At 44.5% G+C, this 72,089-nt stretch overlaps 2 protein-coding genes and 1 long non-coding RNA gene across 3 annotated transcripts; all 3 read left to right on the top strand.

Moving 5' to 3' along the window:
- The first annotated feature begins 30,876 nt into the window (after window positions 1–30,876).
- On the top strand, window positions 30,877–35,222 carry LRRC24 (leucine rich repeat containing 24). The gene is made up of 4 exons (XM_075269933.1): window positions 30,877–31,196; window positions 32,234–32,512; window positions 33,047–33,215; window positions 33,433–35,222. Exons 1-4 carry the CDS (start codon window positions 31,029–31,031, stop codon window positions 34,437–34,439), a joined length of 1,623 nt encoding a protein of 540 aa, XP_075126034.1. The 5' UTR covers window positions 30,877–31,028; the 3' UTR covers window positions 34,440–35,222.
- A 4,463-nt stretch (window positions 35,223–39,685) lies between these two features.
- Window positions 39,686–41,034, top strand: LOC142201213 (uncharacterized). Its single transcript, XR_012715484.1, has 3 exons — window positions 39,686–40,390; window positions 40,850–40,923; window positions 40,973–41,034. It is a non-coding gene; the product is annotated as an uncharacterized LOC142201213 (long non-coding RNA).
- Window positions 41,035–50,144: 9,110 nt separating this feature from the next.
- Window positions 50,145–56,034, top strand: LOC142201212 (uncharacterized). The gene is made up of 2 exons (XM_075272035.1): window positions 50,145–50,272; window positions 54,166–56,034. Exon 2 carries the CDS (start codon window positions 54,224–54,226, stop codon window positions 55,418–55,420), a length of 1,197 nt encoding a protein of 398 aa, XP_075128136.1. The 5' UTR covers window positions 50,145–50,272; window positions 54,166–54,223; the 3' UTR covers window positions 55,421–56,034.
- Window positions 56,035–72,089: the final 16,055 nt, after the last annotated feature.

Below are 72,089 nucleotides of genomic sequence, written 5' to 3'. Positions count from 1 at the left end.
GGCCTGATCCTCCATGTATCTCACCTCTAGCACCATGCCTCATCCTCCATGTATCTCACCTCTAGCACCAGGCCTCATTCTCCATGTATCTCACCTCTAGCACCATGACTGATCCACTATGTATGTCACCTCAAGCACCAGGCCTCATCCTCCATGTATCTCACCTCTAGCACCAGGCTTTATCCTCCATGGATCTCTCCTCTAGCACCAGGCCTGTTCCTCCATGTATCTCACCTCTAGCACCAGGCCTCATCCTCCATGTATCTCACCTCTAGCACCATGACTGATCCTCCATGTATCTCACCTCTAGCACCAGGCCTCATCCTCCATGTATCTCACCTCTAGCACCATGACTGATCCTCCATGTATCTCACCTCTAGCACCATGCCTTATCCTCCATGTATCTCACCTCTAGCACCATGACTGGTCCTCCATGTATCTCACCTCTAGCACCAGGCCTCATCCTCCATGTATCTCACCTCTAGCACCAGGCCTGATCCTTCATGTATCTCACCTCTAGCACCAGGCCTCATCCTCCATGTATCTCACCTCTAGCACCATGACTGGTCCTCCATGTATCTCACCTCTAGCACCATGACTGGTCCTCCATGTATCTCACCTCTAGCACCATGACTGATCCACTATGTATGTCACCTCTAGCACCAGGCCTCATCCTCCATGTATGTCACCTCTAGCACCAGGCCTGTTCCTCCATGTATCTCACCTCTAGCACCAGGCCTGTTCCTCCATGTATCTCACCTCTAGCACCAGGCTTTATCCTCCATGGATCTCTCCTCTAGCACCAGGCCTGTTCCTCCATGTATCTCACCTCTAGCACCAGGCCTCATCCTCCATGTATCTCACCTCTAGCACCAGGCCTCATCCTCCATGTATCTCACCTCTAGCACCATGACTGATCCTCTATGTATCTCACCTCTAGCACCATGACTGGTCCTCCATGTATCTCACCTCTAGCACCAGGCCTCATCCTCCATGTATCTCACCTCTAGCACCAGGCCTCATCCTCCATGTATCTCACCTCTAGCACCAGGCCTCATCCTCCATGTATCTCACCTCTAGCACCATGACTGATCCTCCATGTATCTCACCTCTAGCACCAGGCCTCATCCTCCATGTATCTCACCTCTAGCACCAGGCCTGATCCTTCATGTATCTCACCTCTAGCACCAGGCCTCATCCTCCATGTATCTCACCTCTAGCACCATGACTGGTCCTCCATGTATCTCACCTCTAGCACCAGGCCTCATCCTCCATGTATCTCACCTCTAGCACCAGGCCTCATCCTCCATGTATCTCACCTCTAGCACCATGACTGATCCTCCATGTATCTCACCTCTAGCACCAGGCCTCATCCTCCATGTATCTCACCTCTAGCACCAGGCCTGATCCTTCATGTATCTCACCTCTAGCACCAGGCCTCATCCTCCATGTATCTCACCTCTAGCACCATGACTGGTCCTCCATGTATCTCACCTCTAGCACCAGGCCTCATCCTCCATGTATGTCACCTCTAGCACCACACCACAGATGCAGCCGCCATGGAACAGTCACATTTAGGCCCTGTTCACATATGTCAGCTATAACATGGATTCCAGGTACTGCTAGTCAGATGACTGGGGTCACGTTCTAAGATCTCACAGTCTATACAGGAGCTTCTCTAAGGTTTAGTTGTCCTGGGGACATCCCTGTCCTTAGCTATGATGGCATCCATCCTCCGGCAGGCGCCGCCGTGTAAGAAAACAGCCACACGAGTAAAAATAATATTAGCGCTTTTCGGAATGACTGGAATTGGCCTAATTTGTGTGTAATTTCCCCCCCACCGGGACGATTGCTGCCATTAAGGCAATTTGCAGATGTGAGGCTCTCAGACGGCAGGATAATAATGGCTGCGATTAGTGAGAGGTTCCCATCAAGCAAGACGACGGTGGCGGCAGTGGTGGCAAGCGAGCGCGGAGAGGAAGAGGCTCTCTGGAGAGGACTCCGCCGCTGTCAGGAAACATTTACTCCCTGCTTGGGGAACATTACATGCCACGTCCCTTTAATCCGGTGTCGCTGTAATTGTAAGGTGGCAGCAGGGGGATTGTGGGAGATGAAATGGAGGTGCACGGGCCGGAGGGGGACCGCATGTCTTCTGCCTTAATTAACCCTTAAAACTCCACACCCTTTAGGACTCCTCTGACGTATGGCCATGGAAGTAATAGGTGGTGGCGGATTGTCTCCGGTCTATCGCCCCTTGTGGTGGGTCAGTGCAGTGTGAATGCGGCCTGACAACAAGTAGAGATCTCTAGGAATAAAAACACCCAAAGCCTACGACCCCGGTCCATCACAATTCACATCTGCAACATTTCCCATTTTTGAGATACTTTTGTCTTGTGAATAGACGCGGTACGAGCCGATGTGCCCAATCTATCAAAGAAGGTGGATGGTCCTACAGGATGGCTGTCGGGAGCGCTGCGATGTTGGGGGTGTACAGCATTGATAGGTCTGCACTCTGTGTGGTGAGAGCTTTGGCGCTGTCCCTGGTGCTGAACCACTGACTCTATCTGACAACTAGAGAAAATCAGGACCAGGGACAGCTCCAGTGTAATGTCAGAGACACCAGAAGGGCAGCGGCTGTCACTAGTGTATGTACCAACCTGATACCGGCAAGAGCCCGGATATAGAGGAAGCCGTCACACCCAGACTCCTCTAATACAGAGTAGGACCCCAGGAATGGCTGATAACAGAGAACAATAGATTGTATTCACCTTTTCCAACCCTGCGTCCTTATTACAGGGCTCTTGGTGATGTCTGTGCATTGCAATGCTGCGAGTGCTCTCCTGTAATGACTGCTGCCTCACACCTCTCGCCCCCCCGCGCTTACTCCTCACACCTCTCGCCCCCCCGCGCTTACTCCTCGCACCTCTCGCCCCCCCCGCGCTTACTCCTCACACCTCTCGCCCCCCCCGCGCTTACTCCTCACACCTCTCGCCCCCCCCGCGCTTACTCCTCACACCTCTCGCCCCCCCCGCGCTTACTCCTCACACCTCTCGCCCCCCCCGCGCTTACTCCTCACACCTCTCGCCCCCCCCGCGCTTACTCCTCACACCTCTCGCCCCCCCGCGCTTACTCCTCACACCTCTCGCCCCCCCGCGCTTACTCCTCACACCTCTCGCCCCCCCGCGCTTACTCCTCACACCTCTCGCCCCCCCCGCGCTTACTCCTCACACCTCTCGCCCCCCCGCGCTTACTCCTCACACCTCTCGCCCCCCCGCGCTTACTCCTCACACCTCTCGCCCCCCCCGCGCTTACTCCTCACACCTCTCGCCCCCCCGCGCTTACTCCTCACACCTCTCGCCCCCCCCGCGCTTACTCCTCACACCTCTCGCCCCCCCCGCGCTTACTCCTCACACCTCTCGCCCCCCCCGCGCTTACTCCTCACACCTCTCGCCCCCCCGCGCTTACTCCTCACACCTCTCGCCCCCCCCGCGCTTACTCCTCACACCTCTCGCCCCCCCGCGCTTACTCCTCACACCTCTCGCCCCCCCGCGCTTACTCCTCACACCTCTCGCCCCCCCGCGCTTACTCCTCACACCTCTCGCCCCCCCGCGCTTACTCCTCACACCTCTCGCCCCCCCGCGCTTACTCCTCACACCTCTCGCCCCCCCGCGCTTACTCCTCACACCTCTCGCCCCCCCGCGCTTACTCCTCACACCTCTCGCCCCCCCGCGCTTACTCCTCACACCTCTCGCCCCCCCGCGCTTACTCCTCACACCTCTCGCCCCCCCGCGCTTACTCCTCACACCTCTCGCCCCCCCGCGCTTACTCCTCACACCTCTCGCCCCCCCGCGCTTACTCCTCACACCTCTCGCCCCCCCGCGCTTACTCCTCACACCTCTCGCCCCCCCGCGCTTACTCCTCACACCTCTCGCCCCCCCGCGCTTACTCCTCACACCTCTCGCCCCCCCGCGCTTACTCCTCACACCTCTCGCCCCCCCGCGCTTACTCCTCACACCTCTCGCCCCCCCGCGCTTACTCCTCACACCTCTCGCCCCCCCGCGCTTACTCCTCACACCTCTCGCCCCCCCGCGCTTACTCCTCACACCTCTCGCCCCCCCGCGCTTACTCCTCACACCTCTCGCCCCGCACCTTATGCCCCACTCTTTGCACCTCTTACCTCATTCCTAGTGTCTCTCATCTCTTGCCCTGCACCTCATGTCTCACTCTTTGCACCTCTCTTCATACCTTGCTCTGCACCTCTCGCCTCACTGTTCTCACCCCGCTTCCCATGACTCACATTTCGCACTTCTCACCACGCACCTTTCTCTTCTTCCCCTCACCTCTTGTCTCACTTATCATACCTCACACCCCACATTACTTGCCTCACTGATCACACTTCTCACCTATCACCTATTGCTCTGCAGCTCTTGCTTCACGTCTCATGCCTCTCGACCTCTCGCGCCTCATGTCTCACTCTACGCCTCACACCTCTTGCCCTAAACCCTCACACCTCTTGCCTCACTCATCATACCTCTTGCCTGGCAGCTCTTACCTTTCGCCTCATACCTTTTCTACCGCACCTCTTGTCTCACTCCTCAGACCTCTTGCCCCGCACCTCTTGCCTCACTCCTTGAGCCTCCACTGGGACGTCTGATGAATGTTTAATACATTGATTGCTTCTTCCTTTAATTACTGCTGCAGCAAAGCCTCCGGAGACGCAGAGACGGCGCCGTCTGCCACATGGTTGGAAATAATTAGGAGGCTGCAGCCTGTGCCGCAGCAGGAGACATCACCCCAATTTAATCCTTCATTGAACTGATTGTAAGCTGTTTGGCTCCATCATCCCTACAGTGCTTTGTACGACTCTACTACAACAGTCATCACTATCCTGAAACCACAGTGTTGTCTGCAGACTTAAAGGGCAGAACTTTTTCTAATAGACTTGTTTTCGCCATTTGTAAGATCTGTGCTGGCTGTCAGTGAGCGCACTGAGCGTCCGTTATATGAAGGGAAGTTACTCAGCGGCTCAGGTTCCTTAGGGCCCTGATAACCCTGCACAATGAAGATTTTGCTTTCTGAACAATTTTGAGTTTCTTATGTAATGTGAGCTGCTGATTATGAAAATCACCTCGAAATTTTCCCATCACGTGCTGTTTTTCAAGAATCTTCAGTTTTAGCTTTTTTTTTCTTCATATTTTTAGGCTGTTCAAGTATTTTCCACAATATATGTGCTGCGCTGTTATGTGATTTAAAGCAGGAAATCCTCGCATTGCATTGAAGCTGCAAAACTTCAGTGGAATTGTTATAGACTCCGCACAACTGCATATGTCTAGACATGTCTGGTCGCTGCCTGCAGAGGCCGTAATATCTGCTTGCAAAGATTCTGCAAGGTATTTAAAATCTAAGCAGCTATAAACTACTCCAATATGATCTGATATATAGCTATGATGTCTCTTCAGTTTCAGAGCAGTCACAATACCTTCTGTTAGATATGCGGTGAGTACACGCTTAAGCCTCAAAGATGCACAATGACAGCTCTTACCATGAAAGCCTATGAGCAAGCCAAATCCTGGGCTCCTCACATCTGTTGTGCAAGATGTGCTGTGGATCTTAGAGGTTGGCTGAGAGGTTTTCGCAAGTCCATGCCATTTGCTGTCTCAATGGTATGGCAGGAACCAAAGGATCATGTGACAGACTGTTACTTCTGTCTAAACAATGTCTCTGGTTTTTCTGCTAAGAAACAAAAATGCATTGCATATCCCAATCTGCCTTCAGCTACAGGGCCACATGATGACACTCTTCCAGTACTAAAGCCATCAGAGACATGGAGCCTAGAGGTGGCAGCCGATGAAGATGTTGTAGCCTATAGGTCAGAGATGGGGGATGACGATGACTCAGATTTAAGCCATGTATGTCTGATGAGCCTCATCTTATAACAGCCACAACTGAATGACTTGGTCCGGGACTTATGTTTGTCAAAACCAAATGCAGAGTTATTGGCTTCAAGACTTCAAGGATGGCATTTGCTATTGCCTAGTACAAAAGTTTCTGTCTTTTGAAGCTGTCAAGATGACTTAAAGGGATCCTATCATTAGAATCCCTTTTTTTCTAACTAACACGTAGGAATAGCCTTAAGAAAGGCTTTTCTTCTCCTACCTTTAGATGTCTTCTCCACGCAGCCGTTCGTTAGATATTCCGTTTTTTGTCTTTATGCAAATGAGTTATCTCGCAGCACTGGGGGCATCCCCTATGCTGTGAGAGAACTCTCCAGCACTGCCTCCATCTTCTTCAGGAACAGCCTCTACGCGTGGTCTTCCGGCTTGGCTTTCAATCTTCTACGCATGCGCAATTGGCTCTGCCAGCGGGCCTGCACCTGCACACGGCCATTTTTTGTGTCTGCTTACTACAAGAGCTTGCGTAAGTGGCCACAGAAAAATCCCTTTAACACAGTTTTATGAACAGGTTGACAACCTGTGTTTCTGCACAGACATCGATGGGTTGTTTGCAGCTTTGGGTTGTGTGCATGAGCCAAATCAGTGGCGTCTCTTTACTGACTTCATCAGTCTGTGTTGTTACACAAAGGTAATGTTCACCCTTCAATACCTGTTGGCTATGCTGCACACATGAAAGAAAAATACAAGAACATGGAACTGTTGTTGAAACACATCAAGTAGAATAACTAGAACTGGAACAGCTCGGATATACGAAGTACTGCGAATGGGACAGCCATGCTAAGTAGTCACATCACTGTACAAGGAAGTGGCCGATGTAACCAGTTGAGTCCCGGGTGTTGCCCGTCAAGCACTTGAGGACCCAGCAATGATATTTCTGCCTCCACTTCACATAAAACTCGGGCTGATGAAACAATTTGTGAAAGCAATGAAGAAGGAAGCAGAAGGTTTTCGCTGAGACAAATGTTCCCAGGAATAACTGATGCCAAGATTCAGGAAGGCGTTTTTGTTGGTCCACAAATCCGACACCTCGAGAATGACGAGCACTTTGAGGAGCTTCTGGGGGAACCTGAGACAATTGCTTGGAAATCTTTCAAGGATGTTTCAGAGCATTTCCTTGGTGACCATCGAGCACCAAACTACATGGAATTGGTTGACGACCTTCTCGAAGCTTATAAAGTGCAACACGTCATTGAAAATACATTTTCTGCATTCTCATTTGGATTTTTTCTCTGCAAATCTTGATGCAGTCAGTGACGGATCTGGGGAACCGTTTCACCAGGATGTTGCTATGATGGAAAAGCGATATCAAGGCGACTGGAATCTATCAATGCGACGGACTATTGCTGGACACTAATACGGGATGTGCCAGACACAGAGGACATCTGCGGTAACATATACAGCTTCATAATCAATAACGCTTCATCTCATGTTTCTCAAAATTTCTATATGGTACAGACGATCCAATATCATATCGCTGCTTAGCGTGAATGGCTTTATCAGAATCGCGCAGTAATCTGCAGCAGAGTATAAACCAAGTCTAACATGGCCGCAGGACCTGCTACAGATTGTCTGTGTCTGCTCTTATACAGAGTCCTGCACCAGTGTCAACACAACTTCATCTGTGCAGGCTTTCTGGTTAAAATGAGAGATCTTGACAATGATCTGTGAGCAGCTTTAGCTGTGACTAGAGACAAGTGAATATATTTTGGCGTGCAATAAAATTTAGAATCCTCATAATCATTGTATCTCCTACATCAAACATGCTGGGTCCGAAACATGAATATCACAACTGTGGACACAATGAGATTTACAGATCAAGTATTTGTCTATGGCAATCTCAGTGGTTGTGATCATAGCCACAATCAGGGGTCACACAAGGCATTTAAAGAAGGCATGTCCTCCTGCACATACAGTATTATAGTAGTTATATTCTTGTACATAGGAGTAGTATTATAGTAGTTATATTCTTGTACATAGGAGTAGTATTATAGTAGTTATATTCTTGTACATAGGAGTAGTATTATAGTAGTTATATTCTTGTACATAGGAGCAGTATTATAGTAGTTATATTCTTGTACATAGGAGCAGTATTATAGTAGTTATATTCTTGTACATAGGAGTAGTATTATAGTAGTTATATTCTTGTACATAGGAGTAGTATTATAGTAGTTATATTCTTGTACATAGGAGTAGTATTATAGTAGTTATATTCTTGTACATAGGAGTAGTATTATAGTAGTTATATTCTTGTACATAGGAGCAGTATTATAGTAGTTATATTCTTGTACATAGGAGCAGTATTATAGTAGTTATATTCTTGTACATAGGAGTAGTATTATAGTAGTTATATTCTTGTACGTAGGAGTAGTATTATAGTAATTATATTCTTGTACGTAGGAGTAGTATTATAGTAGTTATACACTTGTACATAGGAGTAGTATTATAGTAGTTATACTCTTGTACATAGGAGCAGTATTATAGTAGTTATATTCTTGTACATAGGAGTAGTATTATAGTAGTTATATTCTTGTACATAGGAGTAGTATTATAGTAGTTATATTCTTGTATATTCTTTGTGTGTTTTTTAACCATGTCGGATTAAAAGTTATTTTTTAACTTACCTGGTCGAGCGGATCCTACTATCCTTTTCTATATAGTTATATTCTAGTACATAGGAGTAGTATTATAGTAGTTATATTCTTGTACATAGGAGGCAGTATTATAGTAGTTATATTCTTGTACATAGGAGTAGTATTATAGTAGTTATATTCTTGTACATAGGAGTTGTATTATAGTAGTTATATTCTTGTACATAGGAGTAGTATTATAGCAGTTATATTCTTGTACATAGGAGGTAGTATTATAGTAGTTATATTCTTGTACATAGGAGTAGTATTATAGCAGTTATATTCTTGTACATAGGAGTAGTATTATAGCAGTTATATTCTTGCACATAGGAGGTAGTATTATAGTAGTTATATTCTTGTACATAGGAGTAGTATTATAGTAGTTATATTCTTGTACATAGGAGTAGTATTATAGTAGTTATATTCTTGTATTCTTATTCTTATGGTAGAGTTGGAAGGGACCTCAAGGGCCATCAGGTCCAACCCCCTGCGAGTGCAGGTTTTCCTAAATCATCCCAGCTATATGTTTCTCCAGATTCCGCTTGAAGATTTCCATTGATGGAGCGCCCACCACCTCCCGTGGCAGCCTATTCCGCTCTCTCACTACCCTCACTGTCAGAAAGTTTTTCCTAATGTCTAATCTGTATCTCTTTCCCTTTAGTTTCATCCCATTGCTTCTTGTACTTCCTTGTGCTAATGAGAATAGGGGAGATCCCTCTGCACTGTGACTACCTTTCAGATATTTGTAGACTGCTATTAAATCTCCCCTCAGCCTTCTCTTCTGCAAACTAAACAATCCCAGTTCTTTTAGCCGCTCCTCATAGGACATGGTTTGCAGACCTTCCACCATTTTGGTTGCTCTTCTCTGGACTTGCTCCAATATATCGATGTCTTTCTTGAATTGAGGCGCCCAGAACTGTACACAGTATTCCAGGTGTGGTCTGACCAGGGAATAGTACAGTGGAATAATGACCTCTCTTCATCTAGATTCAATGCTTGTCTTAATACATCCCAGAATTTTATTCGCCTTTTTTGCAGCAGCACCGCACTGTTGGCTCATGTTGAATTTGTGATCTACTATTATGCCCAAGTCCTTTTCCCCTATGCTATCACTTAGTTCTATTCCTCCCATACTATATATGTTTTTTACATTTCTGTTACCCAGATGTAGAACTTTGCATTTGTCCCTGTTAAATCCCATTTTGTTGGCCTCAGCCCATTGTTCCAGTGTGTCTAAGTCCTTTTGAATACACTCTCTCTCCTCTCTAGTGTTGGCTATTCCTCCTATCTTCGTATCATCTGCAAATTTTATGAGTTCCCCAATAATTCCATCGTCCAGATCATTTATAAAGATATTAAAAAGTACTGGGCCCAGAACAGAGCCCTGCGGCACCCCGCTTTTGACTTTCTTCCAGTTCGATGTGTAGCCATTTAGTATTACTCGTTGTGCCCGATCATTAAGCCAGTTGTGAATCCACCGAACTGATTTTTTTGTCAAAGCCATACTTAATCATTTTTTCAATAAGAAGGTTATGTGATACTTTATCAAATGCCTTACTGAAGTCAAGATATACTATGTCCACGGCATTCCCTTGGTCCAACCATTCAGTGATTTTGTTGTAGAAGGAAATCAGGTTAGTCTGACAAGATTTATTGGTCATAAAGCCGTGCTGGCTCTGGTTAATTAATGCCTTCCCATCCAGGTACCGAAGTAAATGTTCCTTGACAATTTGCTCAAAGATTTTTCCTGCTATCGAGGTCAGACTTACCGGCCTGTAATTTCCTGGATCATCCCTTTTCGTAGATGGGGACAACATTTGCCCTTTTCCAATCTAAAGGGACCACTCCTGTTTCCCATGACTTACTGAAGATTATAGCAAGGGGTTCTGTTATTTCCTCTGCTATCTCTTTCAGGACTCTAGGGTGTAAATCATCTGGTCCTGGGGACTTGGTTTCCTGTAACTTGGCTAAGTGCTCTCTTACCAGACCTTCGCTTATAGTCAGCTTGGAGTCCTCCTTCCCCTCATCTCCATTAATGTCGATATTTCCATTAGTTTCTTGGGAGAAGACGGATACAAAATATGAATTTAGTAGCTCCACCTGCTGTTCCACCATGTTAACTGTTTCTCCTTTGTCATTCTTCAGGACTCCAATGGTCTCCTTCACTTTTCTTTTGCTTTTAACATATCCCCAAAATCCTTTTACCTTACTCTTTGCCTCTTTTGCAAGCTTCAATTCGTGTTCAGCCTTAGCTCCTTTGATGCTTGTCTTGCAGAGTCTGCAGACTGCTGTGTACTCTTCCTTAGGTATAGTTCCCATCTTCCACTTTTTGTATGCTTCCTTTTTCCTTTTTAGCAGGTTATGTAATTTTTTGGTCATCCATCCTGATATTTTTAGGTGCTTCCCATTTTTCTTCCTTCTAGGTATTGTTAGTTCCTGTGCTTTAATGATTTCCCTACGGAAGATTTCCCACCCTTCATGTGCATTTTTGTGCTTAAGAATTTTGCACCATGGAATTCTGCTAACCCTTGCCTTCAGGCTCTTGAAGTCTGCCCTGCTAAAGTCGAGCCTTGAAGTCTGTGTCTTCTCAGGTCTTCTTCTTCTTGCAACCCCAAACTCAAGTATAGCATGATCGCTGAATCCCAGTGTCCCTGCTACCCGTATTCCCTTAACCATGTGCTCTTTGTTGGTTAGGACTAGGTCCAAAATGGATGTTCCTCTCGTGTTTTCTTCTACTAGCTGGGAGCAGTACATAGGAGCAGTATTATAGTAGTTATATTCTTGTACATAGGAGTAGTATTATAGTAGTTATATTCTTGTACATAGGAGGTAGTATTATAGTAGTTATATTCTTGTATATAGGAGGTAGTATTATAGTAGTTATATTCTTGTATATAGGAGTAGTATTATAGTAGTTATATTCTTGTACATAGGAGTAGTATTATAGTAGTTATATTCTTGTACATAGGAGTAGTATTATAGTAGTTATATTCTTGTACATAGGAGTAGTATTATAGTAGTTATATTCTTGTACATAGGAGGTAGTATTATAGTAGTTATATTCTTGTATATAGGAGGTAGTATTATAGTAGTTATATTCTTGTATATAGGAGTAGTATTATAGTAGTTATATTCTTGTACATAGGAGTAGTATTATAGTAGTTATATTCTTGTACATAGGAGTAGTATTATAGTAGTTATATTCTTGTACATAGGAGTAGTATTATAGTAGTTATATTCTTGTACATAGGAGTAGTATAGTAGTAGTTATATTCTTGTACATAGGAGTAGTATTATAGTAGTTATATTCTTGTATATAGGAGTAGTATTATAGTAGTTATATTCTTGTACATAGGAGGTAGTATTATAGTAGTTATATTCTAGTACATAGGAGTAGTATTATAGTAGTTATATCCTAGTACATAGGAGTAGTATTATAGTAGTTATATTCTAGTACATAGGAGTAGTATTATAGTAGTTATATTCTTGTACATAGGAGTAGTATTATAGCAGTTATATTCTTGTACATAGGAGTAGTATTATAGCAGTTATATTCTTGTACATAGGAGCAGTATTATAGCAGTTATATTCTTGCACATAGGAGTAGTATTATAGCAGTTATATTCTTGCACATAGGAGCAGTATTATAGTAGTTATATTCTAGTACATAGGAGCAGTATTATAGTAGTTATATTCTTGTACATAGGAGTAGTATTATAGTAGTTATATTCTTGTACATAGGAGTAGTATTATAGTAGTTATATTCTTGTACATAGTAGCAGTATTATAGTAGTTATATTCTTGTACATAGGAGCAGTATTATAGTAGTTATATTCTTGTACATAGGAGCAGTATTATAGTAGTTATATTCTAGTACATAGGAGCAGTATTATAGTAGTTATATTCTTGTACATAGGAGCAGTATTATAGTAGTTATATTCTTGTACATAGGAGCAGTATTATAGTAGTTATATTCTTGTACATAGGAGGCAGTATTATAGTAGTTATATTCTAGTACATAGGAGCAGTATTATAGTAGTTATATTCTTGTACATAGGAGGCAGTATTATAGTAGTTATATTCTAGTACATAGGAGTAGTATTATAGTAGTTATATTCTTGTACATAGGAGGCAGTATTATAGTAGTTATATTCTTGTACATAGGAGGCAGTATTATAGTAGTTATATTCTAGTACATAGGAGTAGTATTATAGTAGTTATATTCTTGTACATAGGAGGCAGTATTATAGTAGTTATATTCTTGTACATAGGAGTAGTATTATAGTAGTTATATTCTTGTACATAGGAGGTAGTATTATAGTAGTTATATTCTTGTACATAGGAGGTAGTATTATAGTAGTTATATTCTTGTACATAGGAGTAGTATTATAGTAGTTATATTCTTGTACATAGGAGGCAGTATTATAGTAGTTATATTCTTGTATATAGGAGTAGTATTATAGTAGTTATATTCTTGTACATAGGAGGTAGTATTATAGTAGTTATATTCTTGTACATAGGAGTAGTATTATAGTAGTTATATTCTTGTACATAGGAGTAGTATTATAGTAGTTATATTCTTGTACATAGGAGGTTGTATTATAGCAGTTATATTCTTGTACATAGCAGGTAGTATTATAGCAGTTATATTCTTGCACATAGGAGCAGTATTATAGTAGTTATATTCTTGCACATAGGAGCCGTATTATAGTAGTTATATTCTTGCACATAGGAGCAGTATTATAGTAGTTATATTCTAGTACATAGGAGCAGTATTATAGTAGTTATATTCTTGTACATAGGAGCAGTATTATAGTAGTTATATTCTTGTACATAGGAGCAGTATTATAGTAGTTATATTCTAGTACATAGGAGCAGTATTATAGTAGTTATATTCTTGTACATAGGAGCAGTATTATAGTAGTTATATTCTTGTACATAGGAGCAGTATTATAGTAGTTATATTCTTGTACATAGGAGGCAGTATTATAGTAGTTATATTCTAGTACATAGGAGCAGTATTATAGTAGTTATATTCTTGTACATAGGAGGCAGTATTATAGTAGTTATATTCTAGTACATAGGAGCAGTATTATAGTAGTTATATTCTTGTACATAGGAGGCAGTATTATAGTAGTTATATTCTAGTACATAGGAGTAGTATTATAGTAGTTATATTCTTGTACATAGGAGGCAGTATTATAGTAGTTATATTCTTGTACATAGGAGGCAGTATTATAGTAGTTATATTCTAGTACATAGGAGTAGTATTATAGTAGTTATATTTTTGTACATAGGAGGCAGTATTATAGTAGTTATATTCTAGTACATAGGAGCAGTATTATAGTAGTTATATTCTTGTACATAGGAGGCAGTATTATAGTAGTTATATTCTTGCACATAGGAGTAGTATTATAGTAGTTATATTCTTGCACATAGGAGTAGTATTATAGTAGTTATATTCTTGTACATAGGAGTAGTATTATAGTAGTTATATTCTTGCACATAGGAGCAGTATTATAGTAGTTATATTCTTGTACATAGGAGCAGTATTATAGTAGTTATATTCTTGTACATAGGAGCAGTATTATAGTAGTTATATTCTTGTACATAGGAGTAGTATTATAGTAGTTATATTCTTGTACATAGGAGCAGTATTATAGTAGTTATATTCTTGTACATAGGAGTAGTATTATAGTAGTTATATTCTTGTACATAGGAGTAGTATTATAGTAGTTATATTCTTGTACATAGGAGTAGTATTATAGTAGTTATATTCTTGTACATAGGAGCAGTATTATAGTAGTTATATTCTTGTACATAGGAGTAGTATTTTAATAGTTATAGTCTTGTACATAGGGGGCAGTATTATAGTAGTTATATTCTTGTACATAGGAGTAGTATTATAGTAGTTATATTCTTGTACATAGGAGTAGTATTCTAGTAGTTATATTCTAGTACATAGGAGTAGTATTATAGTAGTTATATTCTTGTACATAGGAGCAGTATTATAGTAGTTATTCTTGTACATAGGAGTAGTATTTTAATAGTTATATTCTTGTACATAGGGGGCAGTATTATAGTAGTTATATTCTTGTACATAGGAGTAGTATTATAGTAGTTATATTCTTGTATATAGTAGTATTATAGTAGTTATATTCTTGTACATAGGAGGTAGTATTATAGTAGTTATATTCTAGTACATAGGAGTAGTATTATAGTAGTTATTCTTGTACATAGCAGTAGTATTATAGTAGTTATTCTTGTACATAGGAGTAGTATTATAGTAGATATATTCTTGTATATAGGAGGTAGTATTATAGTAGTTATATTCTTGTACATAGGAGTAGTATTATTGTAGTTATATTCTTGTACATAGGAGTAGTATTATAGTAGTTATATTCTTGTACATAGGAGGTAGTATTATAGTAGTTATATTCTTGTACATAGGAGGTAGTATTATAGTAGTTATATTCTTGTACATAGGAGTAGTATTATAGTAGTTATATTCTTGTACATAGGAGTAGTATAGTAGTAGTTATATTCTTGTACATAGGAGGTAGTATTATAGTAGTTATATTCTTGTACATAGGAGGTAGTATTATAGTAGTTATTCTTGTACATAGGAGGTAGTATTATAGTAGTTATATTCTTGTACATAGGGGTAGTATTATAGTAGTTATATTCTTGTACATAGGAGTAGTATTATAGTAGTTATTCTTGTATATAGGAGGTAGTATTATAGTAGATATATTCTTGTACATAGGAGTAGTATTTTAATAGTTATATTCTTGTACATAGGAGTAGTATTATAGTAGTTATATTCTTGTACATAGGAGCAGTATTATAGTAGTTATATTCTTGTACATAGGAGCAGTATTATAGTAGTTATATTCTTGTACATAGGAGCAGTATTATAGTAGTTATATTCTTGTACATAGGAGGCAGTATTATAGTAGTTATATTCTAGTACATAGGAGTAGTATTATAGTAGTTATATTCTAGTACATAGGAGTAGTATTATAGTAGTTATATTCTTGTACATAGGAGTAGTATTATAGCAGTTATATTCTTGTACATAGGAGTAGTATTATAGCAGTTATATTCTTGTACATAGGAGCAGTATTATAGCAGTTATATTCTTGCACATAGGAGTAGTATTATAGCAGTTATATTCTTGCACATAGGAGCAGTATTATAGTAGTTATATTCTTGTACATAGGAGCAGTATTATAGTAGTTATATTCTTGTACATAGGAGTAGTATTATAGTAGTTATATTCTTGTACATAGGAGTAGTATTATAGTAGTTATATTCTTGTACATAGTAGCAGTATTATAGTAGTTATATTCTTGTACATAGGAGCAGTATTATAGTAGTTATATTCTTGTACATAGGAGCAGTATTATAGTAGTTATATTCTAGTACATAGGAGCAGTATTATAGTAGTTATATTCTTGTACATAGGAGGCAGTATTATAGTAGTTATATTCTAGTACATAGGAGTAGTATTATAGTAGTTATATTCTTGTACATAGGAGGCAGTATTATAGTAGTTATATTCTTGTACATAGGAGGCAGTATTATAGTAGTTATATTCTAGTACATAGGAGCAGTATTATAGTAGTTATATTCTTGTACATAGGAGGCAGTATTATAGTAGTTATATTCTTGTACATAGGAGTAGTATTATAGTAGTTATATTCTTGTACATAGGAGGTAGTATTATAGTAGTTATATTCTTGTACATAGGAGGTAGTATTATAGTAGTTATATTCTTGTACATAGGAGTAGTATTATAGTAGTTATATTCTTGTACATAGGAGGCAGTATTATAGTAGTTATATTCTTGTATATAGGAGTAGTATTATAGTAGTTATATTCTTGTACATAGGAGGTAGTATTATAGTAGTTATATTCTTGTACATAGGAGTAGTAGTATAGTAGTTATATTCTTGTACATAGGAGTAGTATTATAGTAGTTATATTCTTGTACATAGGAGGTTGTATTATAGCAGTTATATTCTTGTACATAGCAGGTAGTATTATAGCAGTTATATTCTTGCACATAGGAGCAGTATTATAGCAGTTATATTCTTGCACATAGGAGTAGTATTATAGCAGTTATATTCTTGCACATAGGAGCCGTATTATAGCAGTTATATTCTTGCACATAGGAGCAGTATTATAGTAGTTATATTCTAGTACATAGGAGTAGTATTATAGTAGTTATATTCTTGTACATAGGAGCAGTATTATAGTAGTTATATTCTTGTACATAGGAGCAGTATTATAGTAGTTATATTCTTGTACATAGGAGCAGTATTATAGTAGTTATATTCTTGTACATAGGAGCAGTATTATAGTAGTTATATTCTTGTACATAGGAGGCAGTATTATAGTAGTTATATTCTAGTACATAGGAGCAGTATTATAGTAGTTATATTCTTGTACATAGGAGGCAGTATTATAGTAGTTATATTCTAGTACATAGGAGCAGTATTATAGTAGTTATATTCTTGTACATAGGAGGCAGTATTATAGTAGTTATATTCTAGTACATAGGAGTAGTATTATAGTAGTTATATTCTTGTACATAGGAGGCAGTATTATAGTAGTTATATTCTAGTACATAGGAGCAGTATTATAGTAGTTATATTCTTGTACATAGGAGGCAGTATTATAGTAGTTATATTCTTGTACATAGGAGGCAGTATTATAGTAGTTATATTCTAGTACATAGGAGTAGTATTATAGTAGTTATATTCTTGTACATAGGAGGCAGTATTATAGTAGTTATATTCTAGTACATAGGAGCAGTATTATAGTAGTTATATTCTTGTACATAGGAGGCAGTATTATAGTAGTTATATTCTTGCACATAGGAGTAGTATTATAGTAGTTATATTCTTGCACATAGGAGTAGTATTATAGTAGTTATATTCTTGTACATAGGAGTAGTATTATAGTAGTTATATTCTTGCACATAGGAGCAGTATTATAGTAGTTATATTCTTGTACATAGGAGCAGTATTATAGTAGTTATATTCTTGTACATAGGAGCAGTATTATAGTAGTTATATTCTTGTACATAGGAGTAGCATTATAGTAGTTATATTCTTGTACATAGGAGGTAGTATTATAGTAGTTATATTCTTGTACATAGGAGGTAGTATTATAGTAGTTATATTCTTGTACATAGGAGTAGTATTATAGTAGTTATATTCTTGTACATAGGAGGCAGTATTATAGTAGTTATATTCTTGTATATAGGAGTAGTATTATAGTAGTTATATTCTTGTACATAGGAGGTAGTATTATAGTAGTTATATTCTTGTACATAGGAGTAGTATTATAGTAGTTATATTCTTGTACATAGGAGTAGTATTATAGTAGTTATATTCTTGTACATAGGAGGTTGTATTATAGCAGTTATATTCTTGTACATAGCAGGTAGTATTATAGCAGTTATATTCTTGCACATAGGAGCAGTATTATAGCAGTTATATTCTTGCACATAGGAGTAGTATTATAGCAGTTATATTCTTGCACATAGGAGCCGTATTATAGTAGTTATATTCTTGCACATAGGAGCAGTATTATAGTAGTTATATTCTAGTACATAGGAGCAGTATTATAGTAGTTATATTCTTGTACATAGGAGCAGTATTATAGTAGTTATATTCTTGTACATAGGAGCAGTATTATAGTAGTTATATTCTAGTACATAGGAGCAGTATTATAGTAGTTATATTCTTGTACATAGGAGCAGTATTATAGTAGTTATATTCTTGTACATAGGAGCAGTATTATAGTAGTTATATTCTTGTACATAGGAGCAGTATTATAGTAGTTATATTCTTGTACATAGGAGCAGTATTATAGTAGTTATATTCTTGTACATAGGAGGCAGTATTATAGTAGTTATATTCTAGTACATAGGAGCAGTATTATAGTAGTTATATTCTTGTACATAGGAGGCAGTATTATAGTAGTTATATTCTAGTACATAGGAGCAGTATTATAGTAGTTATATTCTTGTACATAGGAGGCAGTATTATAGTAGTTATATTCTAGTACATAGGAGTAGTATTATAGTAGTTATATTCTTGTACATAGGAGGCAGTATTATAGTAGTTATATTCTTGTACATAGGAGGCAGTATTATAGTAGTTATATTCTAGTACATAGGAGTAGTATTATAGTAGTTATATTCTTGTACATAGGAGGCAGTATTATAGTAGTTATATTCTAGTACATAGGAGCAGTATTATAGTAGTTATATTCTTGTACATAGGAGGCAGTATTATAGTAGTTATATTTTTGCACATAGGAGTAGTATTATAGTAGTTATATTCTTGCACATAGGAGTAGTATTATAGTAGTTATATTCTTGTACATAGGAGTAGTATTATAGTAGTTATATTCTTGCACATAGGAGCAGTATTATAGTAGTTATATTCTTGTACATAGGAGCAGTATTATAGTAGTTATATTCTTGTACATAGGAGCAGTATTATAGTAGTTATATTCTTGTACATAGGAGTAGTATTATAGTAGTTATATTCTTGTACATAGGAGCAGTATTATAGTAGTTATATTCTTGTACATAGGAGTAGTATTATAGTAGTTATATTCTTGTACATAGGAGTAGTATTATAGTAGTTATATTCTTGTACATAGGAGTAGTATTATAGTAGTTATATTCTTGTACATAGGAGCAGTATTATAGTAGTTATATTCTTGTACATAGGAGTAGTATTTTAATAGTTATAGTCTTGTACATAGGGGGCAGTATTATAGTAGTTATATTCTTGTACATAGGAGTAGTATTATAGTAGTTATATTCTTGTACATAGGAGTAGTATTCTAGTAGTTATATTCTAGTACATAGGAGTAGTATTATAGTAGTTATATTCTTGTACATAGGAGCAGTATTATAGTAGTTATTCTTGTACATAGGAGTAGTATTTTAATAGTTATATTCTTGTACATAGGGGGCAGTATTATAGTAGTTATATTCTTGTACATAGGAGTAGTATTATAGTAGTTATATTCTTGTATATAGTAGTATTATAGTAGTTATATTCTTGTACATAGGAGGTAGTATTATAGTAGTTATATTCTAGTACATAGGAGTAGTATTATAGTAGTTATTCTTGTACATAGCCGTAGTATTATAGTAGTTATTCTTGTACATAGGAGTAGTATTATAGTAGATATATTCTTGTATATAGGAGGTAGTATTATAGTAGTTATATTCTTGTACATAGGAGTAGTATTATTGTAGTTATATTCTTGTACATAGGAGTAGTATTATAGTAGTTATATTCTTGTACATAGGAGGTAGTATTATAGTAGTTATATTCTTGTACATAGGAGGTAGTATTATAGTAGTTATATTCTTGTACATAGGAGTAGTATTATAGTAGTTATATTCTTGTACATAGGAGTAGTATAGTAGTAGTTATATTCTTGTACATAGGAGGTAGTATTATAGTAGTTATATTCTTGTACATAGGAGGTAGTATTATAGTAGTTATTCTTGTACATAGGAGGTAGTATTATAGTAGTTATATTCTTGTACATAGGGGTAGTATTATAGTAGTTATATTCTTGTACATAGGAGTAGTATTATAGTAGTTATTCTTGTATATAGGAGGTAGTATTATAGTAGATATATTCTTGTACATAGGAGTAGTATTTTAATAGTTATATTCTTGTACATAGGAGTAGTATTATAGTAGTTATATTCTTGTACATAGGAGCAGTATTATACTAGTTATATTCTTGTACATAGGAGCAGTATTATACTAGTTATATTCTTGTACATAGGAGCAGTATTATAGTAGTTATATTCTTGTACATAGGAGGCAGTATTATAGTAGTTATATTCTAGTACATAGGAGTAGTATTATAGTAGTTATATTCTAGTACATAGGAGTAGTATTATAGTAGTTATATTCTTGTACATAGGAGTAGTATTATAGCAGTTATATTCTTGTACATAGGAGTAGTATTATAGCAGTTATATTCTTGTACATAGGAGCAGTATTATAGCAGTTATATTCTTGCACATAGGAGTAGTATTATAGCAGTTATATTCTTGCACATAGGAGCAGTATTATAGTAGTTATATTCTAGTACATAGGAGCAGTATTATAGTAGTTATATTCTTGTACATAGGAGTAGTATTATAGTAGTTATATTCTTGTACATAGGAGTAGTATTATAGTAGTTATATTCTTGTACATAGTAGCAGTATTATAGTAGTTATATTCTTGTACATAGGAGCAGTATTATAGTAGTTATATTCTTGTACATAGGAGCAGTATTATAGTAGTTATATTCTAGTACATAGGAGCAGTATTATAGTAGTTATATTCTTGTACATAGGAGCAGTATTATAGTAGTTATATTCTTGTACATAGGAGCAGTATTATAGTAGTTATATTCTTGTACATAGGAGCAGTATTATAGTAGTTATATTCTTGTACATAGGAGCAGTATTATAGTAGTTATATTCTTGTACATAGGAGCAGTATTATAGTAGTTATATTCTTGTACATAGGAGGCAGTATTATAGTAGTTATATTCTAGTACATAGGAGCAGTATTATAGTAGTTATATTCTTGTACATAGGAGGCAGTATTATAGTAGTTATATTCTAGTACATAGGAGTAGTATTATAGTAGTTATATTCTTGTACATAGGAGGCAGTATTATAGTAGTTATATTCTTGTACATAGGAGGCAGTATTATAGTAGTTATATTCTAGTACATAGGAGTAGTATTATAGTAGTTATATTCTTGTACATAGGAGGCAGTATTATAGTAGTTATATTCTTGTACATAGGAGGCAGTATTATAGTAGTTATATTCTAGTACATAGGAGCAGTATTATAGTAGTTATATTCTTGTACATAGGAGGCAGTATTATAGTAGTTATATTCTTGTACATAGGAGTAGTATTATAGTAGTTATATTCTTGTACATAGGAGGTAGTATTATAGTAGTTATATTCTTGTACATAGGAGGTAGTATTATAGTAGTTATATTCTTGTACATAGGAGTAGTATTATAGTAGTTATATTCTTGTACATAGGAGGCAGTATTATAGTAGTTATATTCTTGTATATAGGAGTAGTATTATAGTAGTTATATTCTTGTACATAGGAGGTAGTATTATAGTAGTTATATTCTTGTACATAGGAGTAGTATTATAGTAGTTATATTCTTGTACATAGGAGTAGTATTATAGTAGTTATATTCTTGTACATAGGAGGTTGTATTATAGCAGTTATATTCTTGTACATAGCAGGTAGTATTATAGCAGTTATATTCTTGCACATAGGAGCAGTATTATAGCAGTTATATTCTTGCACATAGGAGCAGTATTATAGCAGTTATATTCTTGCACATAGGAGCCGTATTATAGTAGTTATATTCTTGCACATAGGAGCAGTATTATAGTAGTTATATTCTAGTACATAGGAGCAGTATTATAGTAGTTATATTCTTGTACATAGGAGCAGTATTATAGTAGTTATATTCTAGTACATAGGAGCAGTATTATAGTAGTTATATTCTTGTACATAGGAGCAGTATTATAGTAGTTATATTCTTGTACATAGGAGCAGTATTATAGTAGTTATATTCTTGTACATAGGAGCAGTATTATAGTAGTTATATTCTTGTACATAGGAGCAGTATTATAGTAGTTATATTCTTGTACATAGGAGGCAGTATTATAGTAGTTATATTCTAGTACATAGGAGCAGTATTATAGTAGTTATATTCTTGTACATAGGAGGCAGTATTATAGTAGTTATATTCTAGTACATAGGAGCAGTATTATAGTAGTTATATTCTTGTACATAGGAGGCAGTATTATAGTAGTTATATTCTAGTACATAGGAGTAGTATTATAGTAGTTATATTCTTGTACATAGGAGGCAGTATTATAGTAGTTATATTCTTGTACATAGGAGGCAGTATTATAGTAGTTATATTCTAGTACATAGGAGTAGTATTATAGTAGTTATATTCTTGTACATAGGAGGCAGTATTATAGTAGTTATATTCTAGTACATAGGAGCAGTATTATAGTAGTTATATTCTTGTACATAGGAGGCAGTATTATAGTAGTTATATTCTTGCACATAGGAGTAGTATTATAGTAGTTATATTCTTGCACATAGGAGTAGTATTATAGTAGTTATATTCTTGCACATAGGAGTAGTATTATAGTAGTTATATTCTTGCACATAGGAGCAGTATTATAGTAGTTATATTCTTGCACATAGGAGCAGTATTATAGTAGTTATATTCTTGCACATAGGAGCAGTATTATAGTAGTTATATTCTTGCACATAGGAGCAGCATTATAGTAGTTATATTCTTGCACATAGGAGCAGCATTATAGTAGTTATATTTCTTGTACATAGGAGCAGCATTATAGTAGTTATATTCTTGTACATAGGAGCAGCATTATAGTAGTTATATTCTTGTACATAGGAGCAGCATTATAGTAGTTATATTCTTGTACATAGGAGCAGCATTATAGTAGTTATATTCTTGTACATAGGAGTAGCATTATAGTAGTTATATTCTTGTACATAGGAGTAGCATTATAGTAGTTATATTCTTGTACATAGGAGGTAGTATTATAGTAGTTATATTCTTGTACATAGGAGGTAGTATTATAGTAGTTATATTCTTGTACATAGGAGGTAGTATTATAGTAGTTATATTCTTGTACATAGGAGGTAGTATTATAGTAGTTATATTCTTGTACATAGGAGTTGTATTATAGTAGTTATATTCTTGTACATAGGAGTAGTATTATAGTAGTTATATTCTTGTACATAGGAGTAGTATTATAGTAGTTATATTCTTGTACATAGGAGCCGTATTATAGTAGTTATATTCTTGTACATAGGAGCAGCATTATAGTAGTTATATTCTTGTACATAGGAGGTAGTATTATAGTAGTTATATTCTTGTACATAGGAGCAGTATTATAGTAGTTATATTCTTGTACATAGGAGGTAGTATTATAGTAGTTATAGTCTTGTACATAGGAGCAGTATTATAGCAGTTATAGTCTTGTACATAGGAGCAGTATTATAGCAGTTATAGTCTTGTACATAGGAGCAGTATTATAGCAGTTATAGTCTTGTACATAGGAGCAGTATTATAGCAGTTATAGTCTTGTACATAGGAGCAGTATTATAGCAGTTATATTCTTGTACATCAGAGTAGTAGTATTATAGTTAGTGCCCGTTCACATGGGCACAGAGGCTGAGGAGTATGGTGCGGAATCCACGTCATAATCCGCCCCTTCACAACGGTGGTCTATGGCGACTGCCCTTTCTTTAGGCGTATTCCACGGCTCGTTGAGCCACAGCGTCCGCCTTGCAGCAGCAACCTCTGGAATCGGCCCATTCATTTGAGCCTGCTCTGGAGGGAGAAGCCACGACTGTCTTGGTAGGCAGATTTTGGCCTGAGAGTGACGCAGATCCCCTCGTGACTGTGTCAAAATCTGCCCTTCCGCACCCCGTGTGAACGGGGCCTTAATGCTATTGATGACCTCACCAAATCATGTTCTTGTGGATTTTCTGTGCTTATTGTAGAGTACTGTCTCTGTTCTCTGGTCTCCTGGCATTCGTTTAGTTCTTGTGTATTTTGTTGGAGACTATTGGAAGGACAGTCAGATTTATGATCTTTTACTATAACAATGACTTATTACCTTCTGACCCCCATGTGATCATCTTAGTTAGGAGCATTGACCCAGCATAACAGAGTATTTCAGGAGAGTAGTCCACTGATCGTGTGGTTATGTCATTGGGAGGAGGTAGATTTTAATTTTTTTTTCCTGTTGACATACAAAGCTGACGTTGTACATATCCTGTATATCCCTGCTCTGCTGCACTCCTATGCTGGGAGTTGTAGTGCTTCACACTAGCAGAGGATCCTTTTTTTTTTCTAAAACCTTTGCTAACTCTTAAGGGAGCTATAATAGGGATGATATTTGTCACCCAGCTTTCCCAGGCACAGATAAAATTAAGAAGCAGTTAAACAGATTCTTTAACTATTTGTCAGAATACCATAGCTTAAGCAAATGTTACCTGGGAAAGCTGGGTGGTAGACCACATGGACCCATTACAGAGCCCACAGGCGTTGTCACTCAGCTTTCCCAAGCTTCAGAACAGCAAATAGCTGTAATTTAGCATCACAAAGGGAATCCGTCTAAGTGCACATTTTTCATTCAGGTCCCTTGAAAAGCTGGGAGACTACCAAGTGAGGGCTGTACTAGTCATGTCCGGCCAAGAACAGAGTCATTAATATGCAGGCAGAGAACAATTAGCCACGCCCGTGGTGGCAGATCACGCCGTTCATCATTCATGGTCAGTGCAGCTTTGATTAACCCTGCGTTTTCTTGCTGTCTCCCGGTAACCATCCCCCCTCCTCCACACTGCAGGCAGTTATGGGGTTAATAAATTTCAGACATTGCCACAATGTATCTGTCAGCCATAGTTGCTAGGTTACAGCCTGTTTACCTCGGCACCAGGCTGATTTCCATAGGGCCCCCGAGGGCCCCACCAGTCAGGAATAGCTATTACCTGATGTGTATTCCCCACCTGGCATCCTGCGGTGGTATGAATATACGCTTATAATCACCGGCGGACATGATGAGCTGTGAAAGATTCGCCATGTTCTGTCCGTCCCGGTATCACATCCATTATTTCTCTCTGAACGTCAGTAATGTGACCAATACATGAGGAAGAATGTGGAAAGGCGCGATATATAGTATCAGGGGCTTCCTACCCTGCGGAGGGCGGGCAGAGGATATCGCAATATACAGCAAGGGTCAGGAATCTACGTCCGTTCCAGCAGGACTGCGAACATCATCCTGATATGGTCGGCACCTGACGCTGGGTATAGCATTAACCCCATGGTGATCGCTGCACGCACCCGGGGATCTGGTGGGATGGCACCACAGAATATACTGGTCCCAGTTACTGAATATTACTCATAAAGTAAGTCCAGAATGTAGTACGATGGCCTTGCTATATATGATACACATATATATATAATATATATGATGGGGTGTTTAGGGAAGCTCCGTCGTCCCCCTGACCCCTCCACTGCATGGATGTGATAATACCCTGGTAAATACGAGCGCCCTTCTCATCCATCCTTGCTCCATTTTCTATTATATGCAGGTTACTCTATAATTCTGTTAGGCTCCTCAGGTGAACGTTCGCTCCGGCCGTGGACGTCCGTCATCGTGGCGCTGCTCTGTGTTTCCAGCCTCACATTCTGCTCATTGATATAAGAAGCACGTGCGACGGGCGGACAGGAAACAAGAGCGAGCGATTCTATCTCACTCACGAAGGATGAAAACTTCGGAAATCAATGAGAGCGGATAATGGCCTATTAGTAAAATGGCCGTGTTAGTCCCAGTCCAGTGAGCCCACATGTCGTCCAGCGGAAGCAGATGAGGACGCCAGCACCCCTCCCTCATCTATCGAATATCTAGTTAGCTCATATCTATCTCATATCTAAAAGAAGAGAGCACCAAACAAAACAGAAGGCCGGGGCCAGAGCCAAGGACTGGACAGCAACATCACACAGTGCATCAGTATAGAAAACAAGGGGACTTTGCAACGGTTCAGTCTTTAATTACCTCTTTTTTTCAAGTCTTATCTATCTAGATATCTATCTTTCTATCTATCTATCTTTCTATCTATCTTTCGCCTCTCTTTCTTTGTGTCTGGCCTTGGATTGTGCACAGGACCTGGACTAATCCGTGGTTATAGTGAAGCCGAGAATGTCAGAGGGGCATCTGGCACATGGATTGTCCTGGAGGAATCTGTGTCAGCGTTCTGCCATATTCTTCATGCTCTAATAACTTCACCCAGTTTATTTTTGTATTTTAGTGGGGGTTGGACTAAGGGAGGGGAGGGCACGGGTGTCAGAATCACCCTGAATAAGTCTTCATCCACAGCTAGGCGGCCGGTACTGAAGGAGGAGACGTTGCGATGACCCTGCACACATTACATATCAGAACCAAAGGTAGAAAAGGATCTACAGTCACTTGGATGTCTACAACTGCCTGACATACTGACCTACATGACGAAGAAGGCGCTTACAGGAAGGATCGCTGTTGTATCTGTCCTTTACGGATGGTACACTATAATACTTATACTCCAGTTACATCCAGAGCTGCGCTCACAACTAAACTTAGAGAGGCTGGTTGTCAGTAATAAATGAATAGCTGTACTGTAGTATAAGGGGGCGGATCTCATGTCATTATATCAGTGATGTCAGTAACAGGGGGCGGGGCTGTGACTACCTCTCAGACATGATATATACAGGCTGGTTGTCAGTAGTAATAGATGAATAGCTGTACTGTAGTATACAGTGTGTGGATCTTGTTGCTAACATTGTTGGTCTTCTGTAGGGTCATCATAATTCCCTTTGCGTGGTGGATTTTCTTGGCCTAATAAAACATAATGAGAATTTTTTATAGTGTTGTCAGGAATTGTCTGTCTTTTTACTGGTAACAGAAGTAACTGATGAGTTCCTGGTTGTGTTGCGGTTGGCGGTGGTGATGTGGTTAATCCTCCTCATTAGTTCCTAGCAACATTAGCTGGAAATTAACAGTATTATCTGGAAATTTTCCTGTTCTACAAGTTTAATCAATTTCTAACCAATTACATTACAGGACACTGGGAGGGAGGTGGAAACCTGCAATGCTCCAGGATTGGATCACGATGAGTGGTCTCATAGATCTAGTGTCCATGACTTTATAGATCCAGGATTGGATTACGATGAGTGGTCTCATAGGTCTAGTGTTTGTGACTTTGTAACTCCAGGATTGGATCACAATCAGTGGTCTCATAGATCTAGTGTTCGTGACTTCATAGCTCCAGGATTGGTTTACGATGAGTGCTCTCATAGGTCTAGCGTTTGTGACCTCATAGCTCCAGGATTGGATCACGATCAGTGGTCTCATAGATCTAGTGTTTGTGACCTCATAGCTCCAGGATTGGATCACGATCAGTGGTCTCATAGATCTAGTGTTTGTGACCTCATAGCGCCCGGATTGGATCACGATGAGTGGTCTCATAGATATAGTGTTTGTGACCTCATAGCTCCAGGATTGGATCTCAATGAGTGGTCTGATAGGTCTAGTGTTTGTGACCTCACAGCTCCAGGATTGGTTCACGATCAGTGGTCTCATAGATCTAGTGTTCGTGACCTCATAGCTCCAGGATTGGATCACGATGAGTGGTCTCATAGCTCTAGGATTGGATCATGATGAGTGGTCTCATAGCTCCAGGATTGGATCACAATGAGTGGTCTCATAGATCTAGTGTTCGTGACCTCATAGTTCCAGGATTGGATCACGATGAGTGGTCTCATAGCTCCAGGATTGGATCACGATGAGTGGTCTCATGGGTCTAGTGTTCATGACCTCGGCTCTAGGATTAGTGGTCTCATTGGTCCAGGATTTGTGATGTTATAACTCTAGGATAAACAACCCCATGGGTCCAAGGTTAGTAACCTCATAGTTCCAGGATTATTGGTCTCATTGGTTTAGGACTAAGCACATGACTTCTTCCTTCTTGATGTCATGAAATTGATGTTGAGCTTCTCATAGCTGAATTTTAAAAGGTACTGGTCGATGGGAGATTAAGAGCATTCTCAGAAGCTAAAATGAAAAACGGATCAATTTAATGTCTGATAAACCTACATTTTTGGGGGCAATTTGTGGTTAATACTCGGTTTGCAGTCAGTGAGTAAACATCTTGTCATATTGGCATCTCCAGCTGAATCTGGCAGGAAACGTCTCTTCTTGCTTGTTCGTGTTGCTCCTGGCACACACCAATCAGAAATTGGGCCAAGAGTCTGGGTATATCCTGCCAACTGGGCCCACGGGTTCCCTCCATCTGGCATCTCGCATGTATTTTCGCATTGAGCCAAGATCTAACCTCCACAAATTCACTATATGAAAGATGAATGGTGGATGGAGGGGTCCTGAATTGAAGCGAATACTGTGCGCCACCATAAACACTATATAGAGTGCCCCATTATCAGAGCATCTGACGTCAGGAAGGAGTTACAGAAGGCTGCAGGACATATCATTCCTTCAGATTTGGGGTATGTGGCGTCCCATTTCAGTAATACATCACTAGCAATACTTACTGGCCTTCCCCATACAGTTTTGATTATTGACATAGATCAATGTTCTGATGATAATCGTGGATCTCCTATGAGATGCAGTCAGCCACCACATGAGAGAATAAATATTCCTATGAACAATTGTTTCCAATAATCGACCCACCAATAGACCCCTAACATTGACAGTCATTTCCTATTAAGTTGAAATACAATTTATTTTACTTGTACGTGTCTCTGTAGTCAGTGTTGTGTAATTGGCTTCCAGATCATTGTTTAATACTTAGTATTCAGTGTTGTGCACACCGGCTAACTATTGTGTGTTCAGCTCGGTATTGATGTTGTGGACTCCTCATTGTATTCACTGTCAGCTATGTCCTGGTGTGCACTCAGCTCAGTATTCACTGTTGTGCTAAGCTCTGTATTTCCCGCCATCTTATCTTATCCTACTAATATTATAAATGTGAATGTTTGGATGTTTGTGTCTGTTATTAATTTATGTTCACATACTATATTACACTGCTCCTGCAGCAGGAGAATCAGCTAATTGTAGTTTGTTGATAAAACCAGGTCTGTTATCTCTCTATGTAAACACACAGATAACAATGAGTCCATTGTGTACAAGCATCTGCATATTATCTGAACTGCTCCAGTACTAAGACACTGATATGGGAAAACCCCTTTAATCCAAATTGGCAATTTCCCAAATTTTAAACATGCCGGGAAAAAGAAAATTAATTTGTTGCAAGATTCTCAAAAAACAATAGCTATGAAGGATGCCAGAAGTCACAGACTTCTCCTCAAGCAGAGCTGAGGAGGATTGAGCAAAGTAGGCGTCTAGTGGCTGTTACAGCAGCCAAAATGCCGGAGCAGGTGTGTCATCGACGCCAAAAACACGCTCATTATATGGTGTCCCAGTGAGCTGCTGAGATGCCGGAACAATCACTGGCACGGCGCTAGGAGCAAGTGCAGAAGCAGGACAGCTTGGAAGCTGCCGAAATGTCGGAGCAGGTGAATCATAGACTGCAGCAATTTGAATATAGGCGGATCATTAACGCCAACAACACGCAAGACAGTCACGGGCAGAGGCTAGTTGTTATATACTGTTCACTGTGCTGTGCCTCAATATTTACAGTTGTGCATCCACTGCATATTTATGGTCATTTGATCAGCACAATATAAACTTGTGTTTTTGTCTTAGTATACATTGTTGTGTACACGGCTTAGGATTCATTATTGAGTTCTTGTCTCAGTATTCAGTTATATGCTCATCGCCCAGTTTGCAGCTTTTACTCTTTATTCTATTGTGTTATTGAAGACACTTCAAGTTTTAATCTTAGTTTAGCCACAAGTTCCAACTCATTGTCTCTACTATTTTCTATTCATTGTTGTGTACTTTGTTCAATATTTCCCATAGTGTATATAGCTGAGTATTCACTATGGCTTTCTGTCCCGTACCCGTCTCTATATTTACTGTCGCGTGCCCGTCTCTATATTCACTGTCGCGTGCCCGTCTCTATATTCACTGTCACGTGCCCGTCTCTATATTCACTGTCGAGTGCCCGTCTCTATATTCACTGTCGCGTGCCCATCTCTATATTCACTGTCGCGTGCCCATCTCTATATTCACTGTCGCGTACCCGTCTCTATATTCACTGTCACGTACCCGTCTCTATATTCACTGTTATGTACTCTGCTTTCTTCACTTTTATGTACATATCTCAGTATTCCCTCAGTTTAGTATTATAGCTGTGTCCTCGTCGCTCACTATGCAGAAGTTACTGTTCATTCTGTTGTGGCAGTGAAAGACTCTTCCGATTCTGATCTTTGTTTGGCCACAAGTCCCGTCTCATTTGGTTTCCTTTTTTCTTTTACATGGCTTGAGTAATTGTCCGTTTTCACGTCTGTTAGTGTCTCGGCTCATGTACCTGTGCACGCCGGGTCGTCAGCTGTAATGTTGAGGTTATATCTCTGCTCCCATGGCTGTGCTCTTAGTTTGGAGAGTCTGTAAATCAGGAAATACTGGTTCAAGGATTTAATGACCATAAAACAAATTATCTTGTGAATTTAACATTTTGTAGTTCATTTCTCTAAAATGTAACTCATCGGCCGCCACTTGTATCTGATGATCATCGATGGACCTACAAACTGTGTGTAACCGATGTCATATTTGTGTAGCATCTGCTGTAACGTCTTGTGTCCTGGGATTACTGGCGATAACTAAGGATTTCTCCTCTCTCTCGGCAGCTGCGGTAAGATGGCATCGTCAGATTGTTCGTTTGTCATCGTCGCCATTTTGCTTCCAACATTCCTAGTCCAACATGCTGAAGCCTGCCCGGCCGAGTGTCGATGCTACAGTATGACGGTGGAGTGTGGGTCCAAGGGTCTGAAGAACATCCCAGCCAATATCCATCCCTCCACTCAGGTTTGGCATTCTGTTTTTCTAAACTAGGTCCGACCATTTCTTATATAACTATTTCCTTGGATGTCGATATCCAGGTCATGACCAATTTAAACATTCACGTCTACATTTTATACTTCGGAGTTTGCAACGTAGTTGGTGCTATTTCCATTAACAATCTGTTCTCCTTTTAGTGTTATTGTGTTACCGGGTTGTACATGTCTATAGTTCATTATAGTCTTTGTAAACCCATCACACTTTCCCTTTTCCCAAAACAAGTCCGTTAATATTTACATACATGGCACTTAAACACGAACATCGTTTTCTTTTTTGTTCATGTAGTTTTTGCATTATTAATCTCCCCCACCATGTAGGTCACCACACGCAGAGTCATTAGGATGACACTGTAAGAGGAAGGGCCTCGTACTGATCTCACTCTGGTGGTCTTCATGTCCCTCATCTCTAATTTTCACTCTATTATCATGGGAGGAAGACCTTTAGTCAGATGTGGGCTGAATATCAGAGAGACGCCACACAATGGAATGTCTTATGGAAATATGGAGTGAATAGTGAAATCTAGAGATGATAATAATATAAGTCGCTGTCAGGACACCAACATGTTCCCGAGACATTAATCCAACCATCCAACAGAAGGGTGAACCTTCAGCAGCTTCGGGTTAAACTGGAGTGCAATAGTCAGCCTGGTATAAACGAGTTAACGCAGAAGGAGAGTAATGGACCCGAGAACCCTGCCGCGGGCGCCCTGACATATCCTTACATCATGAGCTTGGCCTTTGGCATGAGAGCAGATGTTGATCAATATGGCGTTGGGTCGCTGCTGGTGCCTGGCCCTGGTTGGCAGGATCCTCTACTGTTCTCTTTCTAGGATTGAAAATTAATGTGCAGAAAACATTATCCATTACTAATGTGCAGAGGAGGATAAACATCATCCATCAGTAATGTCTCCAGGTGATGGGGACAATGAGATGTGAAGGACACGTTGTACCGCAGGTCTGGAGGGCGATAGGTGGTGACCTGATGCCTCTTTTTTTTCTCCTCAGACTGTGTTTCTGCAGGACAATGCAATCTCTCAAATCCAACAGCAGGACCTGTCTCCATTGCCAGGCCTTCAGTATTTGTATATCCAGAATAATACCATCTCCGGCCTGGAACCTGGAGCCTTCAAAGCTCAGCAGCATCTGGTGGAACTTGCTCTCAATGGGAACCGCATCCATCTCATCAACAGCAGCATTTTCAAAGGACTGGAACACCTAAGGGTGCTGTACCTGGCGGGAAACCAGATCACCAGACTGCTGGCGTACACGTTCTCCGACTTGCAGGTAAATCAGCACAGTTAATAGCAATCCGTTTAGACAAGCAGATATGGATGGACATGTGGGGTGGACATAAGTAGGTGCGAAATACTGCAGTTTTGACTACCCACAAATGTTGCACCAGTAGTTGGGTAATTGCTGAAATGCACCTCACCCAGACACGGGAAATGTACTGTAGGTGACGACTCAGTTGTGTATTGGACACCATAGTAATGTCCTGTTCTCTGGAGAGTTTGGATAAGGTTTATACCCGGTACAGTCTACAAATTGATGTAATAAAAAAGTTGGGCAGGTTTATTAGCTCCGTCTTAAGTATCTTTAAAATCGTTTGCTCTTCATTTTAGCTCATCCTGTCTTGCCACAGATACTGGTGAGTTGAATATAATAGTCCATTGCAGCAGGGCTTATGGGCTCAGTATACACAGTGGAAGCCATTGCTCATAGTACTAAGTGCAGCAGATAAGAAGATTAGATAATAAAATCCACTATCTATTATAGAAATCATCCAGCGTGAATCGCCTATTTTTGGATTGTTTTCAGAGACTTCAGGAGCTGCATTTGCAGGAGAACGACATTGAGAACCTCCAGGAGCAGGCCTTCTCAGGACTGTCCTCGCTCGCACTGCTCGACCTCAGCAAGAACAACCTGCGCACCATAAGTCGTGCGGCTCTCCGGCCTCTAATAAGCCTGCAGGTGCTGAGACTCACAGGTAGGGGGCCCTGTGCATTCCAAGGTAAATCCATGTTCATTGTGGTACTTGCTGCAGTCTTGGTCTAGGTCATGCCTGGGTCTGACGAAGAAGTGGGTGTTAGGATAGGGTGAAAATACCAAATCTGTGACGCCACTATTTTTCGGGAGTTGGGAATGTCTTATCATGAAATCAGACTGTCAACTCTTTTCTGTTATACTCCTCTTTCTCTTTGCAGAAAACCCTTGGAGATGTGATTGTGCCCTCCATTGGCTCCGGACGTGGATGAAAGAAGAAGGCAAACGTCTTCTAACCTCTTTTGATAAGAAACTCATTTGCTCTGAACCACCGAGATTGTCCCACCAGAGTCTGCTGGACATCTCTGGTAACAGCCTTGTCTGTATCCCTCCTGTAGTCCTCGTAGACCCCATGGAGCTTACAGCTCGTCTAGGAGATGAACTGCGGGTCTCTTGTCGAGCGACGGGATATCCTCAGCCACTGGTTACTTGGAGGAAAGTGGCGCATGCTCGTGCAAGTCCTCCGAAGGGAAATCTGAAGTCCACCAGCAGCCGAATCTTTGAGTTAAGTGAAAGAAGTGTGGGGGAACAGTTTGACTCCGACACGGGAAGCGGGATGCTCTTACTGAATAATATCACCATGTCTCACGCTGGGAAGTATGAATGCCTGGCCTCTAATCCTGGGGGAACAGCCAAGGTCTTGTTTCATTTGACTGTCAACCTCTCCAACCAACAGTCCCGCTCGTACACGTCTGTGGATATAAGTCAGGAGCCTTTGTACGACATGGAGAGCATGGAGTTCACAGCACTCAGCATGGCCACTCAGACAGCCATTGCCATTGGCATCTCCTTGCTGGCCCTGACGGCCATGCTTCTGATTGTCATGATCTACAGAAAGCACCACAAGAGAAAAAAGTCTAAAAAAGAGGAGAACATCCTGTATGTCAATGACTATTCTGATGGACCAACCACATTCGCCCAGTTGGAAGAGTACCGGGATGAACGTGGGCATGAGATGTTTGTCATAGACAGAAACAAGGCCCATTTCCCGACGTACAAGGACCCAGAAGGACTGAGCAGCTTCACTGGTCTGACGGAGCTGACTGATGATCTTCAGGACCAGGGAACTCAGACGCTAGAAGAGGAGGCCGAGCGACAGATCAATGACATTTTCATGAACCAGGGCTTTCTGTTCCAGCAGCAGATTGCCTATGAGATACACTGTTAAAGAACAATCTATTTTGATGTGCTAAAGGTTGTAGTCGTGATGTGCAGGGATGGGGGGGGGGGGGGGAGGGCTGGAAACGGAAAAAAAAAAAAAAACTGCTGCAATTTTAATACTGCTTCGATTTTGTACAAGACCAGAGAACAATAAGTCACACGGCTCTGAGAGGGCCCCAAAACCAGCCGCGCCAGGATCTCTTTTTCTGTTCCTCTTCTTTTTAGCTGGTAGAGACATTTCGTTGCGGCCTCAGCTGGTGTCGCCGAGGTGACGTGTGGCGTGTAACAGCCCTGACAGCCTTCCTGAGAAGCTCTTGATTCTTACGTGTGTCAAACAAATCTGCCCCCCGCTTGCCCAGCTGTCAGCGGTAGCATTTTAATATTGCTGTCTGACACTTCCAGGAGGCAGGAGACAACAAGCCCGAATGGCGGAGCAGGTTCACCGAGCTTGGCGGAACTGCTGTCATCGTCCTTCTTCTTCACATGGAAAGCTTGTAATGTCTCTCGTCAATGAGCAGCCGGCAGAGATCTGAGTGTTCGCAGCTCCTGACTGATAGGAGACGTACGCCGCCCGCATCGGCAGATGACAAATCCTTCTCCTGCCATTTCAAAACATCTGATTCTTCTTGCATTTGAAATGTTCTTCCAGACTGTGCTTGATAAGGAGCTGGCGGTGCTGTAAGCGCTCTTACAAGATGTCCTAGCAGTGGTTTTCAGATAAAGGGCTCAACCTGTCTTCTGTGAATAGACTCCAGTCATAGTACAGAGAGGAGTTGTGTGCCGTTCTAATAGACGATTCCTCTTGGGATCTCTGCTTGTTGTCTGTGAATGGAAATCTGCTGTTTGCATATTGCAGATGAAGATCTATCATACACATATCCAAGATTCTCAACTTTGCGAGGTTCTTCCTCAAGTTCTGCTTCCTGAGAAGCCCAGCAGAGGTCCTGAAACATAATAAACAGCTCCAATACCTTTTTCCTCACCTCTCCAAGGCTCCTCCATGTCTCCCGGGTCCTTAGTGACGTTAGCAGCCCCTGGAGACACCCTGAGGCCTGTGATTGGGCTTCAGTGGTCAGGTGGGATGTGTAGGCCCCAGCGGTTGTGGCTGCTGACCTCACCCAGAAGACATAGCGGAGCAATGCAGAGGAATGGTTAGTATGAGTTATTACTTTTCTGCACCTTTGTGGGGCCCCGAAGATTTGTGGGTGGTGGACCATAAAAATCAAGGTTGCAGCCGAACGTGAAATTTTTGGAAAACTAGTAACAAACCTGGCTTGTTACAACTGAATTCTCTGTAATGTATACACAAGGACACACATCTCTCCAGGAGTCATAGATTATTACAATGTACACCAGTGGTATACATCAGTCTGTATACGAGGTTGTTTATCTCACACATGATTATATAGACTTGATACATTGTAACAAACCCTGAGCTCTGAGAAGCATTAGGTCTGTACTGATTTATCTTCCATTCACTGACAGCAAGCAGACTGTGGTTGGACCTGAAGTCTAGGAGAATATTGTAGAACTTCTATTTCCAGGTACTGTTTCCCATAGGAATATATAAGGAAGACGCTTAGTCTGTAATAATTGGAGTCGCCCCCTTTAAGTGCAGGTCTGGGGATGTTCCTCGCAGTGGGTTTGTGACTTGGCCCTCTAAATACAGACTGTATAATCCCAGCATATAGTCTGATCACAAAATTATAGCAGGCACTGCTGCTGCTTTAGGTTGCCACAAAGGGTTAAGTGCTGTCACGCAACAATAGGAACCGTCAGTAATAACCTACCTGTCATTATATTCAGAGCCGTAGTCATGGCAACCGAGACTTCTTACACAATCCTGCATAAGGGGGGAGCAGGGGAACAATGCTATATAGGATGCTATTAGGCTACAGCGAGAACAAGGGGTTAACTCCGCTGCCATCTGGTCACAACTCAGGGCACAGCCAGAAGCCATCACCAAATGTTCTGGGACCTCCAGGGGCAACTGATGGTGCAACACCATGGCAAAGTGCAGCAAAACCAGATGTGACTATAATCCGGGATAATCTAGTCACCATAATGATAGCAGGCTATACCGCAATAACTCCATGTGAACAGGGCCTGAATATACACCAGTCACTAATAGTGGAGGAAATAACTACAAATTGTATCCTGAGTTACATCGTGTACTGAACATCCACAATTACAGGATAAGTAATGTAATGTATGTACACAGTGACTGCACCAGCAGAATAGTGAGCGCAGCTCTGGAGTATAGTACAGGATAAGTAATGTAATGTATGTACACAGTGACTGCACCAGCAGAATAGTGAGCGCAGCTCTGGAGTATAATACAGGATAAGTAATGTAATGTATGTACACAGTGACTGTACCAGCAGAATAGTGAGCGCAGCTCTGGAGTATAATACAGGATAAGTAATGTAATGTATGTACACAGTGACTGCACCAGCAGAATAGTGAGCGCAACTCTGGAGTATAATACAGGATAAGTAATGTAATGTATGTACGCAGTGACTGCACCAGCAGAATAGTGAGCGCAGCTCTGGAGTATAATACAGGATAAGTAATGTAATGTATGTACGCAGTGACTGTACCAGCAGAATAGTGAGCGCAGCTCTGGAGTATAATACAGGATAAGTAATGTAATGTATGTACGCAGTGACTGTACCAGCAGAATAGTGAGCGCAGCTCTGGAGTATAATACAGGATAAGTAATGTAATGTATGTACGCAGTGACTGCACCAGCAGAATAGTGAGCGCAGCTCTGGGGTATAATACAGGATAAGTAATGTAATGTATGTACACAGTGACTGTACCAGCAGAATAGTGAGCGCAGCTCTGGAGTATAATACAGGATAAGTAATGTAATGTATGTACACAGTGACTGTACCAGCAGAATAGTGAGCGCAGCTCTGGGGTATAATACAGGATAAGTAATGTAATGTATGTACACAGTGACTGTACCAGCAGAATAGTGAGCGCAGCTCTGGAGTATAATACAGGATAAGTAATGTAATGTATGTACACAGTGACTGTACCAGCAGAATAGTGAGCGCAGCTCTGGAGTATAATACAGGATAAGTAATGTAATGTATGTACACAGTGACTGCACCAGCAGAATAGTGAGCGCAGCTCTGGAGTATAATACAGGATAAGTAATGTAATGTATGTAAATAGTGAGCGCAGCTCTGGAGTATAATACAGGATAAGTAATGTAATGTATGTACGCAGTGACTGCACCAGCAGAATAGTGAGCGCAGCTCTGGAGTATAATACAGGATAAGTAATGTAATGTATGTACACAGTGACTGCACCAGCAGAATAGTGAGCGCAGCTCTGGAGTATAATACAGGATAAGTAATGTAATGTATGTACGCAGTGACTGCACCAGCAGAATAGTGAGCGCAGCTCTGGGGTATGATACAGGATAAGTAATGTAATGTATGTACGCAGTGACTGCACCAGCAGAATAGTGAGCGCAGCTCTGGAGTATAATACAGGATAAGTAATGTAATGTATGTACACAGTGACTGCACCAGCAGAATAGTGAGCGCAGCTCTGGGGTATGATACAGGATAAGTAATGTAATGTATGTACGCAGTGACTGCACCAGCAAAATAGTGAGCGCAGCTCTGGGGTATGATACAGGATAAGTAATGTAATGTTTGTACGCAGTGACTGCACCAGCAGAATAGTGAGCGCAGCTCTGGGGTATAATACAGGATAAGTAATGTAATGTATGTACGCAGTGACTGCACCAGCAGAATAGTGAGCGCAGCTCTGGGGTATAATACAGGATAAGTAATGTAATGTATGTACGCAGTGACTGCACCAGCAGAATAGTGAGCGCAGCTCTGGGGTATAATACAGGATAAGTAATGTAATGTATGTACACAGTGACTGCACCAGCAGAATAGTGAGCGCAGCTCTGGAGCAGAAGTTTATAAGATAACTGTTACAGGCTAAAACTATATTCTACAATGCAGGTCATACCCTTTCCTTTAATGTCACTGTCCCAATCTAGTCATATTACCGCTCTGCAGCTTCTGCAGGTCAGCATTTGATCCTATAGCAGTCAGTGGTGATAGTCAAAAGAAATTCACGATAGGACAGTTCAGGAATCGTATTGAGAAGTGACAACCTCTCCTATGACAGCAATATGCATAGAACAATGTTCTTAGAAAAGAGTAAAGGAAGGGCACTGAAAAAGGCTTGAATTTAAGGCTTGAAAAAGCGTTCTGAGGAACGTGAAACGGCTGTTGCCTCTTCTTTTCACCTATAATGTTATTCCTCCCTCCCAAAAGGCTGTTTTTTAAAATGTACCTAATAAAAAGCATTTGATATTAAGAAGATACATCAATTGGTGAGTGCCCTTCCTTTACTCTTTTCTAAGAACATTATATACTTGTATTTTTCCTTGGAACGTTGAGCACCACCTAATTCTTCACAGCCCATTTATCAACGGGTCTTGATTTATCCTATGAATGCGAAGTTTTGAAGTGATCTATTGCTGTTTAAGAACAGGCAGTGCCATCTACCTTTCTTCTTTTTTTCAAATATGTTATATGCATAGAACAGTTGTCACTTTCCCCTGCTCCTCTTGATAACACATATAAAATGTATTACTCATTGGTGGCGACACTAAGCTCAGGTTTATAGAGAATATGAACCCTCTGGACCACTAAGATGGGAGCAACAAAGAGTAAAATACTGTTATATATCCGGGCTCTTCTGTACACTATCGTATGCGACATCATGAGAGGGATAAAGAGTTCTGTTAAATGTATGTATGTGCCTGACATGGTATTGCAGTCTCTTTCTTCCTCTGACCTTTTAGCTATATGTATAAACACAGATAAGGTCATGGAAATTAGAAAAGGTGGGCAGTCAGGAGGACAGAAGAGGCGTACAGTCAGTAACTGTAGAGTAGGGGTACAGACAGGAAGGCGGAAGAGGCGTACGGTCAGTAACTGTAGAGTAGGGGTACAGACAGGAAGGCGGCAGAGGCGTACGGTCAGTAACTGTAGAGTAGGGGTACAGACAGGAAGGCGGAAGAGGCGTACGGTCAGTAACTGTAGAGTAGGGGTACAGACAGGAAGGCGGAAGAGGCGTACGGTCAGTAACTGTAGAGTAGGGGTACAGACAGGAAGGCGGAAGAGGCGTACGGTCAGTAACTGTAGAGTAGGGGTACAGACAGGAAGGCGGAAGAGGCGTACGGTCAGTAACTGTAGAGTTGGGGTACAGACAGGAAGGCGGAAGAGGCGTACGGTCAGTAACTGTAGAGTAGGGGTACAGACAGGAAGGCGGAAGAGGCGTACGGTCAGTAACTGTAGAGTAGGGGTACAGACAGGAAGGCGGAAGAGGCGTACGGTCAGTAACTGTAGAGTAGGGGTACAGACAGGAAGGCGGAAGAGGCGTACGGTCAGTAACTGTAGAGTAGGGGTACAGACAGGAAGGCGGAAGAGGCGTACGGTCAGTAACTGTAGAGTAGGGGTACAGACAGGAAGGCGGAAGAGGCGTACGGTCAGTAACTGTAGAGTAGGGGTACAGACAGGAAGGCGGAAGAGGCGTACGGTCAGTAACTGTAGAGTAGGGGTACAGACAGGAAGGCGGAAGAGGCGTACGGTCAGTAACTGTAGAGTAGGGGTACAGACAGGAAGGCGGAAGAGGCGTACGGTCAGTAACTGTAGAGTAGGGGTACAGACAGGAAGGCGGAAGAGGCGTACGGTCAGTAACTGTAGAGTAGGGGTACAGACAGGAAGGCGGAAGAGGCGTACGGTCAGTAACTGTAGAGATGGGGTACAGACTGGAGGGCGGAAGAGGCATACAGTCAGTAACTGTAGAGAAGAGGTACAGACAGGAAGGGAGAAGCGGCGTGCGGTCAGTAATTGTAGAGAAGGGGTACAGTCAGGAGGGCGGAAGAGGCATACGGTCAGTAACGGTAGAGAAGGGGTACAGACAGGAGGGCGGAATAGGCGCACGGTCAGTAATTGTAGAGAGGAGGTACAGACAGAAGGGCAGAATAGGCGCACGGTCAGTAATTGTAGAGAGGAGGTACAGACAGAAGGGCAGAATAGGCGCACGGTCAGTAATTGTAGAGAGGAGGTACAGACAGAAGGGCAGAATAGGCGCACGGTCAGTAATTGTAGAGAGGAGGTACAGACAGAAGGGCAGAATAGGCGAACGGTCAGTAATTGTAGAGAGGAGGTACAGAAAGAAGGGCAGAATAGGCGCACGGTCAGTAATTGTAGAGAGGAGGTACAGACAGAAGGGCAGAATAGGCGCACGGTCAGTAATTGTAGAGAGGAGGTACAGACAGAAGGGCAAAATAGGCGCACGGTCAGTAATTGTAGAGAGGAGGTACAGACAGAAGGGCAGAATAGGCGCACGGTCAGTAATTGTAGAGAGGAGGTACAGACAGAAGGGCAGAATAGGCGTACGGTCAGTAACTGTAGAGAAGGGGTACAGATAGGAGGGCAGAAGAGGTGTACAGTCTAACTGTAGAGAAGGGGCGCAGACAGGAGGGCAGAAGAGGAACAAAGCTTGGAGGGTAGAGGAGGAATACAGGCTGTGAGGAAAGAAAGTGCACAGAGAGGGCAGAAGAGGTGCACAGTCCAGTAGGACAGTGGCATAAACCACACAGAGTTATACACCCACACAGCGCAACAGAGGCACACAAACATTCTTGTTGTGGAGAACATTTTCCTACAGCGAAAATCATTTCAATGTCTTATTTGCACAGACAGGTGGGCAAAAGACACGCAGTCAGTAAAGGCAGAGGAGGTGTACATTCACGGAGGGCAGAAGGGGCACACAGCTGGGAGGGTAGGGGTACAGCCTGCAAGGGGAAAAAAAAGTGCACAGAGAGGGCAGAAAAGGGGCACAGTCCAGGAGGAGAGAGACAGACACCCACACAGGATAGAAGAGACGCTCAGTCCAGGAGGGCAGAAGTATATACCTACACATGGCAAAAGAGGCACACAGTCCAGGAGGTTAGTGCCATAAACCCATGTAAGGCAGAAGAGGCACACAGTCAAGAGGGTCAGAGGCATATACCTATGCAGGGCAGAAGAGGCGCACAGTCCAGGAGGGGAGAGGTGTATACCTACGCAGGGCAGAAGAGGCGCACAGTCCAGAAGGTCAGAAACATACACCCACACAGGGCAGAAGAGGCGCACAGTCCAGGAGGTCAGAGGCATACACTCACACAGGGCAGAAGAGGCACATAGTCATTCTCGTTGTGGAGAACATTTTCTTACTGCCAGGATCATTTCAATGTTTTATTTGGGTATTAAAGGTTTGCAATGACTTTTTTATTGAATAAATCCGGAGTCTTTTTTCATTTCTCGTCTATACAACACGGCCATATATAATAAGAGTAGCACAATGAATGTCAGACTTAAAGGAGGGCAATGCGGACAGGAAAGAAAATAATGTACATCAGTCTCCTGCACAGAACCCCATGCTACTAGTCAGGGCAGGAGTCCATGGAACAGACGCACTTGTTGGCAAACTTGTTTTGAAGGTGTGAGGCTTCATACTACCACACCCCTCATAGGATTATACACAAATAAGCATCACCCCCCAGCACATATGGAGATCACCACTCCATCCTTCACTCTCCTGACGTCTGTCGCTGCTTTGCAGCTTGCAGGCACTGGTGGGGGAAACAGAGCCTATGAGGAGAGGAGCTATGTCATGGCGTACTAGATCTCTTTGCGGGGGTCCGAAGAGAGGCAGGAGGAATGATCTTGCACCCAAATACCGTGAACTTTATTGATCACAGCATCTGAGGGGGTCAGGCTGCTGGAGTTGGAGTATTTCCCGAATCCAGCAGCTATTCTTGTGTCTCGGCTCCTGTGCCTTCAGCATGACAACACCAAACTATTACGGTGACATAATGATAAGGCGCAGAGCTGGAAAGAGTTAAAAATCAGTATAATTATTTATATTTAAGAATATTTATACTCTTTCATACAAAGTGCAGTGCGCCTTCTGTGCCTATGATCATTGAAACTACATTTCTACCCCCCAAATACCCCAGATTGAATTTTTACACCTAAAGGTATGTTCACATGGCGTTATTTCAGCCTTTGACTGTCTTCAATGGAAGGCAGAGAGTAAATAAGCTTCCTCCTCCATCTTGGCTCAATATCTGACTAGGTCCATACATCTGCAGGTAGAGGATGGCCGAAAATAAAGAAGAATCTAAGACGGATGTACCGCGGACCTAGCAAACACACATGGTCATGTACCTGTAGCTTTAGAGCAAGGTTCAAGAAAAGCTCCCCTAGTCCTCTGTTTATTGCACAGCAGACTGACAAGTATGGCAAATGGTCAGCAATGAAACAGACAGGCGTGAGAGCAGCGACAGCGAGCAGAGGTGCTGAAAATGGAACAGAAGTGTCAGCGCCTCTCATTATACAGTAGTGTGGCCCGTCGTCCCTTTAAGAGCGCTCCTCATTGTCCCCCTAGTGGTAGTGAGTGATTGTAATTGGAGGGGGGATGCACGGTGTGTACAGGATGACTTCAATGATATGTGAATGTCGCTGCCGTGCGCAGCCCCCTCCTCGAGTAGAGTCGCCTTTGATCTCCGGTAATGATAACACTCAGCTAATGGAGCGGCCGATCCGGAGGCATTTAGCTTAAAAGCTGATCTCCGTCAGTGCATCAAACACGCAGGAAAATCTGGTACAAACCGCACAATGACTTATCCTGCAGATGAGACGCCAAGTAACGCACCGCAATCCCTTCTACATCGCCCCGACATAAAAGCTCTTAGCCACTAACTCCCAATTAAGCTGAAGGGCACGAAGCTCCGGAGGCCCCGCTGTCTGCAAAATGCTGCAATGATAATCTGCATGTTAGTGAATGTGAGCGCAGCTCCGGCAGACAGGAGACGACTGCAGGAGGATGAAGTCATGAGGCACAGATGAACACTAGTCCTGCACCCCTACAGTTTGGCATGTGACAGTACATAACACCCTCACTGTACACAGGATATCACAATATACAGAACATTACACATGGTGGCTGTATGCAGAAATATCTGTGCCAGAAACTCACACGTCATACAGTGCCTCTCCTGAAATACTCTGTGCTGCTGGGGATCCTGCTCCTTGCACTATAAAAGTATATATAAGATCAGTGCATTTCACTCCTGAAATACTCTGTACTGCTGTAAGAGGCTGTCCTGTGACGTGATGATAGTCACCTAGCGAATCTTCCTGCCTCCACTACAGCTCTGAGCAAGGCAGACACAGACTCCATAAGACCTGTCACTACTCTTATCTGCCCTGTGGGCTCACACCAGACAGGCCGCCCTCCACACCAGACGGGCCGGCCTCCACACCAGACGGGCAGGCCTCCACACCAGACGGGCAGGCCTCCACACCAGACAGGCCGCCCTCCACACCAGACGGGCCGGCCTCCACACCAGACGGGCAGGCCTCCACACCAGACGGGCAGGCCTCCACACCAGACGGGCCGCCCTCCACACCAGACGGGCCGGCCTCCACACCACACACCAATCAGCCTGGGACATTTGTCACCCTGATTCTATTTGTCCCATCTCTGCATTTCAAAAGCCATTTTTCTTAATCAGTTTTATTTTTGTGTACAAAACAGGGATTTTATTTTGTAGAAAGTGATAAACAAAAAGAAAAAAGTAGTGTGCATTGGGGTAACTTATTCTGACCCCAGAACTTTTTGTCTGTTGACAGGATATTTTTTTATGTTTCCTTTTTGTTCCTTTTACTTGGGAATGGAGGTCACTTAGGAGGCTCCTCCAGGAGTCCTCTGTCTTGTACTGGTCTGTAGTCAGTTGACCAGGAGGGCGGGGTCTTCTGCTGACTCCGCCTTAACCCTGCACCTTTCTGCCACTTGGACCAGTTCAGAATATTATTCTTTCCATCCTGATTACTCTGCTGTCATACACGGTGCTGCCACTTCCCTCTCTCCTGTGCCTGTTGTCCTGACACGTGGTGCTGCCACTTCCTTCTCTCCTGTGCCTGTTGTCCTGACACATGGTGCTGCCACTTCCTTCTCTCCTGTGCCTGTTGTCCTGACACACGGTGCTGCCACTTCCTTCTCTCCTGTGCCTGTTGTCCTGACACGCGGTGCTGCCACTTCCTTCTCTCCTGTGCCTGTTGTCCTGACACATGGTGCTGCCACTCCCTTCTCTCCTGTGCCTGTTGTCCTGACATGCGGTGCTGCCACTTCCTTCTCTCCTGTGCCTGTTGTCCTGACACGCGGTGCTGCCACTTCCTTCTCTCCTGTGCCTGTTGTCCTGACACGCGGTGCTGCCACTTCCCTCTTTCCTGTGCCCGTTGTCCTGACACACAGTGCTGCCACTTCCTTCTCTCCTGTGCCTGTTGTCCTGACACGCGGTGCTGCCACTTCCTTCTCTCCTGTGCCTGTTGTCCTGACACGCGGTGCTGCCACTTCCTTCTCTCCTGTGCCTGTTGTCCTGACACGCGGTGCTGCCACTTCCTTCTCTCCTGTGCCTGTTGTCCTGACACGCGGTGCTGCCACTTCCTTCTCTCCTGTGCCTGTTGTCCTGACACATGGTGCTGCCACTCCCTTCTCTCCTGTGCCTGTTGTCCTGACATGCGGTGCTGCCACTTCCTTCTCTCCTGTGCCTGTTGTCCTGACACGCGGTGCTGCCACTTCCCTCTTTCCTGTGCCCGTTGTCCTGACACACAGTGCTGCCACTTCCTTCTCTCCTGTGCCTGTTGTCCTGATACGCGGTGCTGCCACTTCCTTCTCTCCTGTGCCTGTTGTCCTGACACGCGGTGCTGCCACTTCCTTCTCTCCTGTGCCTGTTGTCCTGACACGCGGTGCTGCCACTTCCTTCTCTCCTGTGCCTGTTGTCCTGACACGCGGTGCTGCCACTTCCTTCTCTCCTGTGCCTGTTGTCCTGACACGCGGTGCTGCCACTTCCTTCTTTCCTGTGCCCGTTGTCCTGACACACGGTGCTGCAACTTCCTTCTCTCCTGTGCCTGTTGTCCTGACACGCGGTGCTGCCACTTCCCTCTTTCCTGTGCCCGTTGTCCTGACACACAGTGCTGCCACTTCCTTCTCTCCTGTGCCTGTTGTCCTGACACGCGGTGCTGCCACTTCCTTCTCTCCTGTGCCTGTTGTCCTGACACGCGGTGCTGCCACTTCCTTCTCTCCTGTGCCTGTTGTCCTGACACATGGTGCTGCCACTTCCTTCTCTCCTGTGCCTGTTGTCCTGACACACGGTGCTGCCACTTCCTTCTCTCCTGTGCCTGTTGTCCTGACACGCGGTGCTGCCACTTCCTTCTCTCCTGTGCCTGTTGTCCTGACACATGGTGCTGCCACTCCCTTCTCTCCTGTGCCTGTTGTCCTGACATGCGGTGCTGCCACTTCCTTCTCTCCTGTGCCTGTTGTCCTGACACGCGGTGCTGCCACTTCCCTCTTTCCTGTGCCCGTTGTCCTGACACACAGTGCTGCCACTTCCTTCTCTCCTGTGCCTGTTGTCCTGATACGCGGTGCTGCCACTTCCTTCTCTCCTGTGCCTGTTGTCCTGACACGCGGTGCTGCCACTTCCTTCTCTCCTGTGCCTGTTGTCCTGACACGCGGTGCTGCCACTTCCTTCTCTCCTGTGCCTGTTGTCCTGACACGCGGTGCTGCCACTTCCTTCTCTCCTGTGCCTGTTGTCCTGACACGCGGTGCTGCCACTTCCTTCTTTCCTGTGCCCGTTGTCCTGACACACGGTGCTGCAACTTCCTTCTCTCCTGTGCCTGTTGTCCTGACATGTGGTGCCGCCACTTCCTTCTCTCCAGTGCCTGTTATCCTGACACGCGGTGCTGCCACTTCCCTCTCTCCTGTGCCTGTTGTCCAGAACATGTGGTGCCACCACTTCCTTCTCTCCTGTGCCTGTTGTCCTGACACATGGCGCTGCCACTTCCTTCTCTCCTGTGCCTGTTGTCCTGACACATGGTGCTGCCACTTCCTTCTCTCCTGTGCCTGTTGTCCTGACACACGGTGCTGCCACTTCCTTCTCTCCTGTGCCTGTTGTCCTGACACGTGGTGCTGCCACTTCCTTCTCTCCTGTGCCTGTTGTCCTGACACATGGTGCTGCCACTTCCTTCTCTCCTGTGCCTGTTGTCCTGACACACGGTGCTGCCACTTCCTTCTCTCCTGTGCCTGTTGTCCTGACACGCGGTGCTGCCACTTCCTTCTCTCCTGTGCCTGTTGTCCTGACACATGGTGCTGCCACTCCCTTCTCTCCTGTGCCTGTTGTCCTGACATGCGGTGCTGCCACTTCCTTCTCTCCTGTGCCTGTTGTCCTGACACGCGGTGCTGCCACTTCCTTCTCTCTTGTGCCCGTTGTCCTGACACGCGGTGCTGCCACTTCCCTCTTTCCTGTGCCCGTTGTCCTGACACACAGTGCTGCCACTTCCTTCTCTCCTGTGCCTGTTGTCCTGACACGCGGTGCTGCCACTTCCTTCTCTCCTGTGCCTGTTGTCCTGACACATGGTGCTGTCACTCCCTTCTCTCCTGTGCCTGTTGTCCTGACATGCGGTGCTGCCACTTCCTTCTCTCCTGTGCCTGTTGTCCTGACACGCGGTGCTGCCACTTCCTTCTCTCCTGTGCCCGTTGTCCTGACACGCGGTGCTGCCACTTCCCTCTTTCCTGTGCCCGTTGTCCTGACACACAGTGCTGCCACTTCCTTCTCTCCTGTGCCTGTTGTCCTGACACGCGGTGCTGCCACTTCCTTCTCTCCTGTGCCTGTTGTCCTGACACATGGTGCTGCCACTCCCTTCTCTCCTGTGCCTGTTGTCCTGACATGCGGTGCTGCCACTTCCTTCTCTCCTGTGCCTGTTGTCCTGACACGCGGTGCTGCCACTTCCTTCTCTCCTGTGCCTGTTGTCCTGACACGCGGTGCTGCCACTTCCCTCTTTCCTGTGCCCGTTGTCCTGACACGGGGTGCTGCCACTTCCTTCTCTCCTGTGCCTGTTGTCCTGACACGCGGTGCTGCCACTTCCTTCTCTCCTGTGCCTGTTGTCCTGACACGCGGTGCTGCCACTTCCTTCTCTCCTGTGCCTGTTGTCCTGACACGCAGTGCTGCCACTTCCTTCTCTCCTGTGCCTGTTGTCCTGACATGGGGTGATGCCATTTCCTTCTCTCCTGTGCCTTTTGTCCTGACACACGGTGCTGCCATTTCCTTCTCTCCTGTGCCTGTTGTCCTGACACGCGGTGCTGCCATTTCCTTCTCTCCTGTGCCTGTTGTCCTGACACGGGGTGCTGCCATTTCCTTCTCTCCTGTGCCTGTTGTCCTGACACGGGGTGCTGCCATTTCCTTCTCTCCTGTGCCTGTTGTCCTGACACGCGGTGCTGCCACTTCCTTCTCTCCTGTGCCTGTTGTCCTGACACATGGTGCTGCCACTTCCTTCTCTCCTGTGCCTGTTGTCCTGACATGCGGTGCTGTCACTTCCTTCTCTCCTGTGCCTGTTGTCCTGACACATGGTGCTGCCACTTTCTCTTCCCCTTTGCCCTGACTATTCGCCTGCCACTTCTTGTGCTGGGGCTTCTCTGTTCTCCAGTAATGAGTGCTGTATCCCTCAATCACAGCCTCTGCATCCTCTCCAGCTTCTTCATTCGATTCATGATGATGCTTTGTCATCTTGAAGCCTCACTTGAGAGGAGAGGCGTCTGCCTGGAAATGTGTGAGGATGATTTACATGGTTATATAACAGTAGGCAGAAATGAGAGCGCAGCTCCTGAGGGAATTGTTCTTCTAAGATCACCATTATAAGGAGTCAGGGCTAGCACCATATACAATGTATACTCCTGCAGCATGTACATCAGTCATACAGGAAGAGAAGGAGTTTAGGAAACATCACGTGACCTTCCTTGTGGACTATTTTCGGCAGAGAGTCCAGGGATTGGTACAGATCTTATGAGCTCTAACTCCAGAAGGACATTTTACGGCAGGTACTCACTCCGCAGGTATTGCAGGCGTTAAACGTTGATGTGTTACCCCTCAATATCTGCAGGGGCCAAGTGACAAGTCAGTCCAAAATACAGCACAGTACAGACATTACAGCACAGGAATAGGGGGAAAGGTGGGTGAGAAGGAGTTAAGTAGAAGAAACTGGACACTGCATGAAGGTATCAGATCCTAAAATTTGGATGTGGGGATCTGTCTGAGAGTCGGTAGGGGGTCAGGAGAGCAGTGCAGTATTACTCTTCTGCTCCCTCCTCCTCCATAGACTCCTATGGGCATCATGTGACCTGCCTCTATCCAATAACGCACCGGGAGGGTGTCTAAAACATGAGACAAAAAAAAAAGCTGTATAAAACTTTGTCACACCTGTGGAGCCAGCCAAGCTGCATGGCGGCCATCTTAGATTCTTCCCAGTCTGCAGGTAATCTGTGAATCAGAGTGACTGGCGGTGGAGGTGAGTGGATCTGGGGAAGTAAAGTACTTGAGGCATCGAGGGAGATTTAGGGAGACCAGGATTTACTCTACCACTCTACCGGCTGAGCCACTGGCTCCATTATTCACCTAATGATATTGTATAGAAGGCGGCCTCTCTACCAGCTGAGCCACTGAAAGCTGAAGTGAATGAAAAAATATATAGAATAAAACTAAATAAAATTTAGAGTATTTTTTAAATGACTATATACACACTACATACTAGATACAGTGTTGGCCAAAAGTATTGGCACCCCTGCAATTCTGTCAGATAATACTCAATATTATTATCTTCATTTAATTTGTCTTCAATGGAAAACCACAAAAAGAATTGTCAAAAAGCCAAATTGGATCTAATTCCACAGCAAACATAAAAAGGGGGTGGAGAAAAGTATTGGCACTGTTTGAAAAATCATGTGATGCTTCTGTAATGTGTGTAATTAACAGCACCTGTTACTTACCTGAGGCACCTAACAGGTGGTGGCAATAACTAAATCACACTTGCAGCCAGTTGAAATGGATTAAAGTTGACTCCACCTCTGTCCTGTGTCCTTGTGTGACCACATTGAGCATGGAGAAAAGAAAGAAGACCAAAGAACTGTCTGAGGACTTGAGAAGCAAAATTGTGAGGAAGCCTGAGCAATCTCAAGGCTACAAGTCCATCAGTTCGGCAAAACTGCTTTGTTTGTCCACTTACTTTATTATATAGGTGACTATATATAGGGTGACTGTATATATAGTATATAGGTGTAACTGAATATATAGTATATAGGTGTGACTGTATATATAGTATATAGGTGACTGTATATATAGTATATAGGTGACTGTATATATAGTATATAGATGTGACTGTATATATAGTATATAGATGTGACTGTATATATAGTATATAGATGTGACTGTATATACACCATGTATATAGTTGTTACCTCACAATAACATTATCACACTACTGACTGACGTTCTTTACTTTATTTAACCCCTTACACTCTGGGGTCTGCTATCATTATTATTACATGCTGATTATATAATGGCCGCCATTCGTATTCTTGTGGTGAATCAGCCTGTGGGGGGCGCTCTCACCTGGACTGCTGATATATGAGGTAATGGGAGGGCTGCATCTCCTCAGAGGATTATGAGGCTCCATACCTATAACTACCTCAGTACACCCGGCACTGGTCACTCCTCCCTCCATCACCTCAGAGAGCACCAACATGGCGGAGGCGGCACATCCGGCGGCTTCACTTGACTTCCGGGAGCAGAAACATGGCCGCTGTCGTCCTCTCCGTGTGTCTGTAGAGAACTGCCGTCCTGTGCTGACTATGGAAGCTGTCATCTCACAAAACTTTATTAGGACGGAACAAAGACGGACAGGAAACGACAGAGAGGTAAATATATGTATACAGTGAGCTGAGGAGGGTGTAGAGGAGCTGTATATAGTCAGGAGGGATGTCTATAGGTAAGGGGGTCTATGGAGGAGCTGTATATAGTCAGGAGGGATGTCTATAGGTAAGGGTGTCTATGGAGGAGCTGTATATAGTTAGGAGGGATGTCTATAGGTAAGGGTGTCTATGGAGGAGCTGTATATAGTCAGGAGGGGTGTCTATAGGTAAGGGTGTCTATGGAGGAGCTGTATATAGTCAGGAGGGGTGTCTATAGGTAAGGAGGTCTATGGAGGACCTGTATATGGTCAGGAGGGATGTATATAGGTAAGGGTGTCTATGGAGGAGCTGTATATAGTCAGGAGGGATGTATATAGGTAAGGGTGTCTATGGAGGAGCTGTATATAGTCAAGAGGGATGTATATAGGTAAGGGTGTCTATGGAGGAGCTGTATATAGTCAGGAGGGGTGTCTATAGGTAAGGGTGTCTATGGAGGAGCTGTATATAGTCAGGAGGGATGTCTATAGGTAAGGAGGTCTATGGAGGAGCTGTATATAGTCAGGAGGGGTGTCTATGGAGGAGCTATATATAGTCAGGAGGGATGTCTATAGGTAAGGGTGTCTATGGAGGAGCTGTATATAGTCAGGAGGGATGTCTATAGGTAAGGAGGTCTATGGAGGAGCTGTATATAGTCAGGAGGGGTGTCTATGGAGGAGCTATATATAGTCAGGAGGGGTGTCTATAGGTAAGGGTGTCTATGGAGGAGCTGTATATAGTCAGGAGGGATGTCTATAGGTAAGGAGGTCTATGGAGGAGCTGTATATAGTCAGGAGGGATGTCTATAGGTAAGGAGGTCTATGGAGGAGCTGTATATAGTCAGGAGGGGTGTCTATGGAGGAGCTATATATAGTCAGGAGGGGTGTCTATAGGTAAGGGTGTCTATGGAGGAGCTGTATATAGTCAGGAGGGATGTCTATAGGTAAGGAGGTCTATGGAGGAGCTGTATATAGTCAGGAGGGATGTCTATAGGTAAGGAGGTCTATGGAGGAGCTGTATATAGTCAGGAGGGGTGTCTATGGAGGAGCTGTATATAGTCAGGAGGGATGTCTATAGGTAAGGGTGTCTATGGAGGAGCTGTATATAGTCAGGAGGGATGTCTATAGGTAAGGAGGTCTATGGAGGAGCTGTATATAGTCAGGAGGGGTGTCTATGGAGGAGCTATATATAGTCAGGAGGGGTGTCTATAGGTAAGGGTGTCTATGGAGGAGCTGTATATAGTCAGGAGGGATGTCTATAGGTAAGGAGGTCTATGGAGGAGCTGTATATAGTCAGGAGGGGTGTCTATGGAGGAGCTATATATAGTCAGGAGGGATGTCTATAGGTAAGGGTGTCTATGGAGGAGCTGTATATAGTCAGGAGGGATGTCTATAGGTAAGGGTGTCTATGGAGGAGCTGTATATAGTCAGGAGGGATGTCTATAGGTAAGGGTGTCTATGGAGGAGCTGTATATAGTCAGGAGGGATGTCTATAGGTAAGGAGGTCTATGGAGGAGCTGTATATAGTCAGGAGGGGTGTCTATGGAGGAGCTATATATAGTCAGGAGGGATGTCTATAGGTAAGGGTGTCTATGGAGGAGCTGTATATAGTCAGGAGGGATGTCTATAGGTAAGGGTGTCTATGGAGGAGCTGTATATAGTCAGGAGGGGTGTCTATGGAGGAGCTATATATAGTCAGGAGGGATGTCTATAGGTAAGGGTGTCTATGGAGGAGCTGTATATAGTCAGGAGGGATGTCTATAGGTAAGGGTGTCTATGGAGGAGCTGTATATAGTCAGGAGGGATGTCTATAGGTAAGGGTGTCTATGGAGGAGCTGTATATAGTCAGGAGGGGTGTCTATGGAGGAGCTGTATATAGTCAGGAGGGATGTCTATAGGTTAGGGTGTCTATGGAGGAGCTGTATATAGTCAGGAGGGATGTCTATAGGTAAGGAGGTCTATGGAGGAGCTGTATATAGTCAGGAGGGGTGTCTATGGAGGAGCTATATATAGTCAGGAGGGGTGTCTATAGGTAAGGGTGTCTATGGAGGAGCTGTATATAGTTAGGAGGGATGTCTATAGGTAAGGAGGTCTATGGAGGAGCTGTATATAGTCAGGAGGGGTGTCTATGGAGGAGCTATATATAGTCAGGAGGGATGTCTATAGGTAAGGGTGTCTATGGAGGAGCTGTATATAGTCAGGAGGGATGTCTATAGGTAAGGGTGTCTATGGAGGAGCTGTATATAGTCAGGAGGGATGTCTATAGGTAAGGAGGTCTATGGAGGAGCTGTATATAGTCAGGAGGGGTGTCTATGGAGGAGCTATATATAGTCAGGAGGGATGTCTATAGGTAAGGGTGTCTATGGAGGAGCTGTATATAGTCAGGAGGGATGTCTATAGGTAAGGGTGTCTATGGAGGAGCTGTATATAGTCAGGAGGGATGTCTATAGGTAAGGAGGTCTATGGAGGAGCTGTATATAGTCAGGAGGGGTGTCTATGGAGGAGCTATATATAGTCAGGAGGGATGTCTATAGGTAAGGGTGTCTATGGAGGAGCTGTATATAGTCAGGAGGGATGTCTATAGGTAAGGGAGTCTATGGAGGAGCTGTATATGGTCAGGGGATGGATATATATGGGAGCCTATGAGGCAGCTATATAGGTTACTTACTGTGTATAGGTGTGTGTATATATATATATATATATACACAGTCACTAGCAGGAGGACGCGGCTTCGCACGGGTATATGTTATTTTTGTTTGTGTAGCGGCCCAGTGTTGCACTCGTGTATTTTGTATGTGATTTGTGTGTGTGTCTCTGCCCGTGACTTCGTCTGCGTGTTGTTGGCGTCGATGATCCGCCTATATTCAGCAAGTTGCTGCCGTCGATGGTTTACTTGCTCCGACGTTCCAGCAGCTCTTAAAGGGATCCTATCATTCAGATCGAATTTACGCACAAAATTCGGCCCATAACGACCCATTGAAATGAATGTGATTTGTTTTGAGCGCTCACATTCTGACACCTGTATAAGTGCCAGACTGCGAGCGTTCTAACTCCGTGTGAACTGACCCTAACACATAGGAATAGCCTTAAGATGTCTTCTGCACGCCGGTATGCAAATGAGCTCGCTCACAGCACTGGGGGCGTCCGCAATGCTCCAAGAGAACTCTCCAGCCCCTCCATCTTCTTCAGGAACGTCCTCTTCACGCGTCTTCTTCCGGCGCACGCGGTGAAACTTGTTGCCTCGGGCAGAGCCGACTGCGCATGCCCGTGGCCACAAGAAAAAATGGCCACTTACTTACTGTGTAAATATTCTATAAGTGCCTGGGGAAGGGATGTGTAATGAAGGCGCCACCTGTATCCTGATGGTGGACAGGGAAACTGCAGGGTCTGCCCGTGCTTGTCGGTGGATCAAACTATCTTCTTTACTGGTGGTCTGTCTGGGCCGTGCTGTTCACCATGTGTGTCTTCATATACCCACTGCCCAAAGATCTCCGACTAGCGAGGTCAGAAGAGTCTAGTTGGCGGTAATTCATCGATATGACCATCCTGCTTCTATCCGACAATGAGTCGCCATCTCTCAAAGTTTGTCAAGTGGGCAAAATGTCTGGTGCGTCATAGAGACATGTTTAATGGTCACTGATCTCTAACCAGGAGGTACACTACCCAAAAGTGGCCTCTGGTAACCTTTTATTGTGCATTATTACCAATGAGTGTATTGAGATATATCTCATCTCATAATTAGGGGGTGTATATATATTATATTATATTATATTATATATATATATATATATATATATATATATATATATGTAGATATATTGTAGAATTTTGGATATTTTACCGATCCTCTTTGTTATCTTCCAGGACTGACTCTACCAGGTCCGGAGTCTCTTTGCCTCTCGTTATGTAACATCCTTGAAAGATGTCTCGGGAAAGGAAGCTTTTTCGGCAGGACCCATCGCCAGGACCAGACAGTTCCTCAGAGTCCAGCAGCTCCTCTTCGCAGGATGGTTCCTCCAGCTCTGCTAAATTGGGCTCCCGGGGGCCCAGGACTAAGACTCCGGCTTACTTCCCTTTCAGCTTCCTGCCGGTGGACTGCCAGCTCCATGTCTTCTCGTTCCTCTCTGAAGTGGAGAAGTGTACGGCCGCCATGGTCTGCTCAGACTGGAGTAAGCTCATGCGTACGCCGCGACTCTGGAGAGTGGCTGACTTCATGAGGCTCGGGGCTGTCCTCTCGGGCATGGACGGGGTGCTGGTGTCAGTGAGAGAGTTTGAGAGGTGGAAGGAGTGGGTGCACCAGTATGCCTACCATCTAACGTCCCGTGGGGCCAGCTTGTTGGTCCTTCGGGCTAGTTTTGATTTGGGGGACCAGAGGACCAAGTGGGCCGAATTCCTCTTGCAGTTTCTCGATGGCGTTCACTGTGGAGACCTTCAGGAATTGGAACTGAATTGGACGTTAACGCATCTGGAGCCTCTGGATATCTACCCGCCTGGTAGCATGGCACAGATATGTTTGGCCAAGACGGATCAGTTCAACAGTTTCCAGACCCTTTTTGAACGCCTGACTCGTACGTCCCCCAAACTCAGCCGCATGAAGCTGCCATTTGATTGGTCAGAACACTCGGTATCGCTTCTCACCCACTTCCAGAATCTCAGCACCTTGGAACTGAACTATTTCTGGGTCTTTAAGAGTGTTCGGCCCGAAACAATGCAACAACTTACAAGGTCGCTTCCAAAGCTGAAGACTTTGATCCTTCAGGTTCTGGTTCCTGTCAAGGACTTGGGAGTCTCTTACCCCATGGAGTCCAAGTCTCTAGAGTTTTTAGACGTGTCTCAGAGTCGGGGGCTGGTATTCAATCACGTGGACTTACCCTCTTTGAAAGAACTTAAGGTTAAGAAAACCATCAGGGGCATCATCTTGAATCGTAGAACTCGCGTGGCCCTTCAGACCCGATGGTCGTGTCTCTATGACTTACTTAAGGTGGGCGCGCCTAAACTTCAAGTGTTTAACTCGCACACGTTGCTTCCGACTTGGCAGACGCAGACTTACCTGGAGCTCAGCGAGGTTCTCCTGCAGTCCTGTTACTGCATCCAACACACGGACACGTGGCTGCTCTGAGTCCGGCCACCTACCCACCAACACATCGGTCAGACATCTCAGGAACTTGGCGTAGGACCAACCATACAAAACCAATATCTCACTCTCATAGTCCTGAGGAAAACCATTGACTTGACCACGACCGAGACCTTCCTTAGACTTGTAGTAAAGCCGGAGTCGATACCATTATCTTACCAGGGATTTGACCATCCAAAATCAAAAACTCCCCTTTTTTTTGGTTTATGCCATTCATCTTTCTTTATGGGTATCTGTGGGTGACAACCAGGGGTTGGGACCTTTACAGTCAGCGACAACCTCTCTGGTTCCTGTAGAGGCGGCCATATTGTCAGGTAGAGCAATGACTAAGAGACCGCTAAGTTTTTAACATCTTGACTGAAGGATTTATTTGCTGTGGATTTTTTAGGTGGGGGGGGAGACTTGCTAATTTTTAGGCTTTTGTCATGGAAACTGTTGGGGTGTGGATTTATATAATGGACTGGAATAGAGGGGGGACCAAGGCATTCACCTATAGGGTCTATAGGACAGGCCATAAGACATTGGGGTCACGCCATGACCATATCCTCGCTTCATGGTTGGCAGGTCACACGTTCAATGTAAATAATGTTTTATTAAAGATAGCACTGGTTTTAATTTAATTTCTGATCTTTTTAGTGCGTTGTGAAAATACCACCCTGAAAAAAAAAATGGAGCAAAAAAAAAACCTCAGGCAGTTTTCCATGTTATCAGTGTCAGGCTGGTGAAGTCGTAGTCCTGCAGTAGGTCCAGGTTATTGGATGACCTCTGTGGCCTGGTCTGGGCGGTGCAGCCTCCAGCTCCTCACTAAGGATCTGCAGGGATATCCGGTCCCTATGCAGGCTCTCTGGGGAATGGGATGGAAACCGGGCGCTAGTGTGAACGGCCCATTATTGGGTTTTGTTGTCTCGCGGCAGCAGTTTAAACAATCGCAGAGGTTCGGGTATATGTGAGTGGCGGGGGGGGGGAGTGTCTCAGATTACAACCATCCATGTCCCATACTGTTCCCTTATACTTTGGGGGTTACCTATTGCAGCAGTCTCCGCCCCCCAGATGAGGAATGTTCATAGACTTCAGTCCAGACTGTCGCCACTTTGTAGAATTCCCCTGGATGACTTTCAGGTTTCTATCTGTATGTAGCCTTCTATAATCTCATTAACTGCGCAGTGTGAACAGGCCAGGAGTCTAACATAGGCTGATGCTGCCCCCTACTGGCAAAATGTCAGATGTCAAGTTTACCTTGGATTATAAAGGGAAAAAAAAGCTCACTACAGTTCAAAGGGGCAGTCAGCGATAGGTGTCAACCTGGAATTGGCCGACCGTGACCTAAGGTGTGATGTCTGACTGTGGACACCTGAACGCCTTCTAACAGATCTGTATAATTCACCGCTGTTCCCAACGAGCCTGGTGAATATTTGTAAGACAATCCTGTGAGGTTCCCCCATCACTAGTACTGACACGGTATATGAGTACATGTGTGCCCTAAGAGGTCCGATGAGATCCGGGGGCCAAACTGATCCTGCTGCAGTACTACAGGCTCTGTACACTGTGTATTACTAATACAGGGCCCGCAGTACTACAGGCGCTGTACACTGTGTATTACTAATACAGGGCCCGCAGTACTACAGGCGCTGTACACTGTGTATTACTAATACAGGGCCCCCAGTACTACAGGCTCTGTACACTGTGTATTACTAATACAGGGCCCCCGGTACTACAGGCTCTGTACACTGTGTATTACTAATACAAGGCCCCCGGTACTACAGGCTCTGTACACTGTCTTACTAATACAGGGCCCGCAGTACTACAGGCGCTGTACACTGTGTATTACTAACACAGGGCCCGCAGTACTACAGGCGCTGTACACTGTGTATTACTAATACAGGGCCCCCAGTACTACAGGCTCTGTACACTGTGTATTACTAATACAGGGCCCCCGGTACTACAGGCTCTGTACACTGTGTATTACTAATACAAGGCCCCCGGTACTACAGGCTCTGTACACTGTCTTACTAATACAGGGCCCCCAGTACTACAGGCGCTGTACACTGTGTATTACTAATACAGGGCCTCCAGTACTACAAGCGCTGTACACTGTGTATTATTAATACAGGGCCCCCAGTACTACAGGCTCTGTACACTGTCTTACTAATACAGGGCCCCCAGTACTACAGGCACTGTACACTGTGTATTACTAATACAGGGCCCCCAGTACTACAGGCGCTGTACACTGTGTATTACTAATACAGGGCCCCCAGTACTACAGGCTCTGTACACTGTGTCTTACTAATACAGGGCCCCCGGTACTACAGGCGCTGTACACTGTGTATTACTAATACAGGGCCCCCGGTACTACAGGCTCTGTACACTGTGTATTACTAATACAGGGCCCGCAGTACTACAGGCGCTGTACACTGTGTATTACTAATACAGGGCCCCCGGTACTACAGGCGCTGTACACTGTGTATTACTAATACAGGGCCCCCGGTACTACAGGCGCTGTACACTGTGTATTACTAATACAGGGCCCCCGGTACTACAGGCGCTGTACACTGTGTATTACTAATACAGGGCCCCCGGTACTACAGGCGCTGTACACTGTGTATTACTAATACAGGGCCCCCGGTACTACAGGCGCTGTACACTGTGTATTACTAATACAGGGCCCCCGGTACTACAGGCGCTGTACACTGTGTATTACTAATACAGGGCCCCCGGTACTACAGGCGCTGTACACTGTGTATTACTAATACAGGGCCCCCGGTACTACAGGCGCTGTACACTGTGTATTACTAATACAGGGCCCCCGGTACTACAGGCTCTGTACACTGTCTTACTAATACAGGGCCCCCGGTACTACAGGCTCTGTACACTGTGTATTACTAATACAGGGCCCGCAGTACTACAGGCGCTGTACACTGTGTATTACTAATACAGGGCCCCCGGTACTACAGGCGCTGTACACTGTGTATTACTAATACAGGGCCCCCGGTACTACAGGCTCTGTACACTGTGTATTACTAATACAAGGCCCCCAGTACTACAGGCTCTGTACACTGTGTATTACTAATACAGGGCTCCCAGTACCACAGGCGCTGTACACAGCGAGTTTCTGTATTTCTACCTTTCATACACACTTGCACTTTGCTAGATCGCATTTGGCTTTCATGTTTGGGCAGATACCCCCCCCCCCCCTTCCCCTCTGGGGTAAATCCTGCAGCTGTCAGTTGGCGTCGGCCGCCCGGATAATCCGCCGGGCTCTCATCGCTCATCTCCAGGCGTCCACATCGCAGCCCGGAGTGATAAGATTTAATTATCCACATCTTGTCCAATATGACATTAATCCGGCTGCTGAATCCTCGGCTCAGGTGCCAGGATGTGACCGGGCGTCACCGGCGGATGCCAACATGTCACTCAGCGCCTCCATAGGCAGCACAAATCTGCAATATCCTCCAAACAGCTAGGGAGAGACTTAAAGGGCTGCTGTCCCCTACATAGAATATCAGCAGCCTCGGGAGACCTCTGCTGACTGTCAGTGAATGAGAACAGCAGAGATCTAGATATCACCGCTGGGGGTTTGTTGCAGTGCATCGGTGCTGATACTGGGCTAGGATAAATCAGGGAATTGCTAGTGAGCATCACTGGGGCTGCTGGGGGGAGGAATTTACTTATTCAAGTTAATGACATTGAGAATAGCCCATGACCGGGGACCCCAAATGACTTCACTTACACTGGGACAGGCACATAGTGCACACAGGGATGAATATGGACACATAGCTCCCCCCTTACCATAGCAGGAGTAGCGAGGTCATGTACAATGATACACCTGTGGGGGTAGATAAAGGAAAGCTAGAGGTCAGTGATGTAGATCTAGAAAGTGTAGAGGTCGGGGGTGTAAATATAGGAGGTGTAGAGGTCAAGGGGGGTAGATATAGGAGGGGTAGAGGTCAGGGGGTGTAGATATAGGAGGGGTAGAGGTCAGGGGTGTAGATATAGGAGGTGTAGAGGTCAGGGGTGTAGATATAGGAGGGGTAGAGGTCAGGGGGTGTAGATATAGGAGGTGTAGAGGTCAGGGGGTGTAGATATAGGAGGTGTAGAGGTCAGGGGGTGTAGACACAGGAGGTGTAGAGGTCAGGGGGTGTAGATATAGGAGGTGTAGAGGTCAGGGGGTGTAGACACAGGAGGTGTAGAGGTCAGGGGTGTAGGTATAGGAGGGGTAGAGGTCAGGGTTGTAGACACAGGAGGTGTAGAGGAGGGGTCAGGGATAAAGATATTGGAGGTGTAGAGGGAGTAGTCATATCCCAAGCCTAGGATGACAAACTATTAGAAGACATTTATACAACACTAGGCTATGATCCATACGTCCAAATACAGATGAACACTGACCTCACGTCACTGCTCTCACAGGCTATGATGGAGCTCAGCAAGACAGCAATGGAGGTCTATCCTCTATAGTGAGGAGTCCTGGTATTGGAGGTCTATTCTCTATAGTGAGGGGTCCTGGTATTGGAGGTCTATTCTCTATAGTGAGGGGTCCTGGTATTGGAGGTCTATCCTCTATAGTGAGGGGTCCTGGTATTGGAGGTCTATCCTCTATAGTGAGGGGTCCTGGTATTGGAGGTCTATCCTCTATAGTGGGGGGTCCTGGTATTGGAGGTCTATCCTCTATAGTGAGGGGTCCTGGTATTGGAGGTCTATCCTCTATAGTGAGGGGTCCTGGTATTGGAGGTCTATCCTCTATAGTGAGGGGTCCTGGAATTGGAGGTCTATCCTCTATAGTGAGGAGTCCTGGAATGGAGGTCTATCCTCTATAGTGAGGGGTCCTGGTATTGGAGGTCTATCCTCTATATAGTGAGGAGTCCTGGTATTGGAGGTCTATCCTCTATATAGTGAGGAGTCCTGGTATTGGAGGTCTATCCTCTATAGTGGGGGGTCCTGGTATTGGAGGTCTATCCTCTATGTAGTGAGGAGTCCTGGTATTGGAGGTCTATCCTCTACAGTGAGGAGTCCTGGTATTGGAGGTCTATCCTCTATAGTGAGGGGTCCTGGTATTGGAGGTCTATCCTCTATAGTGAGGGGTCCTGGTATTGGAGGTCTATCCTCTATAGTGAGGAGTCCTGGTATTGGAGGTCTATCCTCTATAGTGAGGGGTCCTGGTATTGGAGGTCTATCCTCTATATAGTGAGGAGTCCTGGTATTGGAGGTCTATCCTCTATAGTGAGGGGTCCTGGTATTGGAGGTCTATCCTCTATAGTGAGGGGTCCTGGTATTGGAGGTCTATCCTCTATATAGTGAGGGGTCCTGGTATTGGAGGTTTGTCCTCTATAGTGAGGGGTCCTGGTATTGTAGGTCTATCCTCCTATATAGTGATGTGTCCTGGAATGGAGGTCTATCCTCTATAGTGAGGGGTCCTGGTATTGGAGGTCTATCCTCTATAGTGAGGGGTCCTGGTATTGGAGGTCTATCCTCTATAGTGAGGGGTCCTGGTATAGGAGGTCTATCCTCTATATAGTGAGGGGTCCTGGTATTGGAGGTCTATCCTCTATAGTGAGGAGTCCTGGTATTGGAGGTCTATCCTCTATATAGTGAGGGGTCCTGGTATTGGAGGTCTATCCTCTATAGTGAGGGGTCCTGGTATTGGAGGTCAATCCTCTATAGTGATGTGTCCTGGTATTGGAGGTCTATCCTCTATAGTGAGGGGTCCTGGTATTGGAGGTCTATCCTCTATATAGTGAGGGGTCCTGGTATTGGAGGTCTATCCTCTATAGTGAGGGGTCCTGGTATTGGAGGTTTGTCCTCTATAGTGAGGGGTCCTGGTATTGGAGGTTTGTCCTCTATAGTGAGGGGTCCTGGTATTGGAGGTCTATCCTCTATAGTGAGGGGTCCTGGTATTGGAGGTCTATCCTCTATATAGTGAGGAGTCCTGGTATTGGAGGTCTATCCTCTATATAGTGAGGAGTCCTGGTATTGGAGGTCTATCCTCTATAGTGAGGTTTCCTGGTATTGGAGGTCTATCCTCTATAGTGAGGGGTCCTGGTATTGGAGGTCTATCCTCTATAGTGAGGGGTCCTGGTATTGGAGGTCTATTCTCTATAGTGAGGGGTCCTGGTATTGGAGGTCTATCCTCTATAGTGAGGAGTCCTGGTATTGGAGGTCAATCCTCTATATAGTGAGGGGTCCTGGTATTGGAGGTCTATCCTCTATAGTGAGGGGTCCTGGTATTGGAGGTCAATCCTCTATAGTGAGGGGTCCTGGTATTGGAGGTCTATTCTCTATAGTGAGGGGTCCTGGTATTGGAGGTCTATCCTCTATAGTGAGGGGTCCTGGTATTGGAGGTCTATCCTCTATAGTGAGGGGTCCTGGTATTGGAGGTCTATCCTCTATAGTGATGTGTCCTGGAATGGAGGTCTATGCTTAACAGCAATTACTTACAAAGTCAATATTTGCCTAGAAAATGAACTTTATCCCCCAAAACACATTTCAACATCATTGCAGCCCTGCCTTAAATGGACCAGCTAACATCGTTTCAGTGATTGCTCCAGTAACACAGGTGTGGGTGTTGATGAGGACAGGGCTGGAGATCAATCTGTCATGATTAAGTAAGACTGACACCACTGGACACTGTAAAAGGAGGCTGGTGCTTGGCATCATTGCTTCTCTTCTGTTACCCATGGTTATCTCTAAAGAAACACGTGCAGTCATCATTGCACTGCACAACAATGGCCTAACAGGGAAGAGTATCGCAGCTAGAAAGATTGCACCTCAGTCACCAATCTATCGCATCATCAAGAACTTCAAGGAGAGAGGTTCCATTGTTGGCAAAAAGGCTCCAGGGCGCCCAAGAAAGACCAGCAAGCGCCAGGACCGTCTCTTAAAAGTGTTTCAGCTGTGGGAGCGGGCTACCAGCAGTGCAGAGCTTGCTCAGGAATGGCAGCAGGCAGGTGTGAGTGCATCTGCACGCACTGTGAGACTGCGGAGACTCTTGGAACAAGGCCTGGTCTCAAGGAGGGCAGCAAAGAAGCCACTTCTCTCCAGAAAACACATCAGGGACAGACTGATATTCTGCAGAAGGTCCAGGGAGTGACTGCTGAGGACTGGGGGAAAGCCATTTTCTCTGATGAATCCCCTTTTCGATTGTTTGGGACATCTGGAGAACAGCTTATTGGGAGAAGAGGAGGTGAGCGCTACCACCAGTCTTGTCTCATGCCAACTGTAAAGCATCCTGAAACCATTCATGTGTGGGGTGGCTTCTCAGCCAAGGGAATCGGCTCTCTCACAGTGTTGCCTAAAAACACAGCCATGAATAAAGAATGGGACCAGAATGTCCTCCAAGATCAACTTCTCCCAACCGTCCAAGAGCAGTTTGGCCATCAGCAATGCCTTCTCCAGCATGATGGAGCACCTTGCCATAAAGCAAAGGGGAGAACTAAATGGCTCAGGGAACAAAACAGAGAGATTTTGGGTCCATGGCCTTGAAACTCCCCAGATCTTAATCCCATTGAGAACTTGTGGTCAATCATCAAGAGAAGGGTGGCCAAACAAAAACCTACAAATTCTGACAAAATGCAAGCATTGATTGTGCAAGAATGGACGGCTATCAGTCAGGATTTGGTCCAGAAGGTGATTGAGAGCTGCCAGGGAGAATTGCAGAGTCCTGAAGAAGAAGAAGGGGCAACACTGCAAATATTACACCGCTGCACTAACTCCTTCTAACTGTCACTATAAGCTTTTATTACTCAGAATATGATTGCAATTCTATTTCTGTATGTGATAAAAACATCTGACAAACACACAGAAACCAGAGGGAGCAGATCATGTGACGAGAGGAGATTTGTGGCAGTCTCTAAACTTATGGCCATGACTGTACATAGTGTACTGCCATCACACTGGGTCGGTCACTCATGAATACAGTGATTAGTTCTATCTGTACTAAGGTTACGCTGATTCTGGCTAGCACCTTGATATGTGTAACACGGCCTGATCACTATTCCATAGCCTTGTATTGACCTCATAGACACTCAGCAGATCTGAACCATTATACCAATATTTTCACTATTAGGAAATGGCTACATCAACATTATGTCAGTGATTGTTTGGGTGGGGAGGATTTTTGTGCCCCCTCCATACCCATGTTTCATATATCTATCTATCTATCTATCTATCTATCTATCTATCTATCTATCTATCTATCTATCTATCTATCCACAACTGCTTAGATGGGGTTACACTAGGGGAGTGTGGTGTTTGGTATCCATGCATATTAACCCTATAGGCACTCGCATTAGATACTATCCCGGGGGCAGATTGTATGTTTGCTCTAAATCTGCTAATTGTTAATATCGCGAGTATGATACACACGTCACGCTCGTACACCACAGGAGGGGCTCATTCATTTTCATGATATGACGTTGAGTTTTTTAGACAAATTATATTTGGTTATATTTTAGTTATTTCAATTTTCTTCCAGTCTGTGAATTTAGGTAATATAGTGGAAGGAAAGCAGCGCCTGTGAGTTCTGCAGACAGTCCTGATAGTTGTCAGGAATCCAAGCGCTCATAAGGGAGTATTCACACACTGCAGATTTCTTGCTGCAATTTCTCTCTGCAAATTCCATTGACGTGCCGTGCACAATAACAGCGATCCCTGCAACACATCTGCTGCCTGTGAACAGAACCCAACAGGGAAAACACCAAAAAGATCTTCTGAGGCGGGTTGTAGAAGAGCGCGCTACAGGCGGAGCGGTGATATGTTAGAGCCACGGTCACACTCACACTACAGGCGGAGCGGTGACGTGTTAGAGCTGTGGTCACACTGACACTACAGGCAGAGCGGTGACGTGTTAGAGCCGCGGTCACACTGACACTACAGGCGGAGCGGTGACATGTTAGAGCCGCGGTCACACTGACACTACAGGCAGAGCGGTGACGTGTTAGAGCCCCGGTCACACTGACACTACAGGCAGAGCAGTGACATGTTAGAGCCGTGGTCACACTGACACTACAGGCGGAGCGGTGACGTGTTAGAGCCGTGGTCACACTGACACTACAGGCGGAGCGGTGACATGTTAGAGCCCTGGTCACACTGACACTACAGGCGGAGCGGTGACGTGGTAGAGCCCCGGTCACACTGACACTACAGGCGGAGTGGTGACATGTTAGAGCCCAGGTCACACTGACACTACAGGCGGAGCGGTGATGTGTTAGAGCCACGGTCACACTGACACTACAGGCGGAGCGGTGACTTGTTAGAGCCGCGGTCACACTGACACTACAGGTGGAGCGGTGACGTGTTAGAGCCGCAGTCACAGTGACACTACAGGCGGAGCGGTGACGTGTTAGAGCCGCGGTCACACTGACACTACAGGCGGAGCAGTGTTGTGTTACAGACGCAGTCACACTGACACTACAGGTGGAGCGGTGACGTGTTAGAGCCGCGGTCACACTGACACTACAGGCAGAGCGGTGACATGTTAGAGCCGCGGTCACACTGACACTACAGGCGGAGCAGTGTTGTGTTACAGACGCAGTCACACTGACACTACAGGCGGAGCGGTGACGTGTTAGAGCCGCGGTCGCACTGACACTACAGGCGGAGCGGTGACGTGTTAGAGCGGTCACACTGACACTACAGGCGTAGTGGTGACGTGTTAGAGCCGCGGTCACACTGACACTACAGGCGGAGCAGTGATGTGCTAGAGCCGCGGTCACAGACACTACAGGCGGAGCGGTGACATGTTAGAGCCCTGGTCACACTGACACTACAGGCGGAGCGGTGACGTGGTAGAGCCCCGGTCACACTGACACTACAGGCGGAGCGGTGAAATGTTAGAGCCCTGGTCACACTGACACTACAGGCGGAGCGGTGACATGTTAGAGCTACGGTCACACTGACACTACAGGTGGAGCAGTGTTGTGTTACAGACGCAGTCACACTGACACTACAGGCGGAGCGGTGACATGTTAGAGCCGCGGTCACACTGACACTACAGGCGGAGCGGTGACACTACAGGCGGAGCGGTGACGTGGTAGAGCTGCGGTCACACTGACACTACAGGCGGAGCAGTGTTGTGTTACAGACGCAGTCACACTGACACTACAGGCGGAGCGGTGACGTGTTAGAGCCGCGGTCACACTGACACTACAGGCGGAGCAGTGTTGTGTTACAGACGCAGTCACACTGACACTACAGGCAGAGCGGTGACGTGTTAGAGCCGCGGTCACACTGACACTACAGGCGGAGCGGTGACGTGTAAGAGCGGTCACACTGACACTACAGGCGGAGCGGTGACGTGTTAGAGCCGTGGTCACACTGACACTACAGGCAGAGCGGTGACGTGTTAGAGCCGCGGTCACACTGGCACTACAGGCGGAGCAGTGTTGTGTTACAGACGCAGTCACACTGACACTACAGGCGGAGCGGTGACGTGTTAGAGCCGCGGTCACACTGACACTACAGGCGGAGCAGTGTTGTGTTACAGACGCAGTCACACTGACACTACAGGCGGAGCGGTGACGTGTTAGAGCCGCGGTCACACTGACACTACAGGCGGAGCGGTGACGTGTTAGAGCGGTCACACTGACACTACAGGCGTAGTGGTGATGTGTTAGAGCCGCGGTCACACTGACACTACAGGCGGAGCAGTGACGTGTTAGAGCCGCGGTCACACTGACACTACAGGCGGAGCGGTGACGTGGTAGAGCCCCGGTCACACTGACACTACAGGCGGAGTGGTGACATGTTAGAGCCCAGGTCACACTGACACTACAGGCGGAGCGGTGACATGTTAGAGCCACGGTCACACTGACACTACAGGCGGAGCGGTGATGTGTTAGAGCCACGGTCACACTGACACTACAGGCGGAGCGGTGACGTGTTAGAGCCGCGGTCACACTGACACTACAGGTGGAGCGGTGACGTGTTAGAGCCGCAGTCACAGTGACACTACAGGCGGAGCAGTGTTGTGTTACAGACGCAGTCACACTGACACTACAGGTGGAGCGGTGACGTGTTAGAGCCGCTGTCACACTGACACTACAGGCAGAGCGGTGACATGTTAGAGCCGCGGTCACACTGACACTACAGGCGGAGCAGTGTTGTGTTACAGACGCAGTCACACTGACACTACAGGCGGAGCGGTGACGTGTTAGAGCCGCGGTCACACTGACACTACAGGTGGAGCGGTGACGTGTTAGAGCCGCGGTCACACTGACACTACAGGCGGAGCAGTGATGTGCTAGAGCTGCGGTCACAGACACTACAGGCGGAGCGGTGACATGTTAGAGCCCTGGTCACACTGACACTACAGGCGGAGCGGTGACGTGGTAGACCCCCGGTCACACTGACACTACAGGCGGAGCGGTGAAATGTTAGAGCCCTGGTCACACTGACACTACAGGCGGAGCGGTGACATGTTAGAGCTACGGTCACACTGACACTACAGGTGGAGCAGTGTTGTGTTACAGACGCAGTCACACTGACACTACAGGCGGAGCGGTGACATGTTAGAGCCGCGGTCACACTGACACTACAGGTGGAGCGGTGACACTACAGGCGGAGCGGTGACGTGGTAGAGCTGCGGTCACACTGACACTACAGGCGGAGCAGTGTTGTGTTACAGACGCAGTCACACTGACACTACAGGCAGAGCGGTGACGTGTTAGAGCCGCGGTCACACTGACACTACAGGCGGAGCGGTGACGTGTTAGAGCCGTGGTCACACTGACACTACAGGCAGAGCGGTGACGTGTTAGAGCCGCGGTCACACTGGCACTACAGGCGGAGCAGTGTTGTGTTACAGACGCAGTCACACTGACACTACAGGCGGAGCGGTGACGTGTTAGAGCCGCGGTCACACTGACACTACAGGCGGAGCAGTGTTGTGTTACAGACGCAGTCACACTGACACTACAGGCGGAGCGGTGACGTGTTAGAGCCGCGGTCACACTGACACTACAGGCAGAGCGGTGACGTGTTAGAGCCGCGGTCACACTGACACTACAGGCGGAGCGGTGACGTGTAAGAGCGGTCACACTGACACTACAGGCGGAGCGGTGACGTGTTAGAGCCGTGGTCACACTGACACTACAGGCAGAGCGGTGACGTGTTAGAGCCGCGGTCACACTGGCACTACAGGCGGAGCGGTGACGTGTTAGAGCGGTCACACTGACACTACAGGCAGAGCGGTGACGTGTTAGAGCCGCGGTCACACTGACACTACAGGCGGAGTGGTGAAGTGTTAGGGCCGCGGTCACACTGACATTGCGGAATCACAACTCATTATACAGGCGGTTATTGAGCTAAAGCAGAAGCGTCTGCAAAAAGAAGGAAGAAGATAAAGGAGACGTCTCTAGTTTTATCCAGGACTGGGTCTCACTCAAGAAACTGCATCAAAAACTGGTGGTGTGATTGTAGCCCAAAAGAGGACATGCTCAGGTTTTTTGATACAATATTTGGAGACAAATCCAGAATTGTAGAGAAGCTGTGAGGACGGACAGGACGGTCCCTATACATTCTCCCACCTCCTGCATCAGATAACCTGAACAGACCTCTATAGTTACTGCAGACTTTTTGTTACATTGTTTTGCACGTTGTGGACTGATCTCGTTGCATTCTGTGAATCCTCTTTCTCCGTCACCACCTCGGATCCATCTCTCCATGTAATGGCCAGCGCAGCTTCTGGATCTTCTCCAGCTTTCTAGCACGTCTGCAGCTCCTGATGATGTCACCGCAGACGTCTCTGGACAATTATCTTCTGAGGTCCGGATTAGATGCGCTCGGCTGATCCCAGACTGAAGGCGATGCTCATCACCTGTAGTTCTCTGCGGCCCGGACGTGTTCAATGAGACGAGGAGTCAATATTATCCTGACATAAGCCGTCTCCATGTACACAAATGATTAAGATGAAATCCCAACAGGAGGTGACTGCTGATGGATCCCGACTGGCCTGCCAGTGATTAGGAGCTGCGGCGGGTCTGTCACTGTAACATGGACAGCCCGGATACGTTACATATAGGAAGAACACGTGACTGCTATAGGGCCCATACAAAGAGGGGCCACGCTACACTGCTACTCCTGGCAGCTAATATAGTTATAGCATATTCTACAGCATCTATTAAGGGGAGCTCACTGTGCAGAGACTATACACCCACCATTGTATACCGTATACAGTGTCTAGTGGTGCCTGTATAATCTGTATGTAGTGAGCTCCCTCTAGTGGTGACTGTATAATCTGTATGTAGTGAGCTCCCCCTAGTGGTGACTGTATAATCTGTATGTAGTGAGCTCCCTCTAGTGGTGACTGTATAATCTGTATGTAGTGAGCTCCCTCTAGTGGTGACTGTATAATCTGTATGTAGTGAGCTCCTCCTAGTGGTGACTGTATAATCTGTATGTAGTGAGCTCCTCCTAGTGGTGACTGTATAATCTGTATGTAGTGAGCTCCTCCTAGTGGTGACAGTATAACCTGTATGTAGTGAGCTCCCTCTAGTGGTGACTGTATAATCTGTATGTAGTGAGCTCCTCCTAGTGGTGACTGTATAATCTGTATGTAGTGAGCGCCCCATAGTGGTGACTGTATAATCTGTATGTAGTGAGCTCCCTCTAGTGGTGACTGTATAATCTGTATGTAGTGAGCTCCCTCTAGTGGTGACTGTATAATCTGTATGTAGTGAGCTCCCTCTAGTGGTGACTGTATAATCTGTATGTAGTGAGCTCCCCCTAGTGGTGACTGTATAATCTGTATGTAGTGAGCTCCCCCTAGTGGTGACTGTATAATCTGTATGTAATGAGCTCCCTCTAGTGGTGACTGTATAATCTGTATGTAATGAGCTCCCCCTAGTGGTGACTGTATAATCTGTATGTAGTGAGCTCCCCCTAGTGGTGACTGTATAATCTGTATGTAATGAGCTCCCTCTAGTGGTGACTGTATAATCTGTATGTAGTGAGCTCCTCCTAGTGGTGACTGTATAATCTGTATGTAGTGAGCGCCCCATAGTGGTGACTGTATAATCTGTATGTAGTGAGCTCCCCCTAGTGATGACTGTATAATCTGTATGTAGTGAGCTCCCCCTAGTGATGACTGTATAATCTGTATGTAGTGAGCTCCCTCTAGTGGTGACTGTATAATCTGTATGTAGTGAGCTCCCCCTAGTGGTGACTGTATAATCTGTATGTAGTGAGCTCCCCCTAGTGGTGACTGTATAATCTGTATGTAGTGAGCTCCCTCTAGTGGTGACTGTATAATCTATATGTAGTGAGCTCCCTCTAGTGGTGACTGTATAATCTGTATGTAGTGAGCTCCCCCTAGTGGTGACTGTATAATCTGTATGTAGTGAGCTCCTCCTAGTGGTGACTGTATAATCTGTATGTAGTGAGCTCCCTCTAGTGGTGACTGTATAATCTGTATGTAATGAGCTCCCCCTAGTGGTGACTGTATAATCTGTATGTAGTGAGCTCCCCCTAGTAATGACTGTATAATCTGTATGTAATGAGCTCCCCCTAGTGGTGACTGTATAATCTGTATGTAGTGAGCTCCCTCTAGTGGTGACTGTATAATCTGTATGTAGTGAGCTCCCCCTAGTGGTGACTGTATAATCTGTATGTAGTGAGCTCCCTCTAGTGGTGACTCTATAATCTGTATGTAGTGAGCTCCTCCTAGTGGTGACTGTATAATCTGTATGTAGTGAGCGCCCCCTAGTGGTGACTGTATAATCTGTATGTAGTGAGCTCCCTCTAGTGGTGACTGTATAATCTGTATGTAGTGAGCTCCTCCTAGTGGTGACTGTATAATCTGTATGTAGTGAGCTCCCCCTAGTGATGACTGTATAATCTGTATGTAGTGAGCTCCCCCTAGTGATGACTGTATAATCTGTATGTAGTGAGCTCCCTCTAGTGGTGACTGTATAATCTATATGTAGTGAGCTCCCTCTAGTGGTGACTGTATAATCTGTATGTAGTGAGCTCCCCCTAGTGGTGACTGTATAATCTGTATGTAGTGAGCTCCTCCTAGTGGTGACTGTATAATCTGTATGTAGTGAGCTCCCCCTAGTGGTGACTGTATAATCTGTATGTAGTGAGCTCCCTCTAGTGGTGACTGTATAATCTGTATGTAGTGAGCTCCCCCTAGTGGTGACTGTATAATCTGTATGTAGTGAGCTCCCCCTAGTGGTGACTGTATAATCTGTATGTAATGAGCTCCCCCTAGTGGTGACTGTATAATCTGTATGTAGTGAGCTCCCCCTAGTGGTGACTGTATAATCTGTATGTAGTGAGCTCCTCCTAGTGGTGACTGTACAATCTGTATGTAGTGAGCACCCTCTAGTGGTGACTGTATAATCTGAATGTAGTGAGCTCCCTCTAGTGGTGACTGTATAATCTGTATGTAGTGAGCTCCCTCTAGTGGTGACTGTATAATCTGTATGTAGTGAGCTCCTCCTAGTGGTGACTGTACAATCTGTATGTAGTGAGCACCCTCTAGTGGTGACTGTATAATCTGAATGTAGTGAGCTCCTCCTAGTGGTGACTGTATAATCTGTATGTAGTGAGCTCCCTCTAGTGGTGACTGTATAATCTGTATGTAGTGAGCTCCCTCTAGTGGTGACTGTATAATCTGTATGTAGTGAGCTCCCCCTAGTGGTGACTGTATAATCTGTATGTAATGAGTTCCCTCTAGTGGTGACTGTATAATCTGTATGTAGTGAGCTCCCTCTAGTGGTGACTGTATAATATGTATGTAGTGAGCTCCCTCTAGTGGTGACTGTATAATCTATGTGTAGTGAGCTCCCCCTAGTGGTGACTGTACAATCTGTATGTAGTGAGCTCCCTCTAGTGGTGACTGTATAATCTGAATGTAGTGAGCTCCCCCTAGTGGTGACTGTATAATCTGTATGTAGTGAGCTCCTCCTAGTGGTGACTGTATAATCTGTATGTAGTGAGCTCCCCCTAGTGATGACTGTATAATCTGTATGTAGTGAGCTCCCCCTAGTGATGACTGTATAATCTGTATGTAGTGAGCTCCCTCTAGTGGTGACTGTATAATCTATATGTAGTGAGCTCCCTCTAGTGGTGACTGTATAATCTGTATGTAGTGAGCTCCCCCTAGTGGTGACTGTATAATCTGTATGTAGTGAGCTCCTCCTAGTGGTGACTGTATAATCTGTATGTAGTGAGCTCCCTCTAGTGGTGACTGTATAATCTGTATGTAATGAGCTCCCCCTAGTGGTGACTGTATAATCTGTATGTAGTGAGCTCCCCCTAGTAATGACTGTATAATCTGTATGTAGTGAGCTCCCCCTAGTGGTGACTGTATAATCTGTATGTAGTGAGCTCCCTCTAGTGGTGACTGTATAATCTGTATGTAGTGAGCTCCTCCTAGTGGTGATTGTATAATCTGTATGTAGTGAGCGCCCCCTAGTGGTGACTGTATAATCTGTATGTAGTGAGCTCCCTCTAGTGGTGACTGTATAATCTGTATGTAGTGAGCTCCTCCTAGTGGTGACTGTATAATCTGTATGTAGTGAGCTCCCCCTAGTGATGACTGTATAATCTGTATGTAGTGAGCTCCCCCTAGTGATGACTTTATAATCTGTATGTAGTGAGCTCCCTCTAGTGGTGACTGTATAATCTGTATGTAATGAGCTCCCCCTAGTGGTGACTGTAT

Source organism: Leptodactylus fuscus, chromosome 4 (genome assembly GCF_031893055.1).
Source record: "Leptodactylus fuscus isolate aLepFus1 chromosome 4, aLepFus1.hap2, whole genome shotgun sequence".
In the NCBI taxonomy this organism is placed as follows: domain Eukaryota; kingdom Metazoa; phylum Chordata; class Amphibia; order Anura; family Leptodactylidae; genus Leptodactylus; species Leptodactylus fuscus.
The sequence above is the reverse complement of the archived record's forward strand: the minus strand, read 5'-3'. Positions and strand labels throughout refer to the sequence as shown.

Coding starts and splice junctions, on each gene's coding strand:
- LRRC24 (XM_075269933.1), top strand. CDS start 31,029: ATGGCATCGTCAGATTGTTCGTTTGTCATCGTCGCCATTTTGCTTCCA. Junction 32,513..33,046: donor ACACGTTCTCCGACTTGCAG/GTAAATCAGCAC, acceptor GATTGTTTTCAG/AGACTTCAGGAGCTGCATTT. Junction 33,216..33,432: donor GCAGGTGCTGAGACTCACAG/GTAGGGGGCCCT, acceptor TTCTCTTTGCAG/AAAACCCTTGGAGATGTGAT.
- LOC142201212 (XM_075272035.1), top strand. CDS start 54,224: ATGTCTCGGGAAAGGAAGCTTTTTCGGCAGGACCCATCGCCAGGACCA.